Consider the following 72,089-nt stretch of genomic DNA (forward strand, 5'->3'; position numbering starts at 1 on the left):
ATGGTCAAAACACAGAAAATTAAAGTGCATGGCTAGAAAGCTTGAATCAAATTATCAGCAAATCTTTGATTAATACTGAAAAGCAGCAGCTTTGTCCATGAGGAAAAAATATTAGTTTCAGTTGCAGAGTTTTGCTGCCCATCAGAGATTTATTCATTTATTTATTTATTTATTTATTTATTTTAATTTTACATATCTGAGAGTATTATATGATATATAATCATATATGATTATATGATAGTGCATTTTATTCCTCAGGAACAGGAAATCAAAACAGTTTGGATGATACTGGTGCTGGAAGTTAAAAAGTAGAATGGGATTTTTATTTTTATTTCACTACAGGGAAAGAAATTAAATGCCTAGGAATGATTTCTGTCTTGAAATAGACAAAATTCAAAATCTTGAAAATTTTTTGTAAAATTAATCTTTCCAAAATTCACATGAAACCAAACAGAATGGTGTTCTTAAAATAACATTAAAGTAGTTCATTTGGAGCATGGTGTGTTCTTTAGAAGTTTGTCATGCTTGGAACTGCGGAGTCGAAAATACAGGCTGAACAAAACACAAAATTTCTCCTTTTTGAAATATCTGAGAAATATCTGGTTATTTTGAAAGTATTCACAAGTGTGAACTGTGGGAAAGCTGAGAGTTCTTTATGAAGCGTTATGGATTAAATAAAATGATATCTTACAGCGAATGGAAATTTGCTTCAGAAAAATTCCTGAGGGTAGTTCCAAACGTAGTAATGTAGGGCAAGGAGGTTAAGAAGGGGAAGCAAATTCACTTTTCTGGAAAGTTTTTGTTTGAATCTATGTTACAGTTCCCCTACCGATATTTGGTTGCCGATGAATAATACATTTCATCTGTATCCATGATAGTGTTCCCGCCTCCGCCTCCATGCTGAATTTAAAGGTGTGTGTCAGTGCTTCTGAGACTCTAATTAGAAACACTAGATGAAAAGTAACTGCAGAAATTGCTGCCTCTGAGCTGGAGACAAACCCATTCTCCAGCAGCAAGAAAGAAAAAGATAAGGAAATCAGAACAGCACAACTGCAGTCCAGGCTACAGCACTAGGTGATCAAATTGACTAGGAAAGCAAGAGGTAGTGAGCATGAAAGCCCCAGATTACCTCAGCTCTCTGCTAGATGGGTCTTATGTCGCTGTACAGGTTTGTGTAGACCTCAGCACAAGTCCCTGACTCCCAAGGTGGAGTCTAGGGAGGTGAGAGAAGGTTTATCTGATATTCTGGCCTACCCTGTCCTGTTCCCTACTGACCCCAATATAAAGGCAGGCCCATCCAAGGGTGCATGTTCTCACACTTGTCATTGCTCTGTTCAGCAGACACAAATTCATGATACATTTTGTCTACAAAAAAGAAAAAAAAGCACAAATACCACATTTTCTAGTTATAAAACATAGGGAGGAAAGTACTTCCATGAGTATCAGGAGCATCCCCACAAACTGGAACAAAGGGGTTAGTACTGGTCTAAAAAGCAAGTTCCCTCAGCTTTTTATTTGATGCTAATTTAATATTTTCCCTCTCGATTTCAACATCTGCAGAACCACTATCCAGCTGAACAGTACTGAGACAACTGCTGTTTGACAGTTTATATTCTACAGTCAAACACAGCTTTTATTTTAACCCTGCCCAAGATTAAGCACAATAATCCACATTAGAGATGGATTTCTGACATTAGCAATCAGATGTGATAACTGTTTACAAGTCCAGCTGGGCAATTTAACAGTGTTAATTTTTGGAGCCCCACTTCATTCAGTAATATAACAGGCACTTTTCTGATTAATAAAAAATTAGACTATCCATAAACTCTCTGCTGGATGCTAAAAGCTTTGTTGTGACAAAAATCTTTCACTGTGTGACAATTAATGCATCTAATTTCCTAGTTTCCAAATCTTCCATGTAATGTTAGCCTCTTTTGTTGTCATTATGTCCACAGAAAACACATAATGTCTTCTCATAGACACGTGCTCAGTATCTGGCTCAGAAAAAGGCTCAAGGAAAAGTGTGACTACTTAAGCTCCTTCTGGAAAAAAAGAAAAAAAAACGTTGTTTTTTTTTTTGCAGCAGTGACCACAGCAACCTCTTTTTTTTGTTGTTGTTTTTTTGTCTTCATGAGTGGTCTTGGTTATTTATCTCAGAGCTCTTTCTTGTAGAAGTGAAATATAAAAACATTTTTCACTACATTCAAGAAGGTTGAGAAAAAAACATTGCACAGAAAAAAACTGTACTTTCAGAAGTGTGAGGAAATAAACACGCAGAAACAAATCCTACAAGGTTCATGAGTTTAAATGCCTCTTTTTTTCTTTTTTTCTTTTTTGGCCGAATATTCTCTTCTAAAAATTGACTTTATCATTTCCTAAGTACTGAAAATAAGTGAATTCAAACAATGCCCCAAAATGGCATAATATTTTATTCTCACATTTTCCAGTTTTCACATTTGTAATGGATTAATTAGGATAATTCTAAATTAATGTGTAAGTCTTTCACCAGTGTGTCACAGAGCCTTGTCACAAGAATCATAGAAACAGAGAATTGTAAAAACACATGATGGTTTGGGTTAGAAGGACTCCTAAAGCCCATCCAGTTCCCACTCCCATCCATGGGCTCCGCTGCCCCCCACCAGCTCAGGCTACCTGAGGCCCCATGCAGCCCTGGACCTCCAGGGATGGTGCACCCACCGCTTCTCTGGGCAGCCTGTGCCAGGCATTACTCTTGGTGCAGCCTACCTAAATGTGGCCCAAACAATTCCTCTTCATTCAGTGCAGCTCAGGCATGACAAAAGGTAGGATACCCACAATTAAGTGCATCCAGAGGAAGGCACCAAAGCTGGTAACAGGGTTGAAGGGATGTCCTGTGGGCAACCACTGTTGTTACCAAACTAGAATAGCAAAAGGGAAATTAAAATAAGGACCAAAGCAAATACACTCATGATAACTTTAATATAGCTTTGTGATGAAATTGGTAGTGAAGAATGAGTAACGCATACATTAGCACAGGATTGCAGACTCAGTTCTTACTCTGGGTCGTCTTTTTCAAGGGAAAAAAGGCCACTGAGTACAGGCCAACAGAAGGTCTTGTTCAGAAAGTTCCATGTGGTTGTTCCTCTGGGCAGAGGGGGAAGGTTGGTCTCTAAAAATATTTGTCTATTTGTTTTATGATTGTGGAGGAAAAGCTTTTTTTTTCATAATAGTAGGGTCAAAGAATTTGTTTTCTCTTGAGCTACGAGTAGAAACAATAATGGAAGATCATCAAACTAATGTTCAAAAGAGAAAAAATGGAGCCAACAGACTAGTATCTTCTCAGCAGGGAAGACATTATTACAAGTCAGAACACTTGAAAATCCCTTTTCTTGTGTAATTCATTAACAGTCTTTCAGCCCTCTTTATCCTCGGAAGACAAACATATGTGTTTCTTCAGTGGCCTGTCTTTAGGGAAGTTGGGGCTAACAGTGCAAAACCTATTGTCCAATTATTTGTCTCAAATGTGGCACTTCTGTAAATGTCAGTGCTAGATGGGTATTAAAGCCATCCATCTGTGCGTGGTCTCTGAGCTTTGCTAAACAATAAAAGTAAATTGTATCACTGCACTCTGGAAAAAATGGAGGTTTAAAAGTTTTGGTATTTCCTTACTACCCAGAGTATAGCTAATGCAAATTCTACATACTAGCATGTCATCTCACATTAAGTTTATAGAAAAATTTCAGATGGGAAGAAAGTCCACCCACCTAGAAATTAGATTAATTTTACAGCATCATTTTATTTCTTATTGTGGAATACCTTTTTGTGGCTTTGGATATATTTTATTTTCAAATAGAAATGTGTTTCTATGATCAAACTTAGATTGAATGTACTCCAAAGTGCTATCTGAATGTGTTTATCATGCACTAATAAGCCTATCATTTTCATCATTACTTTCATTAACAACTCTATTTTTTAATCTTGAGTATGCTAAAAAAAGGTTTACTCATGAGGGTGTTTATGGAATTCATTCTCTGAAACAACAAATACCCGCTCAGTATTTGTAGAAAGTTAAGACCCACAGCTGTGAAGATTCCTGCTAGCACTTTATTGTGTTACACTAACACAAATATTCATGACACATAGAGAACAGCATCATAAATACATTCAAAGGAATCATGATGCTAGTGAAACCACAGAGCTATAGAGATTACAATCACACAAGTCAATACGGACACTTCCTGTATTTGCAGTGTACTTAAAGACTGATTATATGCAATACTAAATACAATCCTTTGGAGCTGACTTGATACTAAAATCATTACTGGAGTGTTTGCCTGATGCTATATAAACTGACTAAGAAAACATTTGAAATGCGTGAATGTCTTACAGTAAGTAAATGAATGAATAAATCATAGAATCACCAAGGTTGGAGAAGACCTCCAAGATCATCCAGTCCAACTATCCACCTACCAACACTATTTCCCCACTAAAGTATGCCCCTTAGTACAACATCTGCAGCTCCAGGGATGGTAACTCCACCACCTCCCTGAGCAGCCCACTCCAGCAGCATCTGACCACTCTTTCAGAAAAGAAAATTTTCCTAAAATAATAATAATTAAAGCAGCAAATAAGTGAATTTTGAGTGAATGTATGGTACATGTACCTTCCCCTTGCTACCTGGTACATAATGATAGCACAGTCTGTACTGCTCACGTATCCTCTGATTTTGTTTCCTATAAAAGCCAATTACTGTTAGGATCCATGCCCAGTACAGAATTTACAGTAATAAAAAAATAATACTAATTAAATGCGCAGAAGGAAATTGTAGATAAACACTTTTGATCAGCTCATGCCATGTAATTCAATTTTAAAAATATAAGCATTATCCATTTAAACAGTCATCATTTCCATTTATTAACATTGTAGAACAAGAAATTTGCTAGTCAGTCAGGCTTTGTAGGAGTGCTACGTGGTGGAGTGATTTATCTGACACCAAAGGGCCCACAGTAAATCCACTTTGGCTTTTTGACTGTGCTGAACTTCCTCATTTCATGCTGCCTTTGTAAATATTTCTGAAAATGTGCAGCTTTCTGGTACAGATGCTTGGGAGAAGACTTTTTTCATGAAGATTTTGAAATTTCCAAGCTAAAACTATATCCAAAGACTTAAATTTTCCCACAGGAAAATTTTAGAGGCAAATGCAAATTTCTGATTAATGGAAATATTTTCCTTTAATTTTATTTTGACTAATGAATTTTTATGGGATGTATTTAAGTTGACTCAACCTATTATTTCAAAGTCAGTAATTGAAATGTTTTATTCCAAAAATGACTGTATTGAGAGCATTAACATTTTCAAAACATTTCCGTAAGCTTTTCTTTCACACAAACCTTCAGTGACATCAAAGCTTTATTAAAATAGGAAGTTTTCAACAACTCTATTCTACCTTAGGAGCCCCTTTATTTATGTCCTCTGAGACACATTTCCCATCTGAGATTAAAGTCATGGAAAGAGCAACAGTTGTCAACAGTTGTGCTGTTTATTCTCTTAGCCCAGGATTTCAAGCTTTGTGTTTCAAAACAGACAAGATACAGCCATTGCTTTGTTCCTAAACATGGGACAGAGTTATCAAGTGTCCGGCAGCTGCTGGCTGCATCAGGCACTGGCAGGTGGAGCAATCCCAGGCACTCAGGCAGTTGTCTTCTGCCTGTTTGCCCACCTGTCCCCAGTTGCCAACTGGTGCCAGCTGTAACTACACAGAAATCCAGAATTAAAAATGGACAATGACTTGACATCTGGTTTTCATTCATCTAGGGAAAATGTTTACACCGTCTTGATTTCTAGAAATATGCAGTGAATAGTCCTTTTCCTAAAATTGCTAACCAAATGTTAGGCAGGTGCTCAGAGCATGTGGAACCCCAGGCAGAGCAGTGATGGAGAGGCCCCCACCTGCTCCACACCACAGTCTTTCTTTCTCCATGCAATTAAAAGGGTACCATAAAAGCCAAGTCTGCTATATAAGTCACCCCAAAGGTCTCATGACGATTCTAAAACTTCAGATTTTCAGGAGATTCCTCCATATGTGGGAGGTAAGAGGCTACCACTGTCTCAGGAGTGGATGTGCTCACATTACATGATGAGATTATGTCCATGTGACTGCTGCTCTCTTCCCTGCCGTCAGCCTGGGTCTGTATCATACTTGACATCAATAAACAGATGCAAAATAGTAATAGAAATGGAGGATTTCATTGCAGGGGAGGAAATGGTACAGCCTCAGCACTGTTCAGTGCTTGATCTTGTTGTAGTTTAGAAAGTTTAACAACTTACCATGCCTAAGCCTGAACTCATACTCCCATTAATGTGTTCACACATAAATTAAAGTAATTGCTGTTATAGTCTTAAGTTTTCTCATGCCTGCACTAACAGGACACTGCACAGGGCAATGGCAAAGACATATGGTGTAAGAAGGCTTTCCTAATCACCTCTGGGCTGAGGGACAGAAGCAAACTGGGCCTCCCTGAAGAAGAAGCACAGGGGACACAGTCATTCAGCAGTATGCATGTAGCTTAGCATCACAGGGAGTGATAGAGACCCTGGGTTAGGTTAAGAAAACAGTCTAGAAAAAGCAATATTGGAAAATTACATCTCATTCAATACCTACAGCAATCTCACAACCTTCCTTTCTTACAATAACAAAACAGTAGTAAAAGCACCCGCAGCTCTTTCAATTAGAAGTGCTGATGTGCAGCCAAGCCAGAAAGTCTAGGTGTCCAAGTGGGCAGTGTGCTGTCCTTGGTCCCCTTGGAGAGCAGTAAACTGGATCCAGCTGAGCTGAATCTGTAGGAAAGAAGGGAGAGCTGTGATATGGATGGAGGACCACAGGCAAAAGCAGAGCTGCATCCCTCCAGGTCCCTCTTCTGTTATTGGTATGTCTGGCTGTGACAGCAGTTTCTCTATTCATGCTCCATAGAAACAGTTACAAGCAGAGGTGAGGGATACTTACCAACACAGCCTTTCTCTCATCATAGTGCTCACAGCTGCATAAGGCTGAAGCAGACACACTGAAATAGATTCAGATTAAGATGCAGCCGATTAATTCTGCAAAGCTTGGGAGAGCTGGCTCTGTGGCATTCTTACATTGTGAAATTTGAAATGGAAGTGCAATGAGTTATGAAGTACTGACATTATGCAAATGACGTGTGACTGTATGTGCGTGAGCATTATCCAAAAATGAAAGAGCAAACAAAGATCTATAAAATAGCAGTTATCATTAGACCGAGAGGCTGTATCTTCACTTGCTTAGAGAAGCTCACAGGAGGAGATAAAATTCACCAACTAATAATTATCACAGCAATAAACAATAATTTCTAGCGATCCTCAAGGCAGACTGAAGCGTGTGTGGGCTTTCCCTAACAAAGAAACTTCAAGGCTACTCACAATAAAAATGCCAGCTTGTGGGCCCTCTTCATATTTGTACTTGTGCTAAGTGTAAAGGAGCAAGTTACTCGCACAAGGCATGAAATCTAGCTGAAATTCAAAGGGATTAAAAAACAAACACTGAAAGTACGTTTGAAAAAGGAGAAGAATCATCAGGGCAATGTTTTTTTATTTTAATAATAATCATAAAGAATGGCTTTAAAAATGTGGATTAAAATCAATCTTAATGTGACAGTAAATGTAAGAGAATTTTTCGTGTTTCATCAAAAAGAGCTTCGAGGTGAAAAAGAGCAAACTACCAGACTACTGGCAGTTTGATACACCCCCTCGCAGTTCTAATGTCAATACCTATTATTAAAGCTACTGGGCATCAAATCCAGGGATTTAAACTACTGTGATATCCCTGTATTTGTTCTGTCTGTCAGCTCTCCCTGACTGAGACCATTTGTATGGGTTGGCAAAGGATGGAAATTGATAAGAAAGGGTATGCTACACAGCCTGGTGACCTCACTCCCTCCACAGCAGTAACACTGTCATGGATGCTGCAGGATGTGACAATGTCACATAGCCATAGCACGTCTGGGTAGTTGAGGCTGTGGATGATGTATCCTACCCTGGAACAGATGAGAGATAAAGAGGTTACCAAAGATTTTAAATACAGCAGTCATTAAGTAAACCCTTCATTGTAGAGGGTTCTGTCAGCTCCTCTTCTAATCATAAGAATCATTTGAGTTGGAAAGGATCTTTAAAGTCATCTGGTCCAACTCTACTGCACTGAACAGGGACACCTACAGCTGGATAATTGTTCCAAGCCCTCTGCACCTGACCTGGGATGTCTCCAAGTGCCTCACCACCTTTACCATAAAAAAACTTTTTCCTTGTGTCCATTCTAAATGTTCCCACTTTCAGTTTGAAACAGTTTCTCCTTGTCCTGTCACAACTGACCCTGTTAATAAATGATAGCTTTCCTTCACTTAAGAAACCAAGCCAAGATTGGCAGAACTGAAATACTTTATATCTCTCTCTCTTTGAGAGTGTTCTGATGTTAACTTTTCAAGCTCTTTGTCACTAAGACAGCTAGAACAATACACTTCTTGTAGCATGTAAGCTGGAAGTCTCATCTTTACGTGGAAGCACAAACCAGAACTTCACTGAACAACACTGTGAGATTGCTGATAAAATTGCACACGTTGGCAACATTTCTGTGGAGCAGAACTGGACCATACCTGCTGAAGAACACTAACAGGGGAGTAATATTGTAGTGATGCTGGGTACTATAAAAAGTACGAAATAGGAGTCTTAATACATGAAATGAGTTCAGGAAAAGTTGCATGTGCATTTATACAAGCATTTGTGAAAGAAAGTATTTTATGTAAATATATTCAAACTATGCAGCAGGAGCACAGCACAACAGAAATTAAGGAGAAAGTGGAAAGATCTGCAGCTAAAAACTGAGGTCTGCACAACAAAGCAAAGAGCTTTTGACCTTCACTACCCATGGCTCAGCCTGGAAATGCAGTGAGTGCTCTGTAACAGCAGCTGCACTTGTGAGTGATCAGCTGTCCTTAGAAGGAAAGAAAAAGGGTAAAGAGTGAAGGAATCCTTGGTGCTCCGGCTTACTTGTTGGAGTGGCCATGAGGTTTAGGGGCACCTGTGCAACCTGAAACTACCACTAAGTCATTTTCTAACAGACAAGCAATGCTTCACGTGTATCTTTCTAATTGTAAACCATTTACCCTGTGTGTAATAGACGTATATGATATGAACTGCAGTACAAAGATATGCAAGAAGAGAACAGACACAACTGTAGTGCTGACTGTCATTCATGTGGTGCTTCACACTAACTTCCCTTGGCTCTTACGTCCTGTAATTATCTATCTGGCTGGCAGAACTTACCCAATGCTTGTGTTCCCTTGTGTGTCCTCCTTTTTTAACATTTAAGAGCTGAAATAAACAAAGAAATCTAAACAAACTGGAACATTTTCAAGTGCATTTAGACAAAAGCACTGCTGCTGTAGTCTTGTCTGGCTGCTGTCTGTGGTAAACAGGCAGCCAATCTCTTTGTGCTGGTCACTTCTCAGTTATCTTCTTTCATTTCACGTATTTGGATTATGCTGTGTTACAATAATTCCTGGCATTTTATACAGATCTTGGAAAGCTGTAGCATAAAAGCTGCATGGTACCACTGTTAGCAGAGACTCTCATCTCTGTGTATCTACAAATAATAACAGAAACAGAGGTGCAAGATGAGTTTATAAGAAGGATTAAAACACTGTTGGAAACAGTGGAAAGATCATAGAGCAGCAGCTTCTGGGAATTCCTTCATCACTGAACCTGTCCTACAAGTAGTTCAGATTTGTGTGGGCATTTTATCCACTACCTCAAGAAAATTCTGTTTTGTGCTGGTTCGTTATTGGTAAAAAGATCCAGAGGCAGTTCTACAGAGAGAAGGAGATGAGATTAAGCACACAGATGTTTCCTTGCCCTTTCCCCAGTGGACTTATCCCTTGTCATGGTGCAAAATGTGGGCACCCACTGGGGTGCCAAAAAAGCTGAGAAAAGAGAAGAGGCAGTTCTGGTCTTGCTGGGGTGAGAAGAGATCAGCAGACCAGCATGGGAGCAGGGCTTATGTGGGAGGATAGAACTCCATTACCTTCCCCATCAGTGCTGGGCCCTGAAGACACCTCAGCAGCATCTTATTTCAGTTTTAAAAGCAAACTATAAAATTTTAAAAAATAAATAAATTACCACTGCTGCAATTATGCCTAGAAAAACTTTGCAATGCTATGAAGAGTAAGTCTTGTATTTATGTGGCATCAGCACTGCAGAGTACAGTGGCCAACTTCTAGAGGTGCATGTAGAAAAGAAGCTGCATAGTGTATATGGTCAGGAACTGAACTGTGCAGTGATGCCCTGGAGGAACTGCGGGCTGGATGAGACTGCAAGCTCAGTTACAACCCAATGACAACAGACACTGATTTTAATCAGCTCTGCAGAGGATACTACACAATGAGGACATTCAGACCAAGAAATACTGACAGTGAAGAGAAGTTTGTGCTGCCCAGTATGATGGTTGAGCACATGAACAAAGCAGTTCACCCACAAGGGAATGCAAGTTAGGCACATTACTACCTGCAGCAATAAACTAGCATGGGATGTGATGTACTAAGCACAAGGAGAGCAAAAGAGAGATTTCCATTACAAAATGGTCAGTAGATCTCCCCAGACTTCAGTCTCTGCACACTATTGCACAGTGTAGCATTGCTGAGCAACCCAAGCAAAGAACTGAGCAGGGGGCAGATCACCAGGATGAGAAGCACAGCATCTGCTCCCAGTAAGGCAGCAGGTTTGGGAAGCCACATCCAACAGTCACTTCAGGGTCTGTTTGGCGGTGTTACGGGCATGACTGAAGAAACGTGGAAGGGTTTGAATTGAATTGAAATACTTGGGGGTTTTTTTGTGCTGATGTGTTTGTTTCACAGTACCTTAGGTATTTCACAACACTCTGCATAAGGCTGGTTACTTTATATAGTATAGGGTTTATATTATGCTTCACTAGACTTTAAAGTGCTGAGATATTACAAAATCTGAGTGCATCTCAGTAAACAATTATAACATCTCTTGGAGGATGAATAATTAATAATATATTTTACTGAGGATTTAATACAGATCAAAACAAAAAATCATGATTGGTATAGAAATGGAACAACTTAATTTAAGTATGAAAAACAAACTGTATGTCACCTTTCCAGAGACTTATTGGAAAGAGATATGGATGAGCCAAACATGAAAATGGCAATAATACTACTGAACTTCAAGAAAATGTCAGGTCACAGTAGGCCTGGATGTTGTTTCACAGGCCATTCACTCTGCAGCTTTTCCCACACTGCAGTGGGGAAGATTACAATCCAGTGTTAGATAATACCACATACCCACAAACCCTCAGGGAATAACTGGTTATAACTGCCAGCGTCCACATCCCAAAACCAAGTAGACCTTTCAATTACACAGACGTGTAGTAAACATGTAATTGTTTTCACACTGCAATCTAAGAAGCATTCACCCATATTCTGTAGGGATCTGGCTGACCTTCTTTTTCTCCAGCTGCCAAACTGCATGAATGAATTAAAAAATATACAAGACAGACATTCCTGACAGTATTTGTCAGTAAACAACTGCAGTCATGCCACAGAGATGTTATGCAACTGAGAGTGCAAGCCATGGTATATTTTTCCATATTAACAGGAGGCCAATAATATGGAAAGGTTCGTTACCACAGAAAGAAAAAAAGGGGAAGGCTTTGTCAGCTAACATAGTTGCCCCTTGTTTCTTAGACTATTGTAAAGTTATAAAACAGCAGAGGTAGACAATAGTAGTGCTGACATTACTATTTAGTAGTTAAGTTAAAATGTATAGTTTAACCATAAGACAGATGGAATGGACTGGTCTAGCTCAGATGGCTCAGATGAAAGAAGATAATGAATTTTTGGACAAGTTCAAAAGAAGAATAACACATGAAGCATGAAATCTGGGCCTGAGATGGAACACAGCGTTTTGGGAAAGAAGAACTGAAGATAGATTGATTAATCACAAGAATGAATAACATAAGTCATGCAATGTTTTCCTGATCATATAAATATAGGACCTTTGTAAAGATTGATTGTCAGTCACTAGGAGTGACCCAAGCTCTGTATGCATGTTGCACTGAGCACTGAGCTTGTTAATAAAATCAACCCTGGAGTACCCACAAGTTCGTGTCTTGACCTGGTTCCTTTCTGCAACATTACTATAAGGAGCCTGACACAATCATATGTACACAGTTCTGACTACAGAAATCTAGGTATAAGCAAATAGGAGTTATGAACTATGGCTGTGAAAGTAAGACATTCTTTGAAGCAAAGGTGGGAAAAGAAAGCATCACAAGGGAGGTAAAAAGAAGCTCAACAGCGCAAGCAATGATCCTTCTGCTGAGAAGTAACTATGAGAGTGCCTGCCATGGCAAGCCATTTACAATACCCTCTTGGGGTTACACACCATGACCATGTTATATCCCATTTCATTTTGCTTAGTTTTGTAATAAAAATCATGAGAGCTCCTGAAGTATATAATGTATTTCACATGTTCTACTGCAGTATGTTTTGAAGCAATAAATGTAACAGTAGTGCAAAAAGAAAAGAAAGCAGCAGCACCCTATCAGCAATGACAGGTACATAAATCTGCCATGTTTCACTATGATGAACAGAGATCACAGAAAGCCTTGCTGATTTTGTCAATTTAGTGGCAGAGGGTAAAGCTGGCATGTAAAATAGTTTTGGATGGAGTTATATACGTATATAAATATATGTATACAGCAAGTCACACTGAAATGTAATATGCCTTTTTCTCATTGTCTCACTGCTTTCTGAAATAAAGTCCTGCTTTTTCACAGAATAATGTGCTTGTGAGCTGCAGACCAAAAAAAAAGATGCTTATTTGATGAAAAGGAAATTTACAGAATGTGAATCAAGGCAATAATTCATCTTTCTTTCCATTGTTCTTACACATTAGTCACTACCACAAGGTTTTTGTCCCTCCATATTGCATCCTCCCGACTCACTACTCTGAATCACAGACCTTTCTGATTATCTGCCTTTATTTAGCCACACCAGAATCATTCAACTCTCTCCATGCAAGTCAAAAGCAGAGCTGCGATCCATCTGTTAAGTTATAGACCATAAGCCCCCATCTGTCATCTGTGGGCCAGTGGCAGTCCCTTGAGCACTCTGTGCCTGTCTGCAGAGAGCTGGCTGCTCTCATGGCGCTGCCTCCTCCTCATCTCCAGCTGTTAAATCACATTATAAGATGGGTGAAAAGCAGAGGAGAAAACAATAGGCATAGCATTGATTTTCCATGCAAACAAATGCTTTAGCTGCAAGAGGGATGTTACACAATTGCAGATGCACGGGGAGGAACCTCGCAGCCATGTGCCTCTCTGGGCAGAGCTGTGTGAGCACTGGGCCCCAGCTCACAGCAGCAGCAAGGCCTCATCAAGGCAGCAGGGTGTTCCTGCAAAACCAAAGCCTCAGTTGTCCTACTTTGGCCATACAAACAAGGCAGTACCATCTGGTCCCTACTCCTGTTTGAGCCCATGGCTGGTCAGCAGCAGCAGTTTTCATTCCCTCCTCCCCACCTGCCCCAGGCTACCTACCCACCAGCAGCACATGCCCCTAACACCTCACTCGCAGCCCAGCATGCAAGAGGAAGTGCCATCAGGTCTCATTTATTCCAAATGCTGAGCTACCGCCTACATCACCTCAGTCCTCTGCATTGCATGTCCCTGTCAGATGGTCTGGTGGGATACATTCAGCCAATACATCGTAATCTGACTGGGATCATGAAGCCTATACCATGTGAAGATGTCTGACAGATACCTGAACCCACCAAACTGCCCTTAGCCAGCACTCTGCAGGCACTGCACAAGAAATTGCCATTACAGATCAATCTGAAAACTAAGGATGGAAAAGAACATAAGCAAACAGTGGCCTAAACAGCATAAGGCCTCTGTGGCCTTACAGTACTTGAGGGGAACTTAGAAGGGGCACTGACATTTAACATGGTACGATAATGACAGGGTAATAGAGTTTAAGCTAAAAGAGGGAAGATTTAGGTCAGATGTTAGGAGGAATAATTTTTTCACACAGAGAGTGATGAGACACTGGCACAGCTGCCCAGAGAAGCTGTGGGTGCCCCATCCCTGGAGGCACTCAAGGCCAGGTTGGATGAGGCCCTGGGCAGCCTTGAGCTGCTGAGAGACAGCCGTGATCACAGCAGGATTTTGAAACTGGATGACCTTTAATGTCCCTTCCAAGCCAAGCCATTCTATAATTCTTTGATTCTAGTGGTTAGTCCCCTTTTTTTTGTGCCTAACTCCAGGTTTATGGGGGTACAGAATACCCCACATACTAAGCTTGTTAAACAACTGACAATCAGGGCCCTCCATGTCTCAATTACTCATTTGGAACAAAATAAGCTTTTCCTGGCTCTTATGCTTTGCTAGTTTGGAAACAGCATTTTTTCATCCCCTGAAGTCCAAATCTGAGTTCATGCAAACTTTGAGAAGGATGGGTCTGGTTCCAAGAGCTTCATTTCAATTCCATCTTTAATCAACAGTGTTAGCAAGGGGGAGTTTTATGCTAATGCCCCAGTTTTCATCAACTAATGTAACAAAAAGTAGAAAAACTATCTCAGTCCTTGGGATATCATCCTCTCTTTCTTTTGGGAATGCATACATGATGAACTAATCAGTCTGTGAATGATAAACAACTTCTTTAAATAGATAGGAAGCAAATAGGCAAAGAGACAATAAGGTTACCGAGGGATAACACTGGGAAACTGAGTGACATGATTATCTGAAATCCATTTAACTTCAAATTTAGCATTTCTTTTTATGTTCATTTCTACAATTTTCCTTTTCCCTCTTGTTCACATTCACTTTCAAATATGTGAGTTTTACAAAGTCCTTCTAAAAGAAAAAGAAAAAAAAAGTGTGTGGGGGGGTATATTCAAAACCCAGAATGTGCCATTACCTAAAGAAAAAACTAAACTGGCCAAAAACATTCATTACTGTATGTCTCCAGGGTCACACATAAAGATTTTCACGCAGGTCACGCCTGATTCTCCACTCTTGCACTTCAGACAGAAGCCAGCATTGGCTACAGTCAGTCGTTTCTGCCTTGCTATCCTGCAGCATGGGCAGAGAAGCCATGTGTCTTTCCACCTCTGATTATGCAGGTATCACTTCAAAAACTTCTATTGAAAAATACAAATGTAGAGATCAAAAGTCTTACTTTGATTTCTAGTTTTTCTAACTGACGAAGAAAGGCAAAACCTATTTGTAAGCCATTAGGTAGTTCTGTTGTCCATTTCCATCAAAATAAATAGGAAACTTGATAAAATGAGGTAGTCTGTATAGTCCTGATGAGTGATGTTCTCTTTTTCTCACATACATGGAAAGGGTATTATGCTCTTCCAAGCAGTCTTGCTAGTTTCTGTTCCACACAGAGAGATGGAAGACAGGAATAACTGTGCACCAAAATCATCCCATAGGAGGAACGGCAGTGTCTCACTCCTGCTGAAGTTGTCTCACTTTAAACCTGCAGCTCAACAGCTCCATAGTGGAGATGGCATCAAATCTTTGCCAAAACATACAAAAACCTTCATCAAAACAAAAAGTTTCTTCTTCATTCAGAGAGCCATCTTCACAGTCTCCAAACAAGTAGCTTCCATCCATTAACACAGTTGTTTCTCTTTCTGCACTATATCTCACCCTCTTAATCCCTCCTCATCTTCTTCCACTGTGTTTGGCTATTCAGGGTCGAGTATCTTACAACTTCTCTGAAAAAAACAGCAGCAATTTTCTTCTGCATACTTTCATTGATTTGGAAATGTTACATTTTTTACCAGTGTGAGTAACATCCTTTTGAATAATGCCTACAAATAACATAGTTTTACCATATAGAATAGCTTAGTTATGTGTCTGCATTGCTTTGAACACAAATATGCCATCCTTGAAGAAGAAGGATTCACTAAATTGTTTGGAATGCTTTTTTAATTGTTGCTAGCTTTAAAGTATCAAAAATCCTGCTTTTATACTAACTTAAAGCCAACAGATCCTGCAATGTATCTCTGACTTTATGTGCATAGGGCATACAACATGATATAATAAGCAGGACTATAGTGCTGATGTTTTTCATCAAAAGAATAATTCAGGATGGAATGAAATCAGCATTCTTACTTATACTTCTTCATCAGTTTTAGGCAAAAGATCAAAGAAATGTTGTGAACTGACTTTTCATTATATTTAGGTTAAGGTACCCAAGGGACATTTAATGGTTGCTCAGATTAGACACTCACTCATGGGAAATGTTGAATAGAAATTGATAAACTAAAAAGTCATTCCCTAATGCCATGGAAATCAGGTTTTCTTCTGTAAAAAGATACAAAGTACTCATATTGCTTGTAAGGACTCAACCGATTGGGTCCTAAAAGCCTTCTGCAGGGTTATATTTAAACTACAAATAAATACCTTTTTGTTGCAGGATTCATTGGGAACGGGGTGGGAAGGATGCATCCGGCAGAGATATTTTATTAAACCATACTTGACTTTTTTTTTTTAATCATAGTATCATAGAATCATAGAATCACAAGGTTGGAAAGGACCTATAAGATCATCTAGTCCAGCTGTCCTCCCTTTACCATGCCTACAGAAAACCCCTAAACCATATCTCCGAGCTTCCTATCCAGACGCCTATGTGAAACAGCTCTCAGATTTGTCCAAATACTGCATTACTGTGCACATATAATCCCTACTGTGAAACTGGAGGGCACCAAAAATAGTGGAACTGGGAGCCTTGGAGGAGCACTCCCGCAAGTCTTGAAAGACTTTTTGCTTGCCATGTGTTTTAACTCCATGAGTTTAAATACTAATTAAATTCCAACAAAATCTTAACTGGTCAGAGTTATATACAGAGATAACACAGATCTTTTCTAGTCATAAGTTGCTTCATCCTAGCAACCCTTGGGAGTGACAGGTGCTCTGGAATTTTACTGGAATCACTTTGTAGATTTTGTTCATAGAAAATACAAAGGAAGCCAAATATAACTTCATTTGCCTTCTAGAAAGTGTGATAGCTGTGGTCCTTGCAGGACCTTCTTCCTTAACACCAAATTATTTGGAAATTGGAATGAGAGAAAGACAGTTTCCACATCCTTAAAGTGGGAGAATAGAAATGAATTTGGATCTGAGCCTGTGTCCTTCTACAGTGAAGGAAAGAAATGGACTACTGCCACAGCAAGTGAGATGAGACACCTAAACGGAGCAGAACAGCAGCTTCAGCAGCAGTAAGGTAAAACAAATAAAATCTGTTGTGAATACAGAAAACTTAAAAAAAGAAAGAAAAAAAACCAAACTGACAAAAAGAGCTTACCATTCATTATCCTCTTGAGAAATGTGCTGAGCACATCATACAGCCAGTGATACTGAAGAATCAGTAATGGTTTGATGTTCTTCTGCAGCATACTGCTTAGGGAACAATCTCTGTTCTTAAAGACAGTGAAGCTTGGAATTACATGTCCAATTATTCATTTTGTCTACCAATGAGGAAAATAAGGCGAAAGCTTATTAGTATAAAGCTTGCATGGAATTAAATCTAGTGTAAAATTAAATCATATAACTGTATAACGTAGATTACATTACTATCTGCTCTACACTGAGCTAATTAAGGAAAGAAAAGAAGTTTGCATTAATCTGTATTTGATAGCTGTGTTCCCAAGAAAAGAACCACAGTATGGAAGAGGAGCACTGCACATACATGATCTTACACATCTTTATGTAGCTGGAAAGCAATAGAGTTGATAGCGACAATAGCATACAGCAGAAGAAATATTGATGAGGCTGAATGGTGTTTTCACATGTACATAAAATGTGTTTGTCTTTAAAAATATCTCATCTCAAAACAAAGATCTCTTCAGCTCCTGATCTTACCTGTAGCAGGTATTTTAGAGAACAAAGCAGATAAAAGAAAGTAGATAAAAGTTGCTTATTGCATATTGTAAAATATGCAAGACTTTGCGCAATTTCCCCTCCTTCCCCAAAAAACAGTTGTTGTACTTCACAGTATCACAGTATCACAGTCTGGTGTGGGTTGGAAGGGACCTTAGAGATCATCAAGTCCAACCGCCGGGATTCGAGCCTCCTGTGTAGCAGAGCGGCACTTCTACCACTTGCGCCACAGCGGGGATTCGAACGCGGTATCAGAACTTCCTATCAGTATTCATTCCTATTCTTTCTAAAGGCCAGTAAAATAAAAACCTAATGAAAATGCCCTCATAAATAAGATGACAATAAGTAAATAAGATGACAGTTTCACTACATGAAGCCAATTGGAAGCCAGTATGAAGCCAATTTCACTATATGGTTCACAAGCATTATTAACATGACGTACACTTCTTATCGTTTCATCTTTAAAATATGCATATAGCAGAACTTCCAGAGAAGGTCAGGAAGTGGAATCAAGTCATAGACAAGCTTCTGTCTGCAGAACCACTTCATGATCCAGAGTGTTTCAATCTGAGTCTCATGGAGAATACAACAGAGCTGCAAAGTCATTAAAGATATGGAAAAGACATATAGGAGTCAACAGCTCAGTGTCTCTTCTCATACCAAAACTACAAATGAAACTATGCAGAGGCAGCTTGAAAAAAGCACTAGGAGGATGTTAGTCTCATACCTAAGGAGTAGAATTGCAGAGCTCCACAAGAGATGACCACATGGATGCTGAAAATGGACAAGGTTTGCAATGATACCTGCTCATGTGAATGACATCCTCTGAAGTGGTGCACTCAACAAAAACAAATCCAACTCATGAGGTACCTGTGCTGAAAATTACAGAGATAAGAAAATTGAGGGAAGTATTCCCCACAAATTCTTGGTCTGTTCCTGTGTTTTCCAAGGCTGTGATGTAACAAGGAACTTATGGACAGCATGGGATTCTGGATGTTGAACTGACAGCTATTTTGAGCCAGGATGGCTCCATGAAAAAAGAAAGCAAACAAAAAATCACACACATAAGTAGTTTTATGATCATGAATTCTTGCATTTCACCTTACCAATGACAAAATGCACTTATCTCCAGTCAGGCTTCTGCCTTTTTTACCACTAAAATATCACCAGCATTCACATTAAAGACAGTAAACCATCATTTCATGACAACGTTTTACCTTCAGCTGCCACTGACTTCAAGGGCTCCTCAGTCATGAAAATCTGCCTGCAGGTTTGTTGAGGAAGGAAGGCAAACAAGTTATTTTCTACAAATGTATTAGGAAAAAAAATAAATAAATAATCACAAAGTAGGAAGCTCAAAAATCTTCACGTGCTTTTTGGATACTCTCTTTCAAAGAACATGTGATCCTGCAGTCCTCTATGGGATTTATGAAACACATTCTCCAAAACTAATTCCTTTCAGTCAAAGAGGAGTTTAATAAGCACATGGGTCTCTGCACGTCCCAGGCTATGAGACAACTTTAACAATCAGATCAGATCAATGAAGATTATATCCTGCAGGAGTGTTTTTCAATACAATGAAGTATTTATAAGCTTTCTGCTTTCAGTAAATACTATAAAAATATTTTGCTTAATATATAAATAATTAATTAAAACAGCAAAACTTTATGTAAGTTCTTTTAGTTTGAGTATTGCATCTGAGAGATGTGGGGAGTAACAACTACTTGGAAGGATAACATAAATCCTCTTGTTAACAAGATAGCTATCAGCTATGGTGTTGCCTGTAGGTTGGCATAAAATAAAGCTCTTGGTGGCTGGGGAGAAAGAAGCCTGAGATATAGTCAGGCTTGCTTCTAATTACTTCATTATTAAAATATCTGCGAAGGAAGACTAGCATGAGTCATTTTCTTTGGGGACAATTTTTTCTTATTCTCAATCATGCTGAGCAACACCTTGCTGCATGCGTGGTTCTGCAGAAACCAATGCGACTCTCATGAAATATTATTCAGTGTTAGTCAGAATAGCTGCAGGTCATTTCTAGAGCCTGGGAATTTTGAAAGAGTGATTCCTCCCTCTGCCCTGAAAATAAAATAAAATAAAATAAAATAAAATAAAATAAAATAAAATAAAATAAAATAAAATAAAATAAAATGATTCTGATATGCCAGATTTTAAGAAACTGGCAGGGAAGAAGGAGGAGATTAATCAGTTTTTAAGGAAAATCTGAAATCTGCAAATTGTTAAGCACTTTTAACTACATGGTGGGAGGCGGGGGGGGGGAGGGGAAGTAAAATGCTAGTTATTTGGCTTCATATCATATTTTCTTGAAGTTCCTTTTTTTATTAGCAATAGTGAGACTATTTCTCCAGGTTAGAGCCTAAGTAATTTCACAGCATTTTAAAAGGAAAATGCATATATAATCACATGGCATTTAAAATGGAAAAGTCAATTAACATTTGTCAGTATGGCAAAGAGGTCTCATTTCCTTCTTTTATATTATCATATTTTTAAAGATCTGTGCTGAATCGTCCACTATTGGATTCAATATTCCTTAAAGGCACTGGGAAAATAGAGATTCAGCTTGGAAGGTTGAAGAAAATTCTTCGCAGTGAGAGACAAAGCAAAACAGATCTTGGTAGTTCATTTGAAAAAGTACATTTAGAAAGAAATCTGATTCCATTACATAAATACTGCCCTGGAAAGAAAACATCAGATAGAAAAGTTTGTGTAATGCTGCAGGATTATGACAATCAAGAGCTGAATCCTAAGCAAAACCAGTTTCAATTAAAAAATAGAGATCACTGCTTAATTATGGGGAATAAGTTAATTACTGGGGAAAAAAATAAAAGCTATATGCAGAAGCTCAGCATTCTCCATCTCTGAATATTCACAGGAGAACACGCGTCTTCTAAAGCCAAGAAATTGGCTTTGTAACAATAACTAGATGAAGTGACCTATGATAACAAGAGGATAAGACTAGCCTTATTAGTCAATTCTGGTCTTAAAATCAGTGGAAAGTAACACAGTTCAAAACTTAGAAAGCTGAAAAATGTAGCAAGTATTTATTCTGCAGACTTGATGGAATCGAGCCTAAGCTAAGTCAAGCACAACAGGAACACAACGGAAATAAGGAGTAAAGTCTTTGCCTGAGGATCTACTACAGTAATACCACTTGGAAAAAAATAAGCAAAAACGGTTTGTTATCTTGGTACCTGAAGAAAAGGCAAACAACATTCAAATATTGCAATACTACCCTACTGAATAGCAAATATAAAATGAAACATCTTACATCTTAAATTGCTTTTGATGGATTAATGTATCCGAGCTAGTAGATCACGATGGAACGATGCATGTGAGAATGAAGCAGAATTTTAAATGGAATCTGAATCTTTCAAAAACTCTAGGAACTAGAGGAGGAAGTTTAAGTAGACTTTTTGTCCACGAGTGACAAGATGCATGATAGAAACTCATTTCATGAACCCCCGCTTTAGCATTTAAGGTTCTTAATGAGAAATAAAGAATGGTAGGAAATGGCAAATGTAATGCTGGAAATGTATGTTGATATTTATGTCATTTGACATTTAATGACAGATACTCTCCATTGTATTCTGCCTTCCACATTTAACTCTACTGTCTTAAACTCTGAAATATGGAAACTAACACCTTCGCTTTAAATGTGAAGTTCTAAGAGGCTTTACTTGTGAAGTGTTAACCATATGGCAGAACAGTTTAATCAAATATAACCGGTTTTAGTCTTTACACATCCATAATCATATCAAAAGTGCTAATCTTTTTAGTTTTAATGTTAAATTGCATACTTTTTTCAGGTTGCTAAAGTGGTTCATTAAGGCAAAACCTTAAAGAAAGAGAGAGAAGTAACAGATGAATTCTAACATGACTTTTCTCCCTATGTAAAACTTAATGAGTTTGCGTCCAACTCAATTTTAACAACACATTATATATGCAGTATTTTCATGAAAAATACTGAAGGGAAATGTCTCAAGAGACGTTTTAGAACTTAGCATTAATTTATATTTATAATTTATATTTAGATTATGTGATTTTTTTTTCTATGCTAGTGAAAGATTGGAATGTCATAAATGTGACTTTCTTATTATTCTTTAGATGCATCTTTCCTGATATCAGTGGTAAATTACATTAGGTGGTGAATTTCTTCTTCATTTATTGATATTCATTCTCATTAAAGTCTTATTTTCACTCTTCAGCTGACAACAAAAACAGGGATACTTTTGCTTTTCAGAGCATCGAAGGCTGGACTTGAAGGAAAAACTGACATTATCATTTTGCAATGATAAGGACATACTAAGCAGGGCTTTTTTTTATTTGCCAACTGCAAACGTTCTACCTCTTTAAAAGCCATTTTGTCTGAGGTCATTCTTGGGTACATAGTGTTCAGATAGAAGCATAAGAACTTATTATGTATTTTATTTCTCATTACAGAATATGAAATATCTTTATGAATATTGAACAAAGATAACAATTGTAAAAAGCATTAGCTGAACCTGGGGACACATGCACTATTTCTTCAGGGAGCAGTATGCCCCATACAGCAATAGATTAAATGCACACACAGCCACACCACCCCACCTGTGTACCTCATTTCTGCAGGAAGGAGTAGAAAGAGATGGTTCTGAGCTGTGGAACTCCTTGCAAGAACAAAAATAAACATTACAAATGCCTTAACCTATAGCTGTACCCACATTTCCTTGGTGTCTGCAAGCTGCTGTGTGCAGGTCAGCATCACTTGGCAGACATCTCCTTCATAGCTAATTTTTATTTGCTTTTATTAATTTTAATTATTAACTTTTATTAGCATTATCCTTTGCCATTTCAGCACTGCAGCTTGGCCAGAAGGTTCATTGGTACTGGCTTGTTACTGGTGTGAAACACATAGCAGCCCTAGTGAGATGTAACCGCTATGCCTCCTGTCAGTGCCCCATTACTCCAGCACTCTATATGCCACAAGGATGAGCAACTGGTTTATTCCCCTGAATTTTAGATGTGACAGGCAGGGTTATGTTGAAGACTTCCAGTCCTATGTTTTGTTTAAAAACCCACAGATGATGAATAAATGCAGGTTGTTACCCCCTTGAAAATCTCTGATGAAATAAGGAATATAAATATCACTCTGCTGCCAGCACCTTCATGGGATGCTAATTTTTTAGCATGAGCCAGATATTTGTAACATACAACTCCAAGACACTCAAAAAAGAATCCAACCCTGCTCCTCTGTGACTTTGTTCATTGGAGGCAAACCATCCCTAGCTGCTTCTTAATCACCTTGATTAATCCTAGAGGAGAGGATTATATTTTATATCTAAAGTGGTAGGATGGAAGCAGTGGCATGTAGACTCCTTTCTAAACTCAGTAAAATAAATGGTAGCAGTGGCTTCTTACAGGTGAGATTTCAATTATTAGGCAAAGCTTACCAAGATTTCCCAGCTAGGAAAAACTCATTTTCAATATTAGGGGTTGCATATAACAGACTGTGTGACATGTGATCTGAAATGAAAGAAAACTATCCTTTGTGCAAGTAACCCTATCGTACCAAATCTGTCTTGCAATAAATCAAGATGGAAGGTGTGATGGATGAGAATTTACTGCTAACACAATCATATTCTGAAGGAGCCTCGGCAAGCGCAGCTCCAAACTATTTATCAGAGTTTACAGAGTTCATGTTGAACTTGACAAATGTAGATAAGGCTCAGATTGTTCTAACTGTAATCCATAATCACATACCTTTATTCTTTACTTCGTCTCTGTTCTGCATCCTGCTGCCTCTCCGCAGCGCCTGCTGAAATGGAAAAGGCAAATTTCTTCCATTTAAGATGTATTTTATGAAAAGTTGATATTTTCTGTCTCCTGTCCTTGAATAGTAAAAGACATCATTGTCAAATCGATGGAAACAAAATTTCATATCCATGGCGCTACCAACAGCTTCCTAGACAAAGCTCTCTTGTTTTCATAAACAATTCCTATGACAGGCAGTTAACATTTTCTGATCATTAGCTGTTCCTTCCTACATTTTAAAAACTTGTTTACAGCATTGATTTGAAAACTTCAAGAAATTGAACTAGTGTTTTTTTTCCCCTATCAACATCAAGCACGAGAAGATATCTGCAGTAGAACCAGTAAAGCTATCGAATGATCTAGAATTGTTTTACTTGTTTACATGTGTGCATTTACATGATAAACAGGTAGCTGCAAATTAGATGAGTTATAATAACTAACTAGAATCTATAGTTACATCAATGGTGTGGGTGAGACGAAAAGAAATCCTGGATAAATTGGAGAAACAAAGCCAGAAAAGTTCAAAGCACAAAGGATCACAAAGAAATGAATGACATGCACAAAAATGAATAAAGGTTGATTGAGGAGGGAGAAATTCAGCATACTTGGGATCCTTAGAAAATTGCATGGGTTAATGCTTTCTTCCCTAAAGCATGCAAAAAGCATGTCCTTGCAGGGATGAGACTGACTGGCAGTAACAGTGGGCATAAACAGTGCAAATGCTTTGAGATGCTTGGATGCTTGGATGGGAAGTGCTATAGTATTGATTAAAAAACAACAAAAAAAACAAACAAACAAACAAAAAAAAGCAAACGTATCAAAAATTTAAAAGAAATCTAATTTTTCTTGATTCTTTTGTGATAAGCTTGTCATTGCCAATAGTAATAGAGTTACCAAAAACTGCAAGGCCTATCTTGAGTATATAGATATTTATGGGCTTATAGGTGCATTCACATTGAAATACGCTGTGCATCAAAGCACTGCAATAGGAGTTGGAGTGACCTTTCCTAAACATCACTGCTGTACCAATATAGTTCCCTATCCTACTGCACAACTACATCAACCTGATGTAACTAAATCAACCAATAGGGGAACCACTACTTCCCATGTGTCTTAATTTGGAGAAGTCCAAGCACCTCGTTGTGTTTAGAGGCTTTCCTGAAAAGTGCATGAAGTGTTAGTCCAGTTTAATGGCACTGCTCACAATCATGCATCCGTATTCTTCCATTTTGACTGTTTTTCTTAATAATGAAGCAGTTATAAATCACTGCCTGTAGTGGTATTAAATCAAATGATGCATTGCAACTAAGAAGATCAGTGCCATAAAAACTGGCAGACTGGAAAAATATTAACATGAGAACATGACATGCAGACAAGGAAAAGCAGTGTTGAACTTCATCAGAATACATAATGTGGCATCAGTGTAGCGACACGAATTTGGAGTGGCAAGATACTGGCACTAAATTTCCAAATGGTGACACTTTGCACTCCCCAACCACTGAACTATTCCTCATGTGACTGAGACGTGGGATTTTAATTTTCAGATAGATTAGGTAAGATTAGGCAAAAACACTGCTCTGAATAAGCAGGAAAAGGTAGAGCACTGAAAATCTCTCCTGATTTCATGGTCTGTTTTACCAAAGAGACAGGTAAATGCTGGTATTTCCAAGCTACTCAACCAGACCGGATTACTCACCGCAGCAAACTGCACGCAGTCCTTTCCTCCATCTCAGAAAAGGTGGAACAAAAAGGAAGAGTTACTCGGAGGGTAAATATTAGCATGAGTACTAATGCCATGATCTTTTCTGTAAAATATTGTAATTGCTTTCTATCTTTAGTTGATGTTAAAGAAGCAATGAGCCATAAAAGCATCAATTATTTCACTCTTAGATCAGTGCATTTCAGATACTGTCCCCCCACAACTTTCTATTTTCTAATGTGCACCTCTGCTAACTGCTCAGTAACTACTAATCGCAATTCAAACCAGGGGAAGAGTTGTGTCTTCACGCAATCAAAGAGGGAGTACATGATTAAAACCAAAACTCTGCTTTAAGTCATCCTCTGGAATGGAATATCACGCAGCCACAGAGAAATCAGCTACAAACTTCTGCAAAGTTAAGTGATGTTTTACACAATTGCATTATTTCTCTCTCCTAATGTCTGTAAATGCTGTTAAAAAAACACCAGATTTGATTACATTGAGATAAAAATGATAACAGGAAGGTTCTCACGCTGCAAAAACATATTGACTGCTGACTTCTGCACATGATCTGGTGGACATTACTGGATTCTGCACACTCACAGCAGCAAAATTGTGCAGATGAATCAAATAAAAATGTAAACAAACTTCCAACTTCAGATATTCTTCAGAGGTAAAGCAAGCACTTTCCTTTGAAATTCATATTGCTTCAGAGTACTTGTATTTGATTTAGTACTTTTATTGCAATATATAATAAATGAAATCAATATTTAATCTATATCTGATAAATTAAACATGTACTCATGCTTAAAAAAAAATAAAATAAAACTTTGATCCTTCTTCATTACATTCAACCCATTTTTTCTGAAAAAATAAATAAATGAATAGCAAGCTATTTGCAGTGTCCCATGTTACAGTTGCCTTTCTTTGAGAGGTTATGAAACAATACAATTAGTGTACTGTACTACAAAATATTCTCGTAAATACCTAAGTCATGTATGTCAAAGAAATTCAAACTGCATAGCCTTTTCTTTTGCTTTCATTTTTTTCTCCTTGTTAGCCTACTATGATAACCCAGTAAGGGCCTCCCGGTCATTAGTCTGCACCCTGTTGTCTAACTTCTGATGGAAAATCCTGTAAGTGTAAGATGGAAAATATACCTTACCCACAAACATCAGCAGAGAATGCAGATAACATGTAGCAGAAAGCAAGATGAGATTTCAACTCCAACACTGAGATTCAGAAGGAGTGGGTAAGGTTCACCACAGTTAAGCATCCAAACCAGGCCCAAGGCCCCAATCCTGAATTTCAAACTGAGTTATCTCTGCATGTAACACACTGTTATTAAAACAGACTGATATTTAGACAAAGTTGCACATTTGGAATGTGCAAAAAAGAAAGCAACCATTTCTCCCCTCCAACGCAACCTCCAGCTGCCCACAACAAAGGGTAACACTAACAGGGGTATCAGATAATACCTGACCACAGATGGGAGAGTTTCACCATAAAATAAAACAACTGGCAAAACTGAAACACATGGTGTGCCTTATGCTTTCTCCAGTCTCTGTTTTCAGTTGTCACAGCTCTATCCTTTGTAAGAGCTAAGAAGAGAAGATGTGCTTTAGACCATGGCCCACTGCACACAAAGACAGGGAGCTCCAGCACGGACACTGAGAGCTCAGACACCAACAAACAGCCAGGAGAAATTGTGACTGCAGGCATGATAGAGCAGAATGATATGGGAACTGTATCTAATAATCAATCTACAAATGATAAAATTATCATATAATCACTGAATTGCTTGAGTTGGAAGGAGCCTTTCAAGGCCATCTAGGCCAGGCTACCTCCAGAGTCACTTAATTGTGAAAAACTTGGAAATGACATGAACACTTTTGTCTGATGTTTTTCCTCATGAAAGCTTCGAGCTTCACAACTACAGTTAACTGATGAATAGCTATGCTTATGTATTTACTCATATTTAGTTAGTTTACCTTACAGACCCTCTGTTCTTGAGTTTACATATAGTTTTCACAGAAAGAGAACCAGAAGCTCAGCTGCAAGGTGCACCAAGAAAACCCATTTTTGTCACATCAAAAACAGAAATCTATCATGGAAAAGAAAACTGACATCTCAAAGATACTCAGAAGGCAACCAGCCTGCCCATTCTGTCAGTGAAGAAACCTGGCACAGGCCCCCTGGGGATCCCTACACCTGCAGCATGTGTTCCTGTACGCTCATGTTCTGCCCAAACAGGGGTAACAACAACAGCTAAGGCTTAAAATGATTCCCACAGGTGGGAATTCCTTGGTACACCCCACCATTGATGGGAAGCAAACTTCTGGCATCACTCCACTGGCACACACACTACAACCAGTCTTAGTATTTGTATATACAAGGCTGATACCAAACATTCTGGAAATGGTATAAAAAACAAGATGGTTAGACAAATAAGTCATTTATATATTGCCCTGAGAAAACAGCAGAACACTCTGGCCAATTTCTCAGCACAGAAAGTTCACTGCAGCACTTTCTTAAAAGAGCAGTCCTCATTTCAGTGAATAATTTAACTCTACACATCCTGTCAATCATAAAATCAGCTCATCCTGAAAATCTAGGCAAGGTGACAAGGCAGTTAGAGAAATGCCTTCACCACTGCTGCCTGTAGGGAAAGGAGGAATACTTGCCAGACAACAGCTGAAAAGGCAGAGGAAGACAACTTGAGGAATGTTTAAAGCCCACCCAGTTCCACCCCCTGCTGCGGGCAGGGCTGCTCCCCAGCAGCTCAGCTGCACAGGGCCCCAACCAACCTGGCCCCCATTACCAGGGATGGGGCACCCACAGCTCTTCTGGGCAGCCTGCACCAGTGCCCCATCACCCTCTAAGTGAAAATTTCCTCTTAATATCTGACCTAAATCTCCCCTCTTTTAGTTTAAAGCCATTCCCCCTTACCCTCTCATCCAGTATCCTACCTGAAACTTTGATTAAGCTTGATGGAAGGCCACGGAGTTTTCTTATAAGCATCACAACTTTGTCTAGAACAACACTGCAAAGAAAGGTATTATCCGATGGTAACTGACAGCATTTACATTGTGTTAGAAGGAAATGGTTAATTCAGAGTATCATGTGAGGTGACACAGAAAGGTGTTGTCAGAACCACTGCTGGGCTGCTGTGTGACAATGCCATTCTGACCACTTTCACTTTCACATTGTAAACAACCTTTGTCACACATGCACACTAGCAGTGGCTACCATTGTGATTTTATCCACTTTCAAACTGATAAAGAAAAGAACCAGGTATTGTCATATAGCGATCAAACTGTGAGATGCATCTTTGGGACAGTGGAAGGAGTCAGGCACGAAGCAATCTTGTGTGATCGATGTATGCCCTCCCAAAGTAATCAGACCATCTTACCACATCTCTCATTGTCCTTTACCATGCACTGTCACTACACAGCGTTTTCACTCAACATGGTAATTCTTTGCCCTCCAAAATCATGCAGGATATGCTCAGCTTTTGCATAAATTCAGTCCTCAAGTTAAAAAACCTGATATAACCTTAATAAACCTTGGCCTCAGGCAGATCCACAGCTTTCCTGAAATATTTTTGGTAGTTCTTTACGGGAAAAGCAATAAAGGCGCAGCTGGCTGAGGTGGCTTGTTAGTTTTTGGAGTGTTCAATTATGCAGCAGGAGAAATGAAATGGTTTTCAATCATAAATCAAGCAGCTTCAAAGGAAAGGCGTGTAGACTGGTAAGCTGAAAAGGGGAAGGTCAGAGTTCCAGGTTTTTTTAATAGCAATACAGAGAGCAAAGAGGTACAATGGGCAATAGAACGGTTCAAATACATGTCAAACAAAAAACTGTGATGGTGAAATTGTTCCTTATTTCGTTTTCTAATATCGGCATCTTCTTCCCTGTCCTAGCCATATACATTAACTAAACATCCTTCCTTCCTTCCTGCAGACAACGCCTGTAGAAACGTAACTGAAGGCCTAATCCCTGCAAATCAAATGGAACAGTCTACCTCAAAAGAAAAATGGTGCAACTTCAATGTGGTACTTCTAAGAACTCCATGCTTTATGCAACTTAACCGCTTTAGTTTTTGCAAGGACATTACCTGCTGAGCATTTTCAGTTCTGCGGGGATTACAGCTGTGGCTACAGCTATTCTAGGGCAAGCTCTACTGTAAATGAACAAAGTTGGTTTTGCATCTGGGGAGTTGAGTTTAGCCAATCATTAGATGAAGGGATTTGCGCTTGGTGCTGCATGGAAGACAGATTCCCAGTGTGGGTGAGGGAATTTCAAGCAGAGGTGTATCAAAATAAAGTATGAGCCTCTTTGCTATCTGCATCATCTTTAGGGAACCCTGTCAGTGCAGAAGCAGATGACGGAGAGTACACATGGACCTCACTGTTCCCTTTGTAGCCCCTGGCAAGGTGCAGCAGGCTGCAGGCAGGCCACAGCTGGATCAGGACAGCACTCACTGCCCTGCTTTAAGATGCTCCCTATTGGGCTGCTAGCAATCAGAGAAACCACTGACATCATTGTAAATGGTGTTTGTGAGCTGCCCAGAATGCTAGAATCCCAAGCCAACTTTGCCTTCCCTGCAGGACCAAGTGAGGAGGAATCCAGCCAGCGCTCAGCCGGTTTGCATGCAAAGCACTGGGCTCTCGTTACAACATGAGTCTACAAAAGCAACTTGTTCGGAACATTGTTCTAAAGTGTGAACACAGCATGCCCCAGCTGGGCAATGAAATACTAGCAAGGAGAATATGAGACTGGGAATGGGGGAAAAGCTCCAAAATTCTACTGTCTGAATGAGAATGATAGGAAAAATAGTTCAAGCTCAAACTCCTAATACGTTATTTAGAATCTGTTCTTCTTAATATTACTAAGGTGATCAAGATCTCTTTTACAGTTCCACCTAATCCTTCCTCATCTGCACTAGGTACCATAATTCTTTCCATGGATGGAATCTAATCCTTCCTCAGTAATTCAGGGATGTGTTTTCTTAATTTAAAATGAATGAGGATAATTCATCCCACTCATGTGGAGTACTTATTGTTTTAAGTAATAATCACTGTGCCTGGATTCCATCACGATGTATTTTGCTGCTGAGCACACTCTTCCTTCTTTATTGCAAATCTCCCTCCCGTGACCCCTGTGGAAATGAGCAGCATAATGCCTTTCTAACAATACATACTTTGCACAGTTTGTTCTGCTCACCCTGCAGCACATGTATTTTACCGCAGTTCAGGCCAAATTCAGGGACCTGTGAGTGCATATACTCATTGTGCCCATGAGAAACATTACAAAGCAAACCTCTGAACGCCACCACTGAACAGTATGAAAGTCTGTTTTGTTCTTTTCTTGTCTTGTACCACTGCAGGTAAACAAATGCAGCAGAAGTTGTATTTGCTGTACGCTTACAGTGAATGCATGTCTCCTCCTCATTTCACTCTGATAGAAGTAGCGTGAAACCTCCTTCCCCCTTAGAAGGCTGAGTATCATCAGCCAGGAGAAAGGGCCAGAAACTGCCCACACTACTTCAGCAAAAGCATCTCATTGCAACTAGACCAGTGCACGTGTTTGCCATCTAAAAAAAAAGGTGTCATTTTTAAAGTGGTAAAAACATTACTAAGAAGATCCAGCCCTGTCCAAGGTAAAACATCAACCCAGTTCTTCATAGAAGATTAATAGCTATGAGTAGAATTGGTTTAGTGGGCATGGTGGTGATGGGTTGGTGGTTGGACTAGACTGTCTTCATTGTCTTTTCCAACCTTTATGATTCCATGATTCTGTTCTATGATTCTGTCTGCATCACTGATATCTTCAATTCTGCATATCTCACATGATACACATACTTGTCTATTAAGTTATATGGAGAGGTATGGAAAGTCATCACAGTCTTGTAAGGGTGCATTTTGGGCAACGTCATTCTGGCTGTATATTATCACTGCATTACAACTCCTCTCTTCTTAATTTAGACATGCTTTAATAATGATATTGCAAAAGTATCAGTGCGTGCCTTATGTCTACATACTAATAATTCTGCTCTGAAAACTACTTTGGTGACGTTTGTTTGGTATAGGAGAGTTGACCTGCAATGCCTTTCTCAACTCTGATATCAGTTACCCATATTCCCATTAAAAATAAAGTTAATTTAAAAGAACTAAATGGAACCTGACTGTTTGATCTTAAGAAGCATTGTGACCTTTTGCACTGAGCCGAAGAAAATAATCAACACAGCCCGCTGGTTTATGTTCCCCAGTTCTCATTTTGATTCTATCAGAAAGGCTTTGTGTTACATGGAGGGCTGCTCGGGGTGCTGGCATTGTGCTTAGCTGCTATCATCTCCATAAATCTATCTTCATTCAGTGATTTTGAAGCAGCTCGATTAGCACAATGAGCGCAGTTTGGGAAGGAAAGCTGTTCCCACAGTAAAGATACCAATGTGAAATTCGAGAGTTCCAGCTTCTAGCTTTGCTGCTCACTTATGGCATAGTTTTGTTAAGTCGTTCAAATTATTTTCCTCAGTTCTCTGCCATTAAGATTAGGATTTCATCTTCCTAGCTGAAGTCTGGCTGTCTGAACAAGCCTTAGGACGACGGGGCCCTTGGGGCCTCAAGAACTACTGCAGCACAAACAGTTTGTCTTTGCGTGGTATATTTAGATGACAGACAAAAAGCAGTTGGTGTCTGAGGCAGTTCTGGATGTTATAAACGCCAGAGCTTTTATCAGCACCAGGACTCTGTTATTACCCAGTTAGTAGGGAGCAACAAGTTATCATCATTACTGCTGTGAAAAGTGTTCTCTTTCTCTTTATGCCTCTTTATTTCTTTGTTCCTCAAACCTCCGTTGCTGAGGAAATATTATTCCCCACTCCTGCAGTAAGTAATTTTTATGGAGCTTTTGCTCTTTTTTCTTTTGCCCAAACAGTCCAAATTCTCTCCTGCTTTCATCCTCGCTCTGCAAAGAGGACTCATGCAAAACTGCACCCATACGGACTCAGGATGAGCAGCAGCAGACTCCACCAGCAGAGTACAGAGAGAAGCAGATGAACCAAAGAGCACTGGGTACAGAATTAAAGAACCATAGAACCGTTTGAGTTGGAAGGGACATTTAGAGATCCTCTACCCAGCTCCCCTGCAATGAACAGGGATATCTACTTGCCTTTTTCTTGGACCAGGTATATGCTTTACTCCTTCCTCACCACGTCTCTTCTGCTCTTGAGGTCTGCACACTACCTGCAGGGCTTACCTGCCCCTCTGCACACAATAAGATGCCAGCCCTGGCTGGCTTTTGTCACAACCAGACTGCACACATCTGTGGCATTAAAAGTGTAGCGAATGAAGATGCAGACAGAGCAGCTGAGTGGGCAGCCTGAGCACAGATGCCTGCTTGCAGAACTGTGGCAGCAAGAGCCAGTCAGCCCCAGAATATGGGTAGGGGAATAATCATGACCCTAGTGGTCTATCTGTCCCACCACAGCATGCTGTTAGAGCAGGAGCCAATAAATGATGACAGGACTGAGGGTCAGAAAGGGAGGGTCAGTACTTGACCCAGAGGATTCATCTGATGATGTCCAAAAGAATGGGGGGGGGGAAAAAAGTCTATTTTTTAAAGAGCATCCTAACAGCAAAAGAGGCACTGAATGTGTCAGCTCTGGAGTTAGTCAGAGCCTCCCCAGCCACCCTACCCGGCAGAGCCAGGAGGCCACAGTGTGCTTGCCCAAAGCCCTGCAGCACACATGCTGACTCAGTGGCACAGCAATTAGTCTGTTACTCCAAGTGCCGAAACAAGCACACCCACGGGTGTGTAAAAGGCTACCCCATCTCCTGAGGGTTCACTAACTAAGTCTGGCTGATACTACTGGGGAACAAAGGGCCTGGTTCTCTTTTCACATAGACTGATTTTATACAAGAGCTGTCTTTGATATATTTCTGCCACTCCCAGAATCCATTTGAGCCTCCTTAATCTGAGTATCTGATGCACAGGCCAACAGGTTGCAGAAGGCGCCACATCCATACAGTGACAGCACTGGGGTCCACATTGGTCTTGTCTTCCTCTTACTGAGTTGGAGAGAACCCTTATAGGTCACCTGGTCCAGCTCCCTGCAATGAGCAGGGACACCAATAGCTACATCAGGTTGCTCAGAGCCCCATCCAGCCCAGCCTTGAGTCTCTCCAGGGATGGGTCATCCACCACATCTCTGCGAAACCCGTTCCAGTGCCTCATTAACCTTAGCATAAATAACTGTCCTTATATCCAGCCTAAATCTCTCCTATACCCATTCTAAATCTCCCTCTTCCCCTAGGAATAACTATGCACTCATACCCTTAAGGAATTTTGTTCAGCAGACTGTGTTAAGTCCCTTCACTCAGAAGCCCAGAAATGATGAACCCAAAGGACAGCAAATGAAGAGAAGAACATTTCCACTGTGAGGGTCTACCTCGAGCCACGGAGCTGCAGAACAGCACATCTTTGCTTTGGCAAAAAGAGGTTTGGGAAGGAAAACGGTCACACACAGAAACACTAAGAGAAGGGGGGAAAAAAAAAGAAGAAAAAGCATTTCAAACTGCTCCGCACGGCCGCGCTGCCCCTGACTCACGCCGACGCTGCACGCTTCCCCCCACGGAGCCCGCTCTCCCGACGGCCGGGGCACTCGCCCACCCCTCCGAAGCCACCCGTAGAGGGGAGCAGCGGTGCCGGGGGGGGTCGGAGGGGGATGTCGTAGGTGCTGCGTCAGCGGGAGCCCGGCGGCGATTGGGGGAGGCCGCGTTCTGCCCGCGTTCCCTAATTATAAAGTGCCCGCTCCTCACACATCGCACCCGCTCCGCTCGGCTCGGTTCGGCCGGTAGCAGCCGCGGGCTGTCCGACCTTCCTCCCCCCCTACCCTCTGGAGTCGCTCCGGAGGCGCTGGCTGCTCAGCCCCGCTACAAACACCCGCGGCTCGACGCCGAGGCTCCAGCAACGAGGCGCTGCCCAGCGACCGCCTCGAATCCCGAGGGGAGCGCCGTGTGAGTGCCCCGCGGCGTCGGGGCGGCTCCGACGGGGGTTCAGCGCCGGGCTCGGGCGGCAGCCGAGGCTCGGGCTGAGCGGGGGGTTCGGTGAGGGGTTTGGGACGAGCGCTTTCCTGGACAGCAGCCGTTGGTTGCCGTGCTCTCGCTCTTGTTCGAAGCGCCGTTGCCGAGAGTCGCACGCGGAACGCGGTTGAAACAACGTCGGTCGAGCTTTATTCCAGCCCCGGGTCGGGGGGGTGTCGGGGTGCCGCGGCCACCGTCTGACTTCTCCTTCTTGCAGTCCCATGGCGTTGCTGCTGCGGCTCGGCTGCTCGCTGCTGGCTCTCAGCACCTGCCTGCTGCCGCGGGCGCGGGCGGACTGCGGGCGGGACTGCGCGACCTGCGCCTACCGCATGGGACCCCGAGCAGACATCCACCCGCTGGTAAGCGGCCGGGAGGGGATGGGGAGGGCAGGGGATGGGGTAGGGAACGGAGCGGGACGGGTTGGGTTGGAAGGAAATAGCGCGGGGTCCCCTCGCCGGGCAGCCTCGAGCAGCGGGGGAACAGCCGAGTTGGGGCTGAAGGGAACGGGATATCGCGGCGTACTCCTCATCGCTGTCTCCTATTGCGCTGGTGATGGAACTAGCAGCGTGCCAGTAACCATCCCTCTGACATTTCAGCTTCTCCCGAAGTAAATCACGTTACAGAGCTCCAGAATGTTTTTATTATTATTATTTCGTTCTATAGTGATGTTGAAATTAATCAGTAGTGCAGACAAAGAGACAGCGTAACTTGCAATGTAAGCACAGACTTAAGACAGACCGGTGGTACCGCAGCTCCCGGCCCCACATCGCCGCACTCAGCGCCTCTCAGCGCTCAGGAAACTTTTCCTCTTAAGGTCTCATCAGCTGTTTGGAAGTGTAAAAAGGAAGGACTGGGGCTGTTCTATGCAGAGTTCAGAGCACTGAGCGCTTCTGCAGCACTCGCTCTGAAAGGAAGGACTTGCTGGTAACCACAGCGGGTTTATTGTATTAGGATGGTTCTGAAGAAGTTCAGTTTACACTGTATATATTGCTCTGCATACATTCAAATGTTCAAGATTGCAATGAAGCTCTGGCTTTAGTGCTAACCAGGAAGAAGAGGCAGCTTGCCCTTTTGGAAGGAGGGCTGTGTGTTTGTTGTGGGTGTCTATATGGACATTCTCCTTTGGATACTTTCAGCAGTTATACAATAATTAAATTTCCACCCGTTAACAACACTTCTTTGTTTAAATGGGAAAAGAAGCAACATGGCATAACATGTATTTCTTATCCAGGTACAGTTTCCAGAGACAATTGTTTCAGGATACTGGTGCTTGGTAGCATAAGAACTGATCTTATCATATTGTGTCTGAAAGATATGTAACCTGGTCATTCATATACTTGAGATTGCATACATTCATTTGGCAATAGGCTGTTTAAACTAATTGAGGAGGGACAGATTTATTCTTTATTCTTTGATTTAAATCAATTTCAAAGCCAGGCTGAAGCTGAGATCACTTTATTGCACAAATACAGTATATAGAAATAAGCATGTAGTGTGTGATAAAATAAATCATTGTGTTGCAAAGTACAGAACCCCATTTCATTTTCTTGTGATCATATCGACAACTGTGTGCCAGTTTCTGAGGATAAAACAGAGCTCAGCAGACAGGTAAGACCAGAAGTGGTGAGTTGGTCAGATGGATGTTAAGAGAAAACTGCACTGAGGTTTAGTTTCACACTTTTCAAGCAGTTTGAGATCATTAGAGAACATCATCCAGACAAAATAACTGTTTCCATTACTGAAAAACCTAATGATTTCTTCTTTTTGCAGCTGAAGAGTTTGGTTTAAACTGCCCAACACAACAGAGATGGGAGCTAATGTGACTGTTACTATTTACTGGTTACCTGATATCAGTGCAAGTGCTGAAAACTTTTGTAACTTTTACCCTGAAAAATTTTCTTCACAGTCAAACACAGCTCAGGATGTTTTCCCTCTTTCTGATGATCACTGCTTTCTAAGTCAGGCCAGCAAAACCAGGCATTTGATTATGCCTAAGAAAGTCTGTACTTCATCATTGGAATTGGTACACATTTGAAAGATCTGCTCTAGAAATTAAAACAAATAGTACTATACAAAAATACAGCCTTTAGAGCCATGCAGAACAGCCTGATACAGCTGGTGTCTTTGCAACAGTGATGCCATTTTATTTATTCCAGGTATCATGGAATCAGAATGGTTTGGGTTGGAAGGGACCTTTAAGATCACGTAGTTCCAACCCCCTGCTGTAGGTAGGGACACCTCCCTCTAGACCAGGTTGCTCACAGCCCCATCCAGCCTGGTCTTGAGTGCTTTCAGGAAGGGGGCATCCACAACCTCAAAGCATCAGAGAATCATTTGAGTTGGAAAGGTCCTTTAAAGATCATCTAGTCCCACCATCCTGCTTCATTTGTAACATTTCTGAACGTTCCATTTAATGATGCACATTCATTATGCAGTGAACCACAACTGGTTTATAAATTCCCACTGTTAAACACAGAAGCCCATAAGAATTCACCTTGGTGTATTGGAGAGGCTGTACTGATGAGAGTTGTTTGCTCTCTTTGAAACAGAATCATAGGGATGGCCTCTTGGCATGCAGGAGCAAGAACCCAGCTTGTACAACATCCCCCTCCTCAGAGGGGGCACAGCAAAGTCCTTCATGAAAGGATATGAAAAACTTCAGACAGTAACACACAGTAGTTCTTCCAAGGTGCTCATAAACAAAAGCTCACTTATGGCCTTTTAAAAAGAAGAGAAGCTAAGGCAAGGTGTTTGTTACTATTGAATCACCCTTAGTAAACCACATCCATTTTTCAGGCATGTACACTAGAATGTGAAGGAAAGCTGCCTTCTGCCAAGGCCTGGGAGACCTGCAAGGAGCTGCTGCAGCTGACAAAGCTGGACCTGTCTGAGGATGGAAACACTGCCCCAGGAGACAAAAAAGAGTTGGATGAGAACCATCTGCTTGCCAAGAAATATGGGGGCTTCATGAAGAGATACGGAGGATTCATGAAGAAAATGGATGAGCTCTACCACCCAGAGTCAGAGGATGAAGCTAATGGAGGAGAGATCCTGGCTAAGAGGTACGGAGGGTTCATGAAGAAGGACTCAGATGACGATGCCCTGGCTAATTCCTCTGATCTACTGAAAGAGCTTTTAGGAGCAGGGGATAACCCTGAAGCGGCGCATTACCGAGGAATAAATGAAAATGATGGAGACGTCAGCAAAAGATACGGCGGTTTCATGAGAAGCATAAAGCGCAGTCCAGAACTGGAAGATGAAGCCAAAGAGCTGCAAAAGAGATACGGTGGTTTCATGAGAAGAGTGGGCAGGCCAGAGTGGTGGCTGGATTACCAGAAACGGTACGGCGGGTTTCTCAAGCGCTTCGCCGATTCCATTCTCCCTTCAGAAGAAGATGGGGAAACTTATTCCAAAGAGGTCCCAGAGATGGAAAAGAGATACGGTGGATTTATGAGATTTTAATACCTTTCCCTTTGTCCCTTTTGTCCTAAATGAGAGAGACTGCCTTATTGGTCATAACTTATTGTAATGTGTTGCTTGTACTGTACAGTTTTTTTACTGTCCTTGTTAATGATGCAACCTGTGATCTGTTGTTCCAGGTCCTGTGTTCTTTCAAGTCAAATAACTAATTTCTGGTTTAGTCAAGTTTCAGTCTGTGCTGTAGTTTCCATGCTAAAATGATTTTGATTACTGTATTCATTTTCTTTAAACAGGAAGTACATCTACAGTAGAATTGCTTTACTGTATATACAATAAATTCTTCATCCTAACTGCATCAATTCTGAAATTATTTTTTTCTCTGTTACTTAATCAAACATATCATTTTTTTTCTTAACACTGAGCATAGTAATGCTAACCTCTGTTCTGTAATTACAGCATTTGTACTGCACACACAACACCTGAAATAAATTTCTGTCTTTAGTTTCCTCAACCACTTAGTATACCAGAATAATAAATATGTGCTCTAAAGAGGATATTATTGTATTTGCTCTATATGCTCTCATGTTAACCAGTTAGCTGAATTCACTGTCCTTAACCAGTTCACGTGAAAACAGTTCATAAACATCTTCTACTTAAAGCCCTAAAAGCATTTCTCTAGTTCACAATACAGTGCCACAATTGTTTGGTGACAGCTGTTGCATTCATTGCATGTAGGACCTTATGTTTGGCCTTGAAGTTACACTGGCTCCAAGAAGCGGTAAGTGAATTGGTGAATTGGTGCACAATAAACATGATATAAAAAACTTCATTAAAAAAATCAAAAGGCTGAATTCCTATTCCCTTAGCTTCCTAGACCAGGTGTCAGCACTTTTCCCCAACCTATAGATGCTCATGGCCTCCCACACACATTAATGTGATAAAAATCTCCTTGTCCCCTCACACTGACCCACCATACAGTCAAGATATTTAAAACCACAGGTCTTACACTTAACGTTTATACAGACAAAATTCTCAAATCTGCTTAAATATCTGATTATTATTGGAATAGTTTATGGGGAGTCTAAAACCACCCCTGGCTATGGGCTCGATGTCTGTACCTTAGATTTGCACATTAATTCTTACTGACATAGAGAGCAGTTTAAGGCTCTGATTTTAACTTCAGAACAGCAGGGTTTTCTTGGTACTCAGTACTTTTAAACACTCGTCAGTAGTGAAGTGTTCGAGTACACACTTATAAGCCTAATCACATACAACTAGTTTCAATAATTTTTGTCTTGTCCTTCAGAGGATTCTCTGCCAGGGTATGGGAGGCATGCATCAGCAGGTGTGCTTGGAAATCACACCCCATAAAGAAATAAAATCACAATGCAGTTGCTCTCTCATCTATCAACATTTACTTACTTATCCCTAAATCTCACTCCCAATTTAGTCGAAGAGAGGCCCATGCCAGCCTTCTAACTGAAATGAGCACTGTTGCTCATTCGGCAGTGGCAAAGGGTTTATCAGCTGTTGTCACCCATCCCTCACAGTTAATGATTTTATGATTTAAGGAGGAATGAAACTCCCAAAAATGAAGTGATCTAGCACATACCTTGCAGAATGAAGTATTTTAATCAATACCTTCTCATTTTACATAGTAAAAAAGTACTTGATATCAAGTACATCTAAGTGGATATGAGTGCAGCCCAAAGGAGGAGACAGCATCAGTGAGCAATGAGTCTCATCCAAGGTTTGAACTGGTAGATGGCAATGCTCATGGAAGGGGGGCCAGCCTCTTAATTCTCCGAGTAAAACAAGGCTGAATAGTCCTCATTCCTTCTATTATAATTTAAACCACTCCCATTCAGATGATGTATTTCTTTAATAATTAAAATTAAAAAGATACAAAATTAGAATAAGGTCTAAATTGTTCTGTTGCCATGGACTTTCCTATCTTACAACTTCCAAAGTTTGGCCACCACTTAGGGGTTCTCAGCAATTAGCTTTTCAGATGAAATCATCTCAAAACACTTTGGTGAATCAAGCAAGGTTTCCTAAAGTCCACTTTACTAAATCATGAGGCTTAATAAGGGCCAAAGACAGGGTCTACAGGGCCAGGATATGAAAAAGGGCTTCTTACTCTCGGTCCATCTTCTGTAAGGATCTCATAATTTTCCTCTTGTAGAACATCCCCGGGACTGTCACTTCTCCAGATGATTATTGAGACAGCTGTATAGCTTTACTTAAATGAAAGTAGAAAAGAGGAAAGAAAGCCTGGTATCTGAAAAGAACAGTAATTACAAGGATATTTTCAAGGAATAAATGTCACCCTGAGACCAAAAACCAGATTCTACATTTCCTTTCCCTGGCTTTCATCGTTGTTCTTGGCATTTTTACATGACAGTCAGTATTCCAGAGTTAAGCCACATATGATAACACTGGTTTGAATACTAAGTATAAGAAAAACTGAACATGAACAACAATACGTGGAAGGATCCAGTCCTGCCAAAGGGCTTAATGCTTCTGCATTAGGATTTAAAAAAAAAAAAAAAACAAAAACAAAACTGAAAGAAAAAGATAGTCTAGTTGAGGCCGGGCAAGGATGAGCTGGGCTTTTTACTAGGAACTAACTAAAGCAAGGAGGCAAAGAAAGGATTTCCTGAACCAAATGGAATTCACATGGGGGGTGGGGGGGGGGGGGGGGGGTACATCATGACTGAGAGAGAAGCTAATGTGTAGAATGGTTTCTGAATGCTACACTGTGTGTAGCTGGAGCTGTGCCTTAAAGCTTAAGCTGAAATCTTGAGATAATGAGGAAAGGTCAGTGTGTTATTCCCACATCTTTCTTTGTGCATTCTCAGACGAGCCTGGCAGATTCTATCAGATGAAATGTGCAGAGCACAACTTTGAATTGCCTATATTTTTAGTGTTAAATGATATTTAATATGTAGTACAATACACAATAAATATAAATAACTATAAAAATGTTATTACAACAATTACTTCATAATTATTTGTGGGTATAATACTTTATAATTGTTTATAAGCATTTCAGAAATACAAGAAATTATAAATGTTCACTGTTGCAGATAACGCTTCCCCAGATAGAATATTTGTGACACAAATATGTTCTAATTCAGTATGCTGAAATAATTATTATTAAACTATTAAGTATTATCAAAAAAGACAGGGATCTCCTAGAATGAGTCCAGTGGAGGGACACAAAGATGAAAAAAGGCTTGGACCATCTCCTGTATGAGGGAAGGCTGGGTAACCTGGGTCTGCTCAGCCTGGGAAAAAGAAGATTGTATCACAAGTGTATTGCAGTTACAGCCCACTACTCCCCCTGCCTGCTCAGGCTGGGGAGCTATCCTGAACCCCGCTGTAAACAACAAACAGGGCAGCAAAGCCAGCTGTAAGTCATTAATCCAAGCATTCAATTACTAATCCCATCAGCCTCATTTAAAGCACACTGACAGTTACATATCCAATTAACTGTTGCTATAGAAAACAAAATTGCTTAGAGATATTTGACAGACAAATCTTAAACAGCCCAGCAGGGATACAGAGTGAATTTGTTTAATTAGATTGTGACTTTACCTAAATTGAGCATTTACTGTAAAGCCCTGCTGAAACCACACAATGAAATCTCTCAGAGTTAACAGGTCATCGCAAAAGAACATCAATGTGCTAAATGTTTTGTTAAAAGCACTGCACTATATTGCTTCCCCAGGGAGAAGTCTGGCATACCCTTGTATGAGGATTGTCAATGCTAAACATTCTCTTAGATACCCGTGTTTTTTTGTGTATGAATCACAGAATGGCCTGGGTTGAAGGAGACCACAATGACCATCTGCTTTCATCCCCCCTGCTATGTGCAGGGTTGCCAACCACCAGACCAGGCTGCCCAGAGCCACATCCAGCCTGGCCTTGAATGCCTCCAGGGATGGGACATCCACAACCTCCTTGGGCAACCTGCTCCAGTGCATCACCACCCTCTGAGTGAAAAATTTCCTCCTGATATCTAACCTAAACCTCCCATCTGAGCTTAAAACCATTCCCCCTTGTCCTATCACTATCTATCTTCATAAACAGTTATTTCCCTTGTGTTTATATGCTCCCTTCAAGAATTAGAAGGCCACAATGAGGTCTCCCCAGAGCCTTCTCTTCTCCAAGCTAAACAAGTCAAGTTCCCTCAACCTTTCTTCATAAGCAAAGCTCTTATGCGTGTATGAGCATACATGATCTTTGCCTCTTGCCTTTCTGCCATTCCTTTTTCTTGCCACAGTATTTTCCAGACGCTCATTGAGTGTTTCTAAAAGATTGTGCAACAGTTTATTTTCCAGGAGCATTACAATGTCTGCATTGTTGTGCACCCAGGCTTGCACTGGGGTCTACGTGCCGACCTCTGACCAGAGATCACTGTGACTACAATCTATTGAAAATTACAGCATACTGAATTATGAAAGCTGTTCCTATACTCCAATGCGGATCTTTGATTTAATGCCTCTGAAAACATTCTAAAACAGTTATTTAGGTAATGTTTTGTTTTTTTTTCACTCACAGCGAAAAGGCAATGGCAACAGAAGCCTAAATGACAGGTGAATCTCATAAAAGCAGTTGAGTCAGATAAGTCACATAAGAATTTCTTAAAATATAGATAGTTGCATTTTTCTGTCATGATCTGCAGTATAAGAAGGTTTTCCAGTGGGCCTTGCACGTTTCTCCAGATTTCCGTTTTCATCTCTGTGAATAACTAGCTGAGAAGTATGCAAAATGGGGCTGAAATTTCCACTGCATTGCATTTCCTCATCTAGAAAAATACTTGGAAGACGAATGCGGTTTTATTGTACTTTTCATTAATACAGTATGCTGTGACAGCTAATGACACAGTTAATGTGACAAAGTCATTCTTAGAAGGCAATTAACTCATTCTTTTCCTGTCAGTCAGAAAAAAAAGCTGTCAGCCTCCATTTGAACTGAAGTAGTGGAAACTAGCCAAAGTAAAGAACCATTATGGGAACCCACGCATAACTTAAAATTTGGATCAGCAGCTTCAGGACACAGGAGATATTTTGCTCACAGATATGTACCATACTGAGTTTTTCCATAGCAGAAGAGAGCAGAATTCCTTGAATGGGGCTCTTGGACTAGATGAGGAATAGTACCAGTTTCTCCCTCTGAATTACCCAGTAATCCCTTAGAGATAAGAAATTTCACCAGCACTATGTAAAATAAGTCTGTTCATTGCATCATGACTGTTCACAGCATGTAGATCCCACCAACAGCTTTTAAACATACAGCTCCAACTTTTGCTGTTCTAGCATCAACTCCTGTCTATCCTCAAGAGGTTAAATTCACTGATGAGGCCTAGACAAGAGAGACAGGACATGCTGTTGTAGCTGCTCTTCTGCCTTGTTCAAGGAAACCTGAACACCATCATCAGTTTTCTCGACATCTTAATGAAAAGAGCAATTAAATCACTGATGTTAATCTGAGGCAAAATAGGTAAGCACAGCAGTAGGTAAATAGAAATACTTCCCAGAAAATAATTTTCGGAGTAATAGCCCTCACTGCTGAAGATACCTGTCCCTTAAATTACTGTATAGTTTTGAGGTGATCTGTGGATCATTGTTAGTACACTCCAGTTGTCCTGGTTTCCTGGTTTCACTGCTTCCTTGCATCATTATTTTTTGTTTGGTGTTTTTCAGACTATTTGGTAGTTAAAGGTCATGCCTTGAGAAAGCTCCAACTCCTATAAAACACAGCAATGTTTTCCTAAGTGCCCAGATATCCATCAGCACATCCCTTTTGCCTTTTGTTCTGTACTGTCTCACTGTTGTTTGAATCAAGAATCCAGTTCAGAGAACCCAGTCTCAAAACTGAAGTCCTTCCTGTGCAGCAATACTGACTTTCCCCTCCTTCTGCCCGTCACTGTTCTACAGAAGAACAGATCCACTGGGTACAATCACACTCAAAAAAATAAAATAAAAATCGACAAACACACTTCGGTATTCCTCAACCAGAGTGTCATTAACATAAGAACTAATTTTTCAGTATACAAAAGGAAAGACAAATTTTTCAGGAGTACATTCAATTGTCCATTGTATTCATACACAAAGAAACAAGCAATATTGAAATAATCAAGTCAGTTACTATTCAAGATACAAAGAATTAAAGAAAAAAGATCATCCCACAGTCATAAATAATACCAGTCTTTTCACTTAATCATGGGGCAGTGAATACTATTTGAAAAAGTTATAGAATCGTTGAATCACAGAATGGCCTGGTCTGAAAAGGACCACAATGATCATCCAGTTTCAACCCCCCTGCTATGTGCAGGGTCACCAGCCACCAGACCAGGCTGCCCAGAGCCACATCCAGCCTGGCCTTGAATGCCTCCAGGGATGGGGCATCCACAGCCTCCTTGGGCAACCTGTTCCAGTGTGTTACCACCTTCTGAGTGAAAAACTTCCTCCTAATATCTAACCTAAACCTCCCCTGTTTTAGTTTAAAGCCCTAAATCTGTCCCCTAAATCTCCCATCTTAGTTTAAAACCATTCCCCCTTGTCCTATCTCTATCCACCCTCAGACGTATCCCCTCCTGTGTATACTCCCTTCAAATACTGGAAGGCCACAATGAGGTCTCTCCAGAGGCTTCTTTTTTTCAAAGCAAACAAGCCCAGTTCCCTCAACCTTTTACTAGCCAGAGCTAGCCAGACTACATGAGAAAGTAATCTGTATGTCTGAATAACTTACAAAAGACACCATTCTCCTCCCCAGCTACTACTTCTGGAGAATGTGATCATTTCAACCTGGGAAGTAAAGCCACCTTTCTTTTTGACCTGCCAGTATACATGAGAAAATGTTATAATTTTGTCCTCTGCCCAGTCCTGTTGGAAAGGTTTCTGTTCATTTTTTCTTGTGAAGAGCACAGTGAACAGAAGCTCTTTTTCAAATGGCATACATTTCTAGGGATTTGGGGTTCTGTAGCTTAAATCCTTTAAGAGCCTTCAGGGACAACAGTGACTAGCTTAATGCTTTGTGCCCTCTTCTTCAGGAAGAGTACTATCAGCTGGATATTTTCCCTGAGGGTAAGTGGCTGACAAGCCTTGGCGCCCAGGTTAACTTGCGCCAGATACAAAGATACTATCATAGATACCACATGTGGGTAGCACCATGTCATCAGGAGCACAGCCTAGGTGCTGGGTAGGGATATACTGCAGCAGTTTGGAAGATGCTTGTGGCGTACATGGGTCTGCCAAGGCATGCCTACAGTGCTGTAGATGTCTGAGAAACAAAATCTCTGTAGGCTCATAGTAGGATGGCTGAAATTCATCTTTACAATAGTAAAAGCCTTGTTTTGTTGCCTAGGAGAAACATAAATCTTTCCATAACCACAGTAGCCCATAATTAACCCATCTTCTGGATCATGCCCCAGCAGTACTGCAACAGCAATTTCATACAGCATCTCATGGTTTTCACTTCAACATATGGATTAGAAATTAATTCAGTTTGGCTATCTGTGTGATGAAGTATATTGAAACTATTAGCGGGGAAAAAAAAGGTAGGAAAGGAGATCCTGATCCAGTAGTTTCCTATTGCTGTTGGAAGGATCATGCTTAGATCCAGAATAAAATAAAAAAGTTCTGTGAGCTTTGTCTTTATGTTTATAAGGTATGGGGACACCTCCCTCCTATCCCTATCAGCTTCATCTTGAGTCAAAAATGACTGGCTTCACTGTGGATCTTAGTCCCCCCTGGGTGCTCTCTTGTAGTCTTGGGTTTTGGTCAAAGCTGTTAGAAAAAAAAAACTTACCTGCCATATATCAAGTTTGTGATGAAGCACTAATTTCATTCTGATGAATTAATAACGCCACCACTTTGATTTCTTTTAGGATACGTTTTAGATGTCTGGTGAAATTTCAGGACACCTGTTACCTCTATGGATCAAAAGCATGTTTTGATGCAGCTACTGGGGAGACAACTTGAGTCTTCTCTACCCTACTAAAGGCTAAAATATGTAGAGAAGACCTACAGAGTTAAGGTTGTTGCATATGCTCTGTAATAAGGGATTCCCATATTTTACTTTGTATGCATTCGTGAGTTACTCTTAAATCAGTCACAGATCAATGTTATATACTTTTTGCCCAAGTCCTCACAACCCTGGACTTATTTGAACTTCATTTCACAAACATCACTGAACACTAGTAGCTTGCTGAAATGAACTTTTCCTTTTCCCAGAAGGCCAGCTGTGTTCTTGGATGCATTAAAAAAGAAGTGGCCAGTAGGAAGAGGGAGGTGATTGTCCCCTTCTACTCAGCTCTTGTGGGGCCCCATCTGTAGTACAGGAAGGATGTGGAGCTCTTGGAGCAGGTCCAGAGGAGGGTCACTAAGATGATCAGAGGGCTGGAGCACCTCTACTATGAAGAAAGGTTGAGAGAACTGGGATTGCTTAGCACGAAGGGAAGGCTCCAGGGAGACCTCACTATTGTCTTCCAGTACTTGAAGGCAGCATGTGAACAGGAAGGGGAATGGTTGTTTATGAGGATGGATAGAGATAGGACAAGGGGGAATGGTTTTAAACTGAGACAGGGGAGGTTTAGGTTAGATATTAGGAGGAAGTTTTTCACTCAGAGGGTGGTGATGCACTGGAACAGATTGCCCAAGGAGGCTGTGGATGCCCCATCCCTGCAGGCATTCAAGGCCAGGCTGGATGTGGCTCTGGGCAGCCTGGTCTGGTGGTTGGTGACCCTGCACATAGCAGGGGGGTTGAAACCAGATGATCATTGTGGTCCTTTACACTTTGCAGCATGTGAATGGTTACGTTCTAAAAAGACAAATGCAAGTCATCCAGCTTTCTAGTAAAATAGCTATTCATCAACCACTTTAACAAAGTAATTTCATCCTACTAAATCCTTTTCTTTTAAAATTTATTTTTGGCAGTACTTTTTAAAGTTTTAAATACTGATAATATATGAATGCTTTATTAATATGCTCATACATAATTAATAACCAGGCATTAATGGCTGCAGAATAAAATAATCATTATTACTTATTAATATTAATTAGAATATATGTTGCAGCTCAGAGGTCAAGATACATCTTGATACCATTCACCTCACCTGTTTACAAATAAACACCTTCACCTTCTCAGTAACACAAAGATTAAAAAAAATAATAAGGCAGAACTTCAGCCTTCTGAAGTTTCATTACAGGAAAATCAATAAGAAAAATACCTCTCATAGAACTATGCACTTGGCTACACCGGCTGTAGCATTATTTGTTTTGTTTTGTTTTTTTAATGCACTCAAATACTGTAGAAATTTTAATTATTGTATTTTTAAAACCATTTATGAGCTGGAGTTTTTGGTATAAGCCATTCGAAGTTCACGGTACAAAAAGGGAAGTCTGAGACTATAGAGAAGTTGCCATGCATACAGCAGCCAGAAGAATAAGTTTCTGTTTGACAATAGATGGAGACAAAAACCCTTACATGTTCATGGTTTCCAGATGTTTAATCAGTTTCTAAAAAAGCAATCAAATCTACCTCGTGGTGAGCAGAATGCAACCTATCCTAAGAACACAGGTTATCCTCAAACTTCCTTGTCACTTGTTGAACCCTCCCTCACTGCACTTAAGCCTCTAATTTAGATATTAAGTTATTAATCACCAAATGACAGAGTATTAGAACAGGCTGCCCAGAGAGGCTGTGGATTCTCCTTCTATGGAGATATTCAAGACCCTTCTAGACTCCTATCTACATGACCTACTGTAGGGTACCTGATTTAGTAGGGGTTTGGGCTCAATGATCTCTTGGGATCCCTTCCAACCCCTGCAATTCTGTGATTTCATGATCATTCTAGTCTTGACTATGTATGGAATGACATCTGGATGGTCAGTGTTAAGAGCAGGAAAGCTGTGTGTTTGCATACTTGTGTGAGCACATGCTTTCTAAAAGGTATGCTGCAGTTACCTTAAGGCTTGCAAAGCTCTGGTTGAAACACAAGTCCTTAATGACAGTTTGCTTTGAAGCCTTGTCCTAGTAAACAAGTCTCTCCACTGGTTTGTTTCATAACCAGGAATTCAGCTCTGAATCATTTCACCTTCCTGTCCCATAACCAGTTGCATTTCTTTTGTAATTGCTGGTTACAGCAGAACATGTGCTCCAAGTTAGCTTAGCCACTTACGTTGCACACATTATCTTCTCGCTGGGAACTATGCTGCACTGAGCCTTTGAGATTCTGTCTTCAGCGCTGAAGACTGTACATCAGTTTCACCTTTTGGGGGGATCTAAACAGAATATGCAGCAACTAATTGTGCATTGAAGTACAAACCTCCTATACAAACGGTGTTAGAAATGACAGTGTAGGATTTTCTACTTTATTTACAAGCGTGACTTCAAATCACATTAATTTCTGTTACCCTTAGTGGCAGAAATGAAGAATGTCCACTGACTACTCATAAACTGTAATCCAAGATCTCAATTGCTTTTGCAACAGAAGTATCTGAATGAGAGCACACCTTGACTCCCTTCAAATCCATTTGAACAGCTTCCCTATGAGCAAGACCTGTAGTATCACTTACTCAAAATGCAAAGTGCGAAGAGTACTGCCCTCTTTATTTGCTTTTTTATATAACCAGTGTGTGGAAAATGTCACAGTGGTCATGACAGACTGAGAAGATAACAGAAAAAAGCACGAGTGTGAAAGCTCAGTAAAAATGCTGATTTTTATTCAGTCTTTCTCTTCTTGCAAAAATAAATATATGTGTGTGTGTGTGTGTGTGTGTGTGTGTGTGTGTGTGTGTGTGTGTATACTGACATGACAGCAGTGCAGGCTTGTGGGCTTAAAGCTGGCTAACATCTGTGTGAAAAACTAAGGAACCACAACTCTCATCTTGAAAGTGTGAAGCAATGACAGTCAGTTTTACTGTTTTATATGGAGACATTTATGATTAGTGCCTCCCTTTTTATTCCCATTCCCAGTCCAGCAAATGAGCAAGCTGGAGATTAGTTGTTTGTGTTACAAAAGAAGCAGCACTTCATTTCATGCCTACAGCCAGTCCACAGCAGAGTGAGGAAAGGCAGCACGTGGAGAGCAATCTCCAAGCTCTTGGCCAGGATTGTTGTAAGCCCTGAGCAAGATGCCATGACTCAGGGCCATCCATTGCATTTTGGGCCAGGAAGGCTGTGTGACAGCATGCTTGTGTATCATTAGGACAGGATGAGAGATATTCATCCTCACTGCAAGCACCAGGCCAGACTGCCCCGGGCTCATCCATCCCAATCCACCAAGCCAAGCCCAGGAAGGCAGGACTTGACTGGGTCGTGGGTCTGAGGGCACACCAGACAGAGGGTGTAAGCAAGGCAGCTGGGCAGCAACGGTGAGCATGGGGCATGGGGATGGAACCTGGCAAGCAGAGGGGTGCAGGGTACATGGGGCTACACCCCAGCAGACAGGGCCACTCTGGGGTGGTGGAAGACAGGTGGGAGGCTGGTGAAGGGCCTGGGGATGAGCTTTGTTGTTCCAGTTGAAAATACAGCGTGCTGTCTAAGGCAGCTGTCCTCTTAATAAGTTGAGCCTCAGTAGTGCTGGCACACTGAGTATCTGTCACTCAGCAGCCCATGGGTTGTGGGAGGTGGCATGGCGTGTGCCTGGGAAAGGCCTGAGCCCTTCACCCTTCCTGATCGTGGATGATTCCTAGAAGTGACTCTCTGGGGAGGCAAAGGCTTTTGTTTTTCTTGGTTGCTGCTCTGTTCAGTCTGGAAAATCTTTTTCTTTTCACTGTTTTGAGAAATAATCATGCAAAAAACAAAATTCAACGTGGATCTTTGACCTTTTTTGCCTATTTGACAGAATGCAATAAATATGTGTCAGTAAATCAAACATTACCATGAAAAAGCTGCTGGGTACAGTACAGGAGAAGGTCTGGTCAAAATATGAGATAAAATACCAAGATTCTAACCTGTAGGGTCATGCTTTTCAGCATATTGGTCATTTGCTCACAAATAAAAATATGCTATGTCATTTTGAAAGCATATGCCTCACGGATACCTTGCCTGCTTTCTGAAACAGCAAATCTCATTTTATGCTGAGGAGCAAAATTATACTTTCTAAGGCTGAAATCATCCCAGTATTTTCAGTCTTTTTTTTCTTCAGTTAAATCAACTCACTGTGAAAGCAAAGTACTCTAGAGATGTTGCCACAGCATACATGTACAAGATGCATGCTCATAAGCCTAAAAATCTGAAATAATATTGAGGGCTCTGGAATGAAGCATCTGGATTGTAGGATCTAGCAGATGATACTTGCCTTAATCCTACAGGCAAGAAGCTGCCAGCTTTCACAAAACAAGTCTTTAGATATATTTTGTACTTATGCAAAAGAACAGTGTAAATGAAATAGCTCTTTGAAACTCAGTCTCTTTAACTAGGTGATATCTCAGTGCTTTTAAGTGCCGATGTGATGTTGTATTTCTAGGTTTTTAAAACAGAAGAGCAATCTTTGTGCCTGAATAATCATGTTCAGATGCATCCTGAAGACTCTGAAGTTCCTGACATTATCCGTGTTTATACTCTTCAAAAGTTTCTTCCAGTTCATATTTCCTCCATGTAAAAAATCTTTTGCTGGAGAAATAGTGCTTATTACTGGAGCTGCAAATGGGATTGGAAGGCAGATTGCCCTACATTTTGCTCCTTTGGAAGCAACCTTGGTTCTCTGGGACATTGATGAAGAAGGTAACAGAGAAACAGTCAGATTAGCCAAAGAAAAAGGAGCTAAACAAGTGTTTGCCTACTACTGTGACTGCAGCAATAGGGAGGAGGTCTATGAACAGGCAGACAAGGTAAGTTGCAGCTTCTGGATGCTGGTTTTCCTTCTTGCTTGTGATTTTCTGCTTTTTTTAGACCTGGAATCTTAGAAACTATTTATTCAGTAAAGGGAGGTGATGGTTGTTCTCTTATTGACAAGTAACTTCTAGATGGAGCTTAAACTATTTTTGTTGTAAAGTAACTGAGTTTAGTCTGTTCTACTGAGGCTTACACATCTCCCATATCACTTTTGAAGTGTCAACTTCTTTTATATTAGAAGTGTGGTATATGGCAGAGATTGACCTTATGAATTAATTTGCTGGGCTTCTAAATTTCTGTAAGATATCAAGAAACAACAACAAAAAAAGCAATGGAACATTGTAAGGGGGGAGATCCCTTTGTAGCAGACTACAAACACCTTGCCCCATTCAACCCCTTCTGTCTCTTCCCCTGAGCAGCACAGGGGATGGAATGTGAGCTGTGATCAGTCCCTAATGCTTTGTTTCCACTATTCCTTCATGGTAACTCCCTTCCCCTGCCCTGTATGTATCCAGAACTGCAGTTCCCATGCTCAAGGTATTCTACTACTTGTACCTGCTAACAGCGCTTGGGGGCACATCCAGCAGCTTTACATGGAAAAATAATTTCTGTTGGAGCTGATGGTGGTAGAGGTTAAGAACCACAAGTGGTTTCATAATACTACTTGCACAGTGTGACCAAGGATGTATCTATCATAATAACACGTCTGCGGAGATGAGCACATTCTGGCCTGTGTTGACCCACAGTGCTCAAGGAAGAAGATCTTTGCCAATTATTTGAGTATTACAGGTCACGTTATCCTCACTGTGTATGTCTCTTATTACTACTCCTACCACTGCAGTCCATAAAAAGAATTCCAATTATTTCAACATTCTTAAGATCTTAATATGTTACCACCTCCCAGCAAGTTGCAGAATCAGTTGAGCAACTTCTGATCAGCAATTAAATGTAATACTTAATCCTTATTCAAAATGATACCACAGATCAAACTGCCATTCTTCCAGAATGCCCTTCCTGCAAGAAAAAAAAAACACCACAAAAAAGAATTAAGAATTTACCAAGATGAAATATCTTTTTAAAAATAACATTTTGAATTGGCTTTAATTCCCCGTTCCCATAAATGCTGACTGCTTCCTGGAAAGACGTGCATCAGAATGTTCAGTTTAAGATCGTGTAAGTAATACCTCTGTTGGAATTTTCCATTGATGGTGATATTTTGAGAGAAGTGATCTTTGTTCTGATAAAACAAGAGAACTCAAACTATTTTGTGCACTCAGATAATTCTCAGCCTCCAGACACATTAACCAGGTCTCACCCTGCAGCACTTGATGGGCACAGACTGACCTACAGGTAGAAACTTAAAGAGCTTGTTCAGATTCCTGAACTAGTGTTAAGGTTTTGAATTGTTGTTAATTCTACCAATATCTTTTCAGGTATGTTCATGAATTGAACAGTCACTAAACTTTATCCATAAATGAAGCACAGAAAGCAAGGATGCTTTCTAATACTTCTTTTTGTTTGTTTGTTTTTAATTCATTTATTTATTCATTTTTACTTCAGGTTAGAAGAGAAGTCGGGGATGTTACTATTCTAGTCAATGATGCCGGCATACTGCATTCCACAAAGTTTCTTGACATTCCAGATGATCTTTTTGAAAAAACCTTGAAAGTCAACTTCCTGGCTCAAGTTTGGGTAACGTATATTTTTCTTTCCTGAGGGCCTGAAATGCACAGTCAAGTATTTCAGCAAACTGGAACACCCAGTTTGGGGAAGGGAAGGGAAGGGAAGGGAAGGGAAGGGAAGGGAAGGGAAGGGAAGGGAAGGGAAGGGAAGGGAAGGGAAGGGAAGGGAAGGGAAGGGAAGGGAAGGGAAGGGAAGGGAAGGGAAGGGAAGGGAAGGGAAGGGAAGGGAAGGGAAGGGAAGGGAAGGGAAGGGAAGGGAAGGGAAGGGAAGGGAAGGGGATTCCTGCTTTTAGTCATCCTGCAGTTGGACACACATCACACTGACACTTTGCTCCACTGTCTCTCAGTAACATGCACAAAAATGTGCCTGAGCAACCTGCTAAACGTAGTCTTTGTTTACCTGTACTGTGAAGCATGTTCTTTCTGTCACTGCTATAGCTGAAGCTACTGCTGACTCTGTGGCTGCTAACTCCACTACCCCTAATGCTTGCAGGCACAAGAGAGCATTGTCTAGCACTGAAGGAGACAACACCATGCTGCATGTGTTGGTGTCAGACTTCAGGTTGTGTTTTCATTCCTAGTCAGTGTCTTCTTGATGTACATAGAAAACTGATATTAACAGTATGGGTTATCTTTACTTTGTTTTCTTCTCTCTGAGGGAATTCACTGCTATCTGGAGTCTCAGTTGTCCCCAAGGTTTCTCTGTGAGTGAGTGCTACCCTTGCCCCTCTTGCAGCTGTAGTTCATTTGCCTAAGCAGGCAGCTTTCATCTAAGAACATAGTGCCATAAATCCCACGCTAAATGGCATTCCTCAGTGCAAAATCATTGCAGGCAAAATCATCTAATCATTTTCCAGTCCACAGTGCCTCATTTTTCCACATACCCAAGGCGAAGGTGCTGGGGGAGATGTTATTGGCAGGTTTGAGGAGACACAGAGTAGGAGGACAGTGACTGTGGGCTTCCTCAACCAGATAAGCGCATACCAGGCACATAACTGGAGTGGAGCACACACTGCAGTACAACTCAGCCATTGAAAAAAAATCCGTAACTACTCCTATCCTTTTTCATCTCTTCCGTCTCGTAAAGCACTACTGTCATCCTTATATAATTAGTACTAACCATCACGGCAGTATGAGGCCCAGAGTTGCAAGGAAGTCGTTTACAAGCAGGGCCTGTAGCCAGCTGAAGTCCCTACTGATGTGTTGGCTTCTAGCTCCCTCTTGTGTACCAAATCCTTACTAATAGTCAGACTACATGAACTGTGAGGAACCCGCACACAGAGAAAACAAAAACTTCATCATTTTTAATAATACAGTAAAGTAAATTAAACTGTAAAATCTAATTTGGAATGCGATGTTTTTGACACATCTATCTGTAATGGTGTTTTTTATATGTCTCTCAGACTTGCAAAGCCTTCCTTCCTGCCATGATCGCCTGCAATCGTGGACACCTGGTCACCATGGCCAGTGCAGCAGCAATCTGGGGAACCTACAGATTGTCAGGTTAGTGTCAACAAATGCTATTAATAATCCTGTCTTCATGACATTACCTTCTCCTAAAGATCTCAGAGATGCTTGACTTAAGCTGTATGCACTGACATATTTAAAACTCAGAAACAGCATTTTGTTTCTTCTCCTAGTTGATGGTGTTATTTTGGTATATATTTGCCACCTATGATCATCGGGTTAGATATCATTTAACCATAAGGCCAATGACCTAGGCCTACGACTTGTCTATCCAAGTGTTATGACGTTCTATGCGGTAGCTGTGCATGTTTAGATTGTTTGTTACAAGGTTGTAAGTAGTGTTACAAAACTTTAAGTTCAGTAAGTAATACTGTGGTGGTTTTGAGATACTTTGTAAGTTTCTCTGTTTCTCTGTTTCAGATTATTCTGCTAGTAAATTCGCAATCATTGGAATGATGGAAGCCATTGATTCAGAACTGCACGAAGCAGGAAAAACCGGCATTAAAACCACAATCGTTTGCCCTTTTTTTGTGAATACTGAATTAATCAGAGGTATTGAAACCGAGTAAGTAAAACTTACATTATATATTGTTTCGTAAGTAAAAAGTCATCACCAGTCACTAGATATGCCGTATACAGTCTCTAGCTCTCATAAGGTTGACTTGTTTTTAATTTAGTATTTGGCACACACACAACTGTGTCTCTTTGCTGAGGAATCCAAAGTTTGCACACAGTTAATAGCTGACATGCATCAGAGTCTGTGCAATGACCTTGAAATCAGGGAACGGTTAGAGATACGTGGCAGTATTTTAGGCAAACTCACTTTTCATTAGAATGGGCACTGCTAATGTACTTTGCCCCATGTAATTTTGGTACTGACATTACAGTTATGGCTGCCAGGATATTTGTCACCTCTCATTAACAGTGCAGGTACTGTACTTCTCTGAGAACAGCTGTGTATCTATGTTGCCATGTTCTAGTGACAGGAGAGGCTGCAGGCACCGATTCAGCCATTGCAGCAGTGAAGAGCAAGCAGTCTTGGTTTCTCAGCACTCTGTTCCTGCACCCACCACTCATCATCCTGTAGAGGCATGTATTATACAGAGCTCCTGGCTGTAAACAGGCCCAGTCCTGTTTATTTAGCTGCCAACCCACCATCTACAATAGGAAAGAAAGAGGTGACAGAACATCATAAATCACAGATGAGTTGAAATTTTTCAATACCACAGTCAATGTGGGCATTAACTTCAGTAGGGCCTGAGCTGGGCTTGCACAAAAGTTATTCATCTGTCATTAAAATTCTCAACATCACCAAATTTTTATCATAGAAGGAACAAGCAGTATTGGAGACTGCTTTCCAGGGCTGTTTAATGGGGAGTAGAGAAATTCTTGCATGGAATTATTTCTGTGTTAGGTTGCAATTCCGTAATGCTTTGCTTCTTGTTTCATTAGACACCCAATCTTACTTCCTATTTATGAGCCAGAGTATATAGCCCGCAGGATTGTGGATGCAGTTCGAAAGGAAAAGTTCTATCTGTTTATACCTCCAACTTTACACCTCTGTGGTTTAAGAACGTAAGTACACATCTCCCATCTTCCATTATTTCCTTCTTTCCTTTCCCATATGCCTGCAAAATCAGCAAGTAGATTTAGTTAAAATCTTCCTTTACTTAGCATCCCTGCAGTCAAACCAGCTATACATAATCAGTTATGAAGAAGCAGTTTTGATAGTTTTTAACAGTTTAAGGGGCCAGCATTCCTCTGACACCTTCTGTCCATAATATACTTACAGTATAGAAGCAACAGTTCAGTAAAGAAAGATTTCCACGGGATGGTACCCTGGGAGCATTGCCTGGACTAGAACTGTCTGCTTCCAGTAACCACCTCCACCAATGCCGAGCTTTCCATGAAGCTGCTTGCTTTGTCTTCATTTTCCCCACTTCAAATACGGGAATACCAAACTTGTTATTGCCAAGCATTGGAAGTAATGTGCATGTGTTATGAATTTCTATTAGTACAGTGCCTTTTTATTTCACTTCATTTTCGTTAAGTGAAGCTGACTTGGTGTTTGTCTCATCAGTTGGGTTCCTAGAAAAATCGTACAGCTCCTGCAGTCTTACCTGGGGATCTACAGAAGCTGGGACAAGGTCGTGGGTCGGAAGAAGAAAGATTGAAGCCATTGTATTATCAAAGCCTCAAGTGCCATCAAACTGGGTTTTTTTGGTAAAATCAATTTTTAAGCGTGTTCGTTCTTTGACAGTAGAATTGCTTCTTGTATAATCCCTGACATCGCTCAGCATACAATGTAATTCTAAATAATTGCCTTTTAATCACTGATTCTCAGCTACAACCCTCTCTCGTTTTGTGACAGCATGCTGCTTACATACTTATCTGAGCTCTCAAAAATAGTCAGTAGAACCAGGCATAGATGCTTGACTTCATTTCTTACTCACTCTTTGAATTCTCAGTTTCTGAGCATAATTTCAGAGCACAGGAAAAATACACTACTGTTCATGCATTGAGAAGAGCCACAAAAAAGTTTAACATCACTCACATTTTAGGAATCTTAGAAGAACTATACAAGATTTAGTGAATTCCCCACCCTAGGAGCACTCAAGGCCAGGCTGGATGGGGCTGTGAGCAACCTGGTCTAGAGGGAGATGTCCCTGCCTATAGCAGGGGGTTGGAACTACATGATCTTAAAGGTCCCTTCCAACCTAAACCATTCTGTGATTCTATGACTCTGTATCATCACTTGGAATCAAGAAATAAACCATACAGAACTGTTCTCAGTAGCCCCAGAGTGCTTTACCTTACATTAAGCAACCAAGCCACTTTTCATGGCCTGTATTGCTTTCAGAGACTGAAACTTCAATGAGATAACCTGTTTGTTAGTGTGAAATCTGTGAATCCTAAAAGCAAATGAGTTCAGGTAAAAGGATTGGTGCAGTTATGGGCTGCCTCTTGAGCAAAATCTCTTCTTGCAACTGAATGGAAGTCACATCTGTCTCCTTCAGCCATTTCTCCATGTAAATGAAGCCAGAACAGTCACAGGGAGAAAAACATTTAAGCAAAAGAAGATATAGAGTTAGTTATGCCAGAGTATGTGCTGGTATTTAATAGATAAGCATCTGTTCTTACACACTCTTTTGGAAAATGCTAACAGAGTTTATGTGATAGAAAACAAATTTCCAGCCCCAAAGAAGGAGTCTACAAAGCACAGTTATAGAATTCCACAATGAGGAACTAAAGACCCCTTTAATTAGCTATCTACTGCCTGGGTTTGTCACCATATTTGTACTTATCTAATCCCATGCTCAAGTGCTTCCTTTCAACTGCAGGTTTCTATTAAAGGCCACTCTCCCACTAAAACCCTACTCTGTGAAATCTCACTTTTTTCCTATCACGTATCCACTCAATACAGCCTTTAAAACACCCTGTGGCTATTTCCGCTATGAACATCTTGTCTGAGAGAAGCAGAAAGCTACCTGACATTTGGCTCTTTGAAAAACTACGGTCATTGATTTGTGTTTTGCAAAACTCCCTGTCGTTAAGATTAAACGTCCTTTTCTTCTGACTAATGAGACGGGAGCAGTGCCTAAATTGCTGCCTGCAAATAATGATCCTATTTCCTCAGCTGAAAATAAGTACATGGATATTGACATTCCTTCAATCTGGATGAGTGTTGTAATTTAGTTCTCAGTCTATGACTTTGTTTAAGAAACTGTGTGAAGTGGCATCGTATGTTACTTGTGAATTTATTGTGGGCCTGCATATGCTTAATGTACTGTTAGCGTTAGTGTACTGTTAGCAACATTGAGATTTGGTGGACTGAAGCTCATTAAAAACCTGGTGTGTCAGGATTAAATACTTGCAACCAAAGAGCACATTGGAATCGACAAGAATTAAGAATAATGTAGAGGAAACAATGCTTTATTTTCTAAGCCGTATTCCACCCACTCTGCACAGCCACCCTGCAGAGCCCTATCCTGCATGGCTGCACTCTGAGCCAAGAGCTCTCTTTGGCTCCATTTCTCCTGGCTAATCAGCTTGGCTCAAGCAGGAATTTATAAAGCTTATGCTTTCTAAGGCTCACAGTGATTTGTTAGATCTCCTTATCGGCCTTAGAAATCAGTAACTCGTTCTTTTCTGTGAGAATATTTCCTTACATATTTGTACAGAAGAGAGATGTGATAGATGATGTCATACAACCATAAAACTGCGAGCCAAAACCTTTCTATTAATGTTCAGAAGACACAACGGGATGCTGCTCCAGGCTTTTAATAACAAATTATCAGTTTGTGTTTTGAAACACAGCGTTGTGCTTGAGAAGCATCGCTGAGAAACTGGCAGCTCCTCAGAAATGGATGCTTTCCCCTTTGAGGCTCTTGTTCACTCCGTGCACAAAGACTGTCTCCAGGGAAATGCTGCTGTTACTGAAGCCACAGCTGGGACTGTAAGGTGGCTTATCTTGATCTTTTTCAACTTAAGTGAAGGACCCAATCCTGGTGAAACTGTGGAAGAACAAACACGGTTACCCATAGTAGCCCTAGACTGAATCAACCTATGGAGCTGCATCAACAGAGAGGTGATTTGTTATATATGTCAGATAAAATATGGCTTTTCTTTCTTATTTCACACCCCTTAGTAAAATATTCTTTCTTAGAGTGTATTTTGTGTATAGAGGAAGTTGTAGAATCGTGATCCTTACAAAGAATATTAGCCGTGTTCCAATTACAAACTTTTTGAGCAAAGTAAAGTTTGAATAATTCTAAGTCATCGTGTAACATTAAAAACCCGTCAATAAACCTTAGTAGCAACCACACACCAATGTAATTTCTCTGTAATTCTTGTGGTCTTTTGGATGTTTTACTGTCACTGAAATGTCTGACACTGCCTGAGCCCCTCAGCCAGGGCCCAGCTGTCCTGGCCATGCACAGCCTGCTATCGGGAGCTTGTAGTCACTTCAAGAGACCTCCTTAGAAAGGCCTCAGGTGACATCCTATACTGAATGCCTGCCAAAATGGCTGAGAATAGGGTAGAGGGCTTCCACCCAGCCTTCCCAGCACCACAGGTTCACGACACAGACCAATAGCAGGGATGAGCAGCACGTTTCCCAAGTGGAGAGGCTTTGCGCCGATCTGTAACATAGGGTGGGCAGTGATCGTCCGATAACAACGAGGGGATGAAAGATACTCCTGGACCTTTTCAGCTCCACAGCCCTAAACCGAAGCCGTTCCTAGAGCCTCTCCGGCGGGGCCGTGTGACTGCGGAGCCCGCTGCCGCCTGCAGGTGGCAGCCCCGTCCGCCTCGGAGCTCTGCGCTCTGCAGGTGGCTGCATCAGCCGTGCCAGGGGCTGAATCCGCGCTAATGCCGCATTAACGGCATCGGCTTTCTATTCATTACAAATGCACCAGCCGCATATATGATTCTATTAAACCGGTATTTTCCACTAACGTAATCTCTTCACGCAACATCAGACAGGCACGTACTCCTTTTCTCCCATCTGTGCAGCACATCACCGCCGGGATGCACGCACGGCCCCACGGACACAGGGCAGAGCCGCCCGCCGCCGCCTCCTTCGCTTCATTTCGGGCAATCGCCGTTCCCTACAGGGGAGGAAGGGGAGGGGGGAGGCAGAGAATTTCCACCCCCCCGGGCTCAGCGGGGCTTACGGCAGCCAGCGCGGAGCGGGTGTCCTTTTTCCTTTTTTCCTCTTTTCTACTTTTTTCCCCCTCCATCTTTTCCCCCCTTTTCTCCATTTCATTTCCCCTTTTTCTCCTCTTTTTCCCTCTTTTTTCTTTTTGCATTTTCCCTTTTGCCTCTTTTTTTCTCTTCTACTTTTTTCTTTTTTCTCTTTTTTTTTTTCATTTTTTCTCCTTTCTCCTTTTTTTCCCCCTTTCCATCCTATTCTCTTTTCCTCTTTTTTGCTTCTCTTCTCTTCTCTTCTCTTCTCTTCTCTTCTCTTCTCTTCTCTTCTCTTCTCTTCTCTTCTCTTCTCTTCTCTTCTCTTCTCTTCTCTTCTCTTCTCTTCTCTTCTCTTCTCTTCTCTTCTCTTCTCTTCTCTTCTCTTCTCTTCTCTTCTCTTCTCTTCTCTTCTCTTCTCTTCTCTTCTCTTCTCTTCTCTTCTCTTCTCTTCTCTTCTCTTCTCTTCTCTTCTCTTCTCTTCTCTTCTCTTCTCTTCTCTTCTCTTCTCTTCTCTTCTCTTCTCTTCTCTCCTCTCCTCTCCTCTCCTCTCCTCTCCTCTCCTCTCCTCTCCTCTCCTCTCCTCTCCTCTCCTCTCCTCTCCTCTCCTCTCCTCTCCTCTCCTCTCCTCTCCTCTCCTCTCCTCTCCTCTCCTCTCCTCTCCTCTCCTCTCCTCTCCTCTCCTCTCCTCTCCTCTCCTCTCCTCTCCTCTCCTCTCCTCTCCTCTCCTTTCCTCTCCTCTCCTCTCCCTCTTTCCCTTCCCTTCCCTTCCCCCTTCCCTTCCCTTCTCTTCCCTTCCCCATTACACTCTTCTCCTCTTTTCCAGCTGTCAGTGGTTTCTATTTCCCTTTCCAAATGAGACACTCAGTTTTACCACTGGAAAACACCAAGGGGTCAGTTATAAAGCACAGGGTAGATCTCTACAGGAAAGCAATTTAAAGGAAACAGACTTCTCTCAGCCTGTCGTAAACTCGTAAGGGCACAAACGCAGCTATTGCTTCAAACATCTTGCCTGAGTGTCACTACTGTGCCATATAAACAGTGTGCAGAAGAAAGTTGCCCTCTACTGAATGAAAACATCCTCACCTTGAAAGCAACACCTTTTTGTTAATATTTCAGAGTTTCTGTGAAATTTTCATGTTTGTGGGCCTAAAGAATTTGGAAAACTCTTTCATGTGTCAGGAAACTCATGCAGATCTTATAAAGTAACTCATAGCCATTCTTGTTCCTGGCACTGTTCTTGTATCCCGTGCCTGATCTGTTTGAGGACAGCCTTAATAATACCCCAATAAACCGCCAGCCTGGCAGAAAGAAAAGAGAGCACAAGAGTGGAATCAGGAGGGCAAATTATCACAAAGGCACATTTGAAGTGCAGGAAGACATATTAAAAGGTATGCCCAGAATGCTATGAAATCTGCAAGGTTAAATACAGTTCAGAGCCAGGTTTGTAATCCCTCGGTGACATGAAATACCGGCAGCAGATGAGGCTGTTTGGCATGTACAGAGGGAAGAGAAGGATGAGCACAGAAGAATATAAAGGAAACAAGGAAGGAGAGCTCTGAGCATCAACTCCGCTAACAATGGAGATATAGACACGAACACAATTAGTGTCCTCTAAGACTGCAGTGTGATGTGTGCAGGCTCTATTGCAAAAGACAGTTCCTATCATTCTTATTCCAATGCAGGTTCCCAATGGCTTCCACACTGAGGTGTCCTGATGTGAGATTTTCACCTTCTATAAACACAAGGAGATCCAGGACACAGAACAGTGATGAAAGACAGCAATGTCCCTGTGGTCCATGACAGGAAAGCTTTGTTCTTGCTTCTGCTGATGTAGAAGAAGCTTCTTGTGGAGAAGAGTTACTTTATAAGATCCCCAGAAACAAAAGGAAAATTCATCCTCATGCAGATAACAGTGCTTTTGTGCACCTGCCTGAGAAGGTCGGACACTGAGACATGTGCAGTCATCTGTAGGCTCTGACACTCTCTGTACAGTATGTGGATATACTTTACTGTCAGATCCAAGCCACAAAGACCACGCAGATAGCCTGGAACTAATGTGCTGCTCTCCATGGCAGAGACACCCACTATGTGGCTGTGGCCATAGGCAATGAAATCTTTGTACACTACCTGTCTGCTCCAGTCTTGAAGAATAAGCACTTTCTCCCAATCAAATTAGATCCAGTTTGAACGCCCCATCAAATAGCTTTGCAATTCTTCATGCTTTTACTTCAATTTCCAGTTGAAAGCATGAGGATTTCACAGCACGTTACAGCTCCTGATGCGCACCATGTAGCACAACAAAGAGAAAGGGCTTTCCCAGGAACTCTGGCATCCTTTGCAATTGCCCAGTCAGGTAATGTTGATATGTACCAGGTGCTTTCAGGCTGTCCCAGCAGTACTACTCATCAGCCAGGAGGCTTTAGCATATTGGATTTAATGAATTTGCTCAACACTGTCAATCATAGTTGGAGGAATGCATTCCCCGCGCAGCCAGAGAACAACACAGAGTAAAGGAGCTGGAAGAAGGCAGACAGACCGAAGTGAGATTGCTGAGACTTTGAGCCCTCCCTGTGTATGTGAGCGCACGAACCGTCTGCCTTCCCAGCACAGCGTCTGTATCGCTGCAGGAAACATCACGGAGAGCCGCCTTCAGCTGGCGCGCATTAGGCATGCACTTACCAAAGCAGAAGTCGGAATATTTATACATAGCATGGGTTAGTAAACTCCTGAACAAGTCGGTTACTGTGGGAAAAAGTCGTATAAATTTCATCGGGCTCTGGGAGCAGCGCTGCAGAAGTGTTATTTATTCATTGTTAAAGTCTCGCAATGTCTGCAGCTGTTCTGACATATTTCATTGAGAGGAAACTGCGAGACTGGAGAATCGATACGGAAACAACTTCATTTAAAGGAACGAGCTTGAACGACAAACTTCGCGCTCGTTCGAGAATCCGCATCTCTTGTTTTATCAGCTGCTCCTTTTCATTTGCTATTTCAGACATAGAGCACACCACCAGAAAGATCACAGTGGAGGTTTAAGTGGAAAAATGCGTGCACATTTTTACTTAAACACTTAAGAATGTGTCCTTTCTCTTCATGGTCTCTTTCTTCTCTCTGCCAAGCATCAACCAGCGAATATCGATAGCTACAAATCTAGTAAAAATGTGCAAGAAGACAGGCTGCGAAGTCCACAGTCATTTTCAATCTGATTCACAAGAAGTGTTTTTAAAGCTTGATACATTTTAGGTGAATAGGATTCTTATAGAAACACACGCTTCGTGTATATATTTTTCCAGTCCCATGCATGCATACATTTAGTCCAAGAATTTCCATGAGTCTCAAGCAGAATTCTCTGGCAAAATGCCCTCGGAGTGAGAAAATAACAATTCCCCGTTTCTGAAGCCTCTATTGCTGCCTGCTCTGCCGACTCAATGCCTCACTTTAAGCAAAGGCTTCTTCATTTGCAGCATGAGAATGTGAAATACGTCACGAAGGACTGTGTTGAAAATACAAAATCATCATTAAATCTATTGCTCAACAGCGAGTATTAGGGAGCTATCTAAAGAGAATGTTGTGATAACTTCGTATTAATAAAGGTATTGTCAAATAAAGTTTGTTTTGGTTTAGGTTTTTAGAAACAATGAAGTTTTTCTTAGATACTGTCAGTGATGGGAACATTACATACTCAGTGCTGTGTAACAATGGCTCCTAAGTTTGGCACCTCCAGAAGTAGCAGCAGTCTTCCATTTACCTCGCAGTCTTTCCTTGAGTGAATTTAATCAGTTTGCTGAAGATTCATTCAATGAATGAGAAAAGACTGAATGCAAACGGCTCTGCAGATCTTAAATGCCAACAATTTATCAATTTCTATGACTCTGTCAGATTGTTTTCTTGGTCATATGATTCCATCTACCTTTGTTGCTTCCTCTGCCATCCTGCAAGTATAAAACGAAAACAAACTCGGAGGTATGTAGTAGCACTCATGAGGTATGTCTTGACCATTTTGATTTTAAATTGAATTGCAGGGGATAAGGAAGGATATGGTGACCTCTACAAGTTTATGAGCTAACAGAAATTCTGTACTTACCTCTGCAGTTTTGCACCTAGGAAAACTTAAGCTTATTCTGACTTACTTTGGGATCTTCAACCAGCTGAACAACAGTGTTTAGAAAGGAAAGGTCTGAAACTGCATAGAAAGCTGCATACCAGGAATCTGATCTTCCCAAGTTACTATCAGAATTAGTGAGTTATGTAGGTTTATTCCTTCATTAGGTAATATTCTGTGTATGATATTAAACATTTTCTAGCTCTTATCCTCGATATCTGTTAAACAAAATTGTTCCTGGGAGAGTTGTTCTTTATTCTTCCACACATGCAGTTCTGTTAATTGTTTTTCTAAAAGCACATAATTCATGTTGTGCCTGGCATCAAAACTGGGCTTTTAGCTCACCCTTACAAAACAGTAGAGGAAAAGAAATCATTTTAGAACGTATTTGCTTGTTGTGTGCAGAACAGTTGAAAATACTTTCAGATAAGGTTATTTTCAATGAATCTTTGTGCAAAGTGTGCAAACTGTGTACTCTGATTGTCAGTGGATAATACAGAATTTCTCCCATTCCTAATGGCTTGCCTTCTGTTTGATGAGGTATGCAGCTGTGTACTTTCTTAGATAACTGTCTTCACACAATGTGCTATGACAGTATTTGAGTGCAGCTAAATAAAGAGTGAAATAAGACATTAAAATATGCTATTTGGGAGTAATTGTGACCTCTTTCTTCTCTTAAAGCTAGTTTTCTTGTTTAATTATAAATAAGAAATAAAACACATACTCAGAAAGTATTCATTGCTTTAAAACTTCACCTCTATATTCCATTATCTTTTTTTAATGTCTTTTCAAGTATCCTAAACACTGGTGTTTTTCCAGTGTCTTGTAACTTCTAGGGTGTGATGGAAAGAAATCACAAGGAGAATTCCTTGGGTTATGGCATTCAGCTGTAAATTCCACATCACTGTGTGCAGATATGCACACAGTTATGCAAAGGGTCAAATAACATGCATGTTAATTTCACATTTGAATACAAAGAATGTTAGTTCTGTTCACACATTATTCTAGACACAGAAAATTAACACAAGACAACCCCAATATGACTTATTTTTCATCCCAGAATAGAGAAACCTTACTCTGGCCAACTTCTGGAATGGATTTCCAGTGTCTCAGTCTTTTATTGATCTCCAAAAACTGTAGCAGATGGATGCCTGCCTCTTGCAAAAGCAACATCTTGCCTCTAGGAAGGGCAACAGACAACAGATGAGCAGCTTTTACCTCCTGCCAGCATACCTCTCTGCTTCATCATTCCAAACTGTCATACACATGAAGAAGCTGGAGAGTCAAGATGGCATACAAATGTGATGGAGTGGCTCCTAGAACATCAAGCAGCTGTAGGCTTCATAGTACAGTGCTCTGTGGTAGAGAAAGAACATACAAAGAACAAGCAGAGTGACAGGAAAGATGCTGTGCTGACTCTGGAATTTAGAGCCTAATCAAAGAAAACGAGTTGCAATTAACAATGGCCACACTTGTTACCTTCTATACTGCCTTCTATAAGGCTCCAGTATTGTGATTTTCTGTCTGGTTTCTATTGCTCAGTGAAACTCCATGCAGGTTAAAATAATTAAGCAAATGAAGCTGTGAAACTATAAGCCAAAGTATGAACTTTACAAGGGAGAGAACAATTATACTTCGAGAAAGTAAGTATATTTTTGTAGAGAAAGCATGTTAAATGTCAGTTCTGCCTCATGTTTGCATGGCAATCTCTGCAGTGGACAAAATCACAGAATCTCAGACTCACAGAACTGTAGGGGTTGGAGAGGACCTTTAGAAATCATCGAGTCCAATCCCCTGCAAAACAGGCCCCCTACAGCAGGCTGCATAGGTGGGTCTTGAGTATCTCCAGAGAAGGAGAATCCACAACCTCTCTGGGCAGCCTGTTCCAGTGCTCCATCACCCTTACTGTGAAGAAGTTCCTTCTTATACTGGTGCAGAACTTCCTACACTCCAGTTTATGGCCATATCATGACATATGCTCACTTTTAAAGAACTTTCTGAGTCTGGTTCCACTGCACATTTTTCTTATAAGTGTAAATAACTTTATTTGCCACTGAAACACCTTGCAATTGGCATGATAAACATTTTAAAATGTCTATTGACTTCTTAAGGAGTAGAACTTGTAAGAAGATGAATTCTTGTAAAAGGCAAAAAGTGAAAATACAGGCACCATCTTCAATTATTTGTATTATTACTGTTGGGTTTTACAATTTATATGACAATTACTTTTCTATTTTGTATGCTGATGTTTTTGTTGTATCTGCCTCAAAGCTCCTGCCACCGATAAGAAAACTGTAAGTTTGACCAAAAAAAGACAAACAAAAAACCCAAACCCAAAAAAACGAAGGCATCTGATAGAGGGAGTGGAGCCCAGAGTTCATTCAGTAAGGATATCGGGTCTGAAACACCAGAAAACAGTGTTTTCTTTCAAAGTCATAGGCCTCAATCATAAAGCCTTCAACAAGAAGAAACGATGAATGTTCACAGTTTGTATGTCCTACCATGTAACAGCATTGCAAGTATTCAAATGGCCAAATGCTTTTTAAGGAAAGCTGGTGCCTACTTTCTCAACTCCATGAATATATTGTTCAAAGAAGCACCTTTCTGCTCAGCTTTGTCATTAGCAGGGCATTAGAGAATCATTCCGAAGTACATTGAACAGCATGGTTTCTTGCTTGCTGCACTGCTGTTTGTTGTCTCATCTTCTCCCCAAAGGAAGATGCTTAGGCAGCGAAGTGTCGTCTTTTGGTAGAATCAGTTTGATTATAAATATCTGTGTTTCCTCTGTGCTTTTGCTAGAGCAGGTCTGGTAGATGTGTCTTGTACTTTGCATGGAAGGTCAGCTTTGTGACTGCTGTTATATACAAAGGTATTTACCACATTTCACAATCCCAGAGTGGTCTCCAAGAACATTCTGTTTCCTGAGCAGACAACTTTTATGACAGTATTTACCCCTACTGAGGTGGAGATGGAGAGCAAAGGGAATGGTCTGCAGGGACAGATGAGTGTAGCTGTCAGCACAAAGCTCAAGATGCTCTTTGGCCATTGGGGGAAGCCCTGCTGTGATGAGAAAGATCAAATCTTGCTTTTTACTTTTTTTCTGGAAGGGATTGTAGACAGCTGAGGACAGGTCTGATACACTTAAAATAAACAGCATGGCTGAGGGCTTTTTATTCTAGGTGAATTGTTCTGAGTGCTGAAAAGTCTGGTGACCAAATATATCAGCCTCTTGTAGCCCAGCCAGGAAGCAAGTGAAGCATGAATAACTGAGTAACGTGTCACTGTCTGCCAGCATGGGATGGGGTCTTCTAGCCAATGAAAGCTCATAGAAAGTATTACTCATGGGTAATGCTATGTCCGAACTTAGCACAATCAAGGAATGCACAATCAAGGAATGTAAAAGGACTTCTAAATTATAGATTTGGTTGATCAATTACAGATGTGGATCGACTAACTCCAAAGTAGACCGCATTTTGCACTCTTCAGAAAGGCTTTCCTCACTTCATGATTCTCGCATGGGTTCTGTTTCACACAGCTGTTTTTCATCCTTGGGTTAACTTTGTCCAAGTACAGAGCCAACGAGACAGAAACAGCAGCAATGTTGTATGGAGCAAATAGCAAATAGAGCAGTGTAATATCTACCTTTTTCTAGGTCTGAAGCATATGCCACCTGATCAGTTTAGCCTGATGTTTAAGAGATCCAAGAGAGATTGCTCTTGCACTCCACATGTGAGCAGTCTGATAGCATCTGGCAATTACTCATCACCACAAATGTGCAGAATGGACTCAAAGCAGCTTAGCATGTTCTCCAGCATCCTGCCTACTTCTTTCAGAGGAAGCATGATATTTTTATGGTGGGCCATCACAAGCGCTGTGGAAAGATGCTGGAGAATGCTCTTTCTTTACACCAACTCATTTCTATTAATGGAAGTGGCATTCAGCCAGTCAAGCTAAAGGCTGTGTAGGTCAGTAGTCAAGTAGTCCTACATACTTCTTCCATAGAGTAGATGCTGGCTTGTTGGAACACACAGGGGACTGTCATGCCGTCCAGATGGGAGCTTTGTGTTGTCTACCATATAATTTTCTACAGCTAGCTGATCATAACACTGAAGATTTAGTGACTCAAACTGTTAAACACAATGAGACTCTTGGGATTTATTTTTCCACTTTTTTTCAGCCACAAGTGGTGCCTTCAACTTTCTTATCCACAGCTTTCGTGAAGTCAAAACAGATATTCTTTAGCATTGCCCTACATTTTGTGTATCTTCATTGCAAAGGAACAGGAAAAAGTACTATCATCTGTTTACTAGTGAGTAGTTGCCTCTGTGTAACTATTCAGGAATTTTTTGATGAGAAAATGTTACTTACATCAGTAATATTTCCTGACTGAGGAAACTGTGAATTATAGCTGTCCAATGTATACATTGTTGTAATTCTGTCATAGGATTATTAAAGCAAAGGAGAAAAAAAAATAACAACATTATATATTCCAGAAACATTTTAAATACATTTCCAAGCGTCCATTCCCACTCATATCAATTAATGTATCTCTGCATATAATAAACTATGGCAATATCCTGACAGCAATACAGAATAAAGGTAGAAACTCCTGTAGTTTAGGAAAACTCCCACCCTGCCTCAGAGACAGATCATTTTTCTTTGATGAAATGAAGTATCAAATGGACAAGGGAGAAAAATTTAATCTTATCCAGATTTAAAGAAGACATCCGACAGGATCAAAGAAAATGCTCTGACAAAGGCTAAGAGGAAAAGCCCTTGTGTCATTAAGGAGTGTTTAAGAAAATAGGAGGCATAGGAACAAACACCAACCGTCACAGACTACAAGGAGCATCTCCAGGACCTGTGCTCTTATCCAAGGTGTTCATCATATCCAGAATGAGTACAATACTGTGACTCAGAAGGTGTTCAGATTTGCTGCGGATGCTTCTGTACGAGTAAGAATGAGGACTGGAAATGAAACACAGAAGAGCCTCAGGAGATTGAATGACTAAGTACTCAAGCAGCAGAGGAAACTGCAGTTAAGTAAACAATCGTAGAATGATACATTAAAAAAAAAAACAATCCTAACTTTGCATAGAATTCTATTGGTGGCTTCACATTAGCTATTACTACCAGGGAGGGAGGTGTAAAAGATGTAATAGATAGTTACATTATAATAACAACTCAGTGTTGAATAATGAACAAAAAATGAAAGGAAATGCTATGACTTATGAGGAAATGAATACCAGACAAGACAAAAAATGTCACTGTGCCACTGTGTAAAATTATTATGTGTGCTATGAATAACGAGGGTATGAATGAAAGGGTATGGCAGGAGTGAAAACGTAGAGACAAGCCAAGAAATGATCATTTCACTTCACAGAGTGGCCTTTCTATAAAGTGGTATAATAGTTTAAGATGACTAAACCTGGCAAGGAGTGGTGAGCTGGGAATATGGTAAGGGGCTGAGAAATCTAAGGTGGCAGGAAGAAGGTGAATAGAGAATCCTTGTTGTTTCACCCAATAAAACATCTGGGAGACATTGAACGGTACTAGAAATGCAATGCACAGTATATACAAACATGTATCACTCTGCTTTGTTTTTAATCAAAGGGACAGCTGCAAGCTCTTGGTCTCATCTCAGACACTGAATGAGCGGCTTTTATGGTGCTTCAATCTGTTAACAATACTTCGATGTTTGCCGCTGACTGAGTAATTTTATGTGCAGTGACTTACCTAAGAAACAAGATTCTTTCGCTTGGCACGCACTTTGGGCATTCTTGTGTTGCAACAATCACACAAATTATAAGTGTATCCAGCGGCTCAAATCTATAAAATTAGAGCATCTTTTTCTTAGCAATGGCGTGGCCACAAGGAATTATTCCAGCTCTGCACCGTCCTCAAAACTATGGCCACACATTCTTTGGGAAAGTACTGACTGGTGAAGACAAAAACCACATCAGGCAGGATACAAATACCTCCACATCAGAGATGGCTGTGGAAGAGTACTCAGACTCTGATATAGTTTGTTTTACTAGCATAAATACAGACACTGATGGATGAAGAGGAAAATCAAGGTATGATGCATCTTTGCACAGTGCCAGGGAGCTGGAGAAAGCAGCAGTGACTGATCACTTCCTTCTTGTGACTCACGGGATGTTTACTGCGGATTCACTTAAGAAAAACACAGGGCAGAGAATTTTCTGTTCTTATTTATGGAGCGTGTATCAGCAAGTAATCTGGGAAGAGGACTGTAAGAGCTCCATAGACATTTCTGTTTTAAATTTGTGCCCTGTAGACATCCATCGACAGCCAGTGATAGCAGTAATTTTTTGCAACCACTATGCGGTCCAGAGTTGTGTGAGTGATGTCACTGTATTTGGAATAATTCCCAAAGCACATGAAAAATACTCACGGGCTGTACTAAGTGCAGCTGAACTTTGCCAGCTTTCTTTTCAGGCAGGCGGAGTTCTCTTTTCTTTTTCACAGAACCTATCCCTGACTCACAAACATGTTGGCTGGGAGGTAATTCTGGAGGTCTGTAACTGAACTTCCACCCCAAACTGGGGCTATGTTCAACACTACCTGATCAGCCAGGGCTTTGGTTACTTATTGGCCTTAAAAATCAAGATATCACAGCCTCCCTGGAATCACTCCACAGTGCTGCACTATCAAGACTAATAACTAAGCTTTTCCTACTGCCCATCCTAGGCCACAGCCCATGGTTACCTTGTGAATCAGTCAAGAGAACAGCTTTCCACACCTTGCTGATCATGCTCCTTCTTACCATAGCCCACTATGTTGTTTCCTTTAATCAGACAGAACCCAGTCCTGGCTCATATTTAACTCACATCTGTCTACTCTAACTTCCAGGTCTTTTCCAGAAGGGCTGCTACTCAGCCTGTACCTAAGCATCTATCTACTGAAACAGAATCACATCTTTGGGTCCATAAATATGGATAAGTTACATTTTCCACCACAAATTCAAACACAGAGTGGAATTTGTTGACAGAGTTTGGATGAAAAGAATGTGAATTAACAGATAAGTCTGCAATTATGATTTGATTTAGACAGGATATACATCAGGAAACCAGCCAGGGATGACTTATTGCAGACCTCATATGGCCCTGCTTTTAACTAACAACTGTACAGAATATGGTTCAAAATAAGAAACAAACAACATTTTCTTACATCTCCTATGCAAAAGAAAAACTATCTAGCTTTCTGGCAATCAGATTCCTAACAATGTGATTAAAATTCAACCAAGCTACAACCATCTTTTTAAACAAAGAATGGATTTGCCACATTAATTGCATGAAGTCAAACACGGTATGAATTGCCATTCTCATGATGAGACACCAGACAGTTGTTAACCATCACTACAAACTGTTATTTGCCTGATCCAGAATGAGAAAATCCTCTAGGTGAGCTTGTGGCTGCATTTGGTTACACTTTATGAGAGTATAGCTGTGTAATACCTGACAGTTGTTTTCAGTACGTACCATATACATCAAATGTTAGATTTGCTTTTGCAAACCAGTCCAAAAGCAGTGTAGGGAAAAACAAATGAATCCCCAACACAGAAGATCAGCAACATTTTGAAGCCATAAGTAAATAAATAAATCCCCGAGTCTCCATAGCGCAGACTTAGTATCTGTTTTCCTTTCTTCTTTCTATAGAGTAAAATAGTGCTCTTATTTTGTTTTGCACTTTGGCCAACCGGTTGTTAAATTTTTGCAACCATTTTCTCTGCTAATTGAAGAACTCCCAGTAGGTGGCCTCAGTGCATAATGCAGCTCTTCTATTAATTCCGCTTCACTGTTTCCAACACAGCTATTCTATTTTAGCTGAAATCTCCCCTTTCTAATAAGTTACTTCCAATTTTTCTCCATCCTGCTTGTAAGGTTCCTTCAAGTACTGGAAGGCTGCAATGAGGTTTCCCCAGAGCTTTCTCTTTGCTACCTCTTGTTCTCCCTCCAGTTTCAGAACTCAATTAACTTTTGGGACACAATCAGCTCTCGCTTGCAAAGGTGTTATCTATCATTGCCATCCTGTAGGCGTGCTCCTTTCAATAAAGACAGGTAGGTTCTTTAGATATGAAAAGCATGAAAAGCATTAACTGACTGAAGATACCAATGACTCCATTTCTTGTTCTTGTGGGAAACGTTTCCTAAGATGGAGTACGAATAGCTGTGATCACTAGCAAAACATCTTCGCAGCTTTTCATATTTTCAAGTACACATCCGAATTAAATGCAAGTATTTAAGACACTCAAAATCATGTATTATACCTATTATATTAAAATAGGAAACAGTGAGCTCCACCAATTA

The 72,089-nt window shown here is 40.7% G+C and overlaps 2 protein-coding genes and 1 long non-coding RNA gene across 3 annotated transcripts; 2 read left to right on the forward strand and 1 right to left on the reverse strand.

Annotated features, from left to right (window-relative positions):
* Positions 1-4,068: 4,068 nt before the first annotated feature.
* On the reverse strand, positions 4,069-34,220 carry LOC107310211 (uncharacterized). Its single transcript, XR_004306227.2, has 5 exons — positions 23,717-34,220; positions 19,174-19,220; positions 18,684-18,831; positions 17,382-17,544; positions 4,069-6,816 (listed from the first exon to the last, which is right to left on the reverse strand). It is a non-coding gene; the product is annotated as an uncharacterized LOC107310211 (long non-coding RNA).
* Positions 34,221-34,298: 78 nt separating this feature from the next.
* PENK (proenkephalin) lies at positions 34,299-38,326 on the forward strand. The gene is made up of 3 exons (XM_015855657.3): positions 34,299-34,485; positions 34,769-34,910; positions 37,348-38,326. The coding sequence occupies exons 2-3, from the start codon at positions 34,773-34,775 to the stop codon at positions 38,011-38,013; spliced, it is 804 nt and encodes a 267-aa protein (XP_015711143.1). The 5' UTR covers positions 34,299-34,485; positions 34,769-34,772; the 3' UTR covers positions 38,014-38,326.
* Positions 38,327-49,287: 10,961 nt separating this feature from the next.
* Positions 49,288-58,794, forward strand: LOC107310166 (epidermal retinol dehydrogenase 2-like). Its single transcript, XM_015855574.3, has 7 exons — positions 49,288-49,355; positions 50,453-50,816; positions 52,381-52,512; positions 53,906-54,005; positions 54,390-54,534; positions 55,422-55,544; positions 56,050-58,794. The coding sequence occupies exons 2-7, from the start codon at positions 50,493-50,495 to the stop codon at positions 56,141-56,143; spliced, it is 918 nt and encodes a 305-aa protein (XP_015711060.2). The 5' UTR covers positions 49,288-49,355; positions 50,453-50,492; the 3' UTR covers positions 56,144-58,794.
* The last annotated feature ends 13,295 nt before the right edge of the window (positions 58,795-72,089 follow it).

The sequence above is a fragment of the Coturnix japonica genome, chromosome 2, assembly GCF_054131305.1.
Source record: "Coturnix japonica strain WE chromosome 2, WE-NBRP24, whole genome shotgun sequence".
In the NCBI taxonomy this organism is placed as follows: Eukaryota; Metazoa; Chordata; class Aves; order Galliformes; family Phasianidae; genus Coturnix; species Coturnix japonica.

What these genes read in the sequence shown, in the direction of transcription:
- PENK (XM_015855657.3), top strand. Translation starts at nt 34,773, where the DNA reads ATGGCGTTGCTGCTGCGGCTCGGCTGCTCGCTGCTGGCTCTCAGCACC. An exon ending in GAGCAGACATCCACCCGCTG is followed by an intron (nt 34,911 to 37,347) that starts GTAAGCGGCCGG and finishes TCCATTTTTCAG; the next exon opens with GCATGTACACTAGAATGTGA.
- LOC107310166 (XM_015855574.3), top strand. Translation starts at nt 50,493, where the DNA reads ATGTTCAGATGCATCCTGAAGACTCTGAAGTTCCTGACATTATCCGTG. An exon ending in TCTATGAACAGGCAGACAAG is followed by an intron (nt 50,817 to 52,380) that starts GTAAGTTGCAGC and finishes TTTTTACTTCAG; the next exon opens with GTTAGAAGAGAAGTCGGGGA. An exon ending in ATCAGAGGTATTGAAACCGA is followed by an intron (nt 54,535 to 55,421) that starts GTAAGTAAAACT and finishes TTGTTTCATTAG; the next exon opens with ACACCCAATCTTACTTCCTA.